General features: G+C 44.7%; 1 protein-coding gene and 1 long non-coding RNA gene across 4 annotated transcripts; one reads left to right on the top strand and one right to left on the bottom strand.

Annotated features, from left to right (window-relative positions):
* Positions 1 to 20,555: 20,555 nt before the first annotated feature.
* On the top strand, positions 20,556 to 25,473 carry LOC310759519. The gene is made up of 3 exons (XR_014546369.1): positions 20,556 to 20,687; positions 21,149 to 23,446; positions 23,623 to 25,473. It is a non-coding gene; the product is annotated as an uncharacterized lncRNA (long non-coding RNA).
* EVA1A (eva-1 homolog A, regulator of programmed cell death) lies at positions 22,250 to 46,107 on the bottom strand. Of its 3 annotated transcripts, XR_014546338.1 has the most exons (4): positions 45,553 to 46,035; positions 31,587 to 31,751; positions 26,129 to 26,906; positions 22,250 to 23,423 (listed from the first exon to the last, which is right to left on the bottom strand). XR_014546338.1 is itself a non-coding variant. In XM_083606800.1 (3 exons), the coding sequence occupies exons 2-3, from the start codon at positions 31,651 to 31,653 to the stop codon at positions 26,542 to 26,544; spliced, it is 432 nt and encodes a 143-aa protein (XP_083462926.1). In that variant the 5' UTR covers positions 31,654 to 31,751; positions 45,553 to 46,107; the 3' UTR covers positions 25,586 to 26,541. The 3 variants fall into 3 exon arrangements, 2 of the variants coding, with proteins under 2 accessions (XP_083462926.1, XP_083462927.1); XM_083606800.1 differs by lacking the exon at positions 22,250 to 23,423 and having other exon boundaries at positions 25,586 to 26,906; positions 45,553 to 46,107; XM_083606801.1 differs by lacking the exon at positions 22,250 to 23,423 and having other exon boundaries at positions 25,586 to 26,858.
* Positions 46,108 to 54,382: the final 8,275 nt, after the last annotated feature.

Genomic DNA, 54,382 nt, shown 5'->3' with positions numbered 1-54,382 from the left:
TGAATAACGTAGCGTGCTATATTGTGCATCAGTTTCCCAACAGTATAGTGAGAGGATGGAATTCATGGAATCTTCTGCCCCCACAAGGACCAGTTATTTAGAAATAGGAAATCTGTGTATTAGTATTAGGTAGAAGGAATGACAATGCTGCCCCCTTAAGAAAAGGTTTGGCCTTCCCCACTTTTTATACCCCAAGGCAGGTTGGGAAATGTAGGCACAGCCACACGGGAGAAGCCTCCCTTCCTGCCTGGGTTCAGTCTCCCGCTTGCCCAAGCAGGGAGAGGGGCGAGCAAGCTCCTTCTCACCCAGCCCCACAAGGAGCGGCATCCAAAGCTTCCAGCCACTTTCGCTCAGAGCCCAAGAGCAGCCTCTTGGAATGTCAGTGCCTTGATTCTCTTCAATACATCTATTTACAGATAGGTAGCCGTGTTGGTCTGCCATAGTCAAAACAAAAAAAAATTTTTTCTTCCAGTAGCACCTTAAAGACCAACTAAGTTAGTTCTTGGTATGAGCTTTCATGTGCATGCACACTTCTTCAGATACACTGAAACAGAAGTTGCCAGATCCTTCTATATAGTGAGAAGGTGGGGAGGGGTATTACTCAGAAGGGTGGTGGGAATGGGTGGTGGGCAGATAGCTGTGATAAGCCTGTTGACGACTCTTAACGACTGCAATAGGTCTTACAGGAAAAAGCAAGGGGTGAGAAGGTGAAAAATGGCTTTGTCATGTATAATGAGATAAGAATCCAATCTCTTTGTTCAGACCAGGTCTCTCCATGGTTTTAAGTTTGGTAATGAGTTGCAATTCAGCAGCTTCTCTTTCCAGTCTATTTCTGAAATTCCTTTGTAGTAATACAGCTACTTTGAGATCTTGTATAGAATGTCCTGGGAGATTGAAGTGTTCTCCTACTGGTTTCTCTGTCTTGTGATTCTTGATGTCCGATTTATGTCCGTTTATTCTTTGGCGTAAGGTTTGGCCTGTTTGTCCAATATAGAGAGCTGAGGGACACTGTTGGCATTTGATGGCATATACAATGTTAGACGATGAGCAATTAAATAGTCCCGAGATGGTATGTGTGATGTTGTTGGGGCCAGTAATGGTGTTGTCCGGGTGTATGTGGCAGCAAAGTTGGCATCTGGGTTTTTTCAATACATCTATGTATGAGAGCTTCGTGGAGGTTTGTTGAATGCGCTCCAGATTGAGAGAGAAGCCTCAGGACGTCATAGATCCCTGACCTTCTAGCATCCAATCAGTGATATAACTTGCAGGTCTCTATCACAGCAATCCACTACTAGGCAAGTAAGTGCATACTGTTTAGGGATGTGCTAAAACAGTGATTCATCCCAGAGTTTGTGGGATTTTTGTCCCCTCTCCAAATTTTAAATTATGATGATCAGTCCAGAAAAATTAAAAAGAGAATAGATTCAAAAGGAATTGTTTAGTTGTGATTCCTGCATTACAGGGGTTGGACTAGATGACCCTCAGGGTACCTCTAGAATTCTCTGAGTCTGTGATTCTCAGTTGGCCCACTAGCAAAAGCCAGTGAGAGAATTCACACCAGTGCAATGGAGCTTTCCCCTCAGGGTCCCCCCACTTCTGTCCTCCCCCCATAAAACACTCTGCAGAATCAGGAGAACTATGCAGGAGAAATGCTATTGAAAGAGAAGGCAGAATTGCTCAGCACCTACTTTGCCATTCTTCCATCTGGCAAGCAGAACTGTTTGTGCTGGCTGAACAATCCTCATAGTGCAATGTTGAATTCCACCCTTAATTTTCAGTTCTAGCAATTTGTTCTTTGCCATTCCTCTTGGATGTATTTTTGCAATTGCAACTCCCCTACCCCCACCCCATTTCCCTTGTTGCACATTGAGAGTCTTGGCCACCACACTGGGGGTTCCTTTGCACCCATCAAGTATTTCAGTTGCGTTGAGAGTTTTCCGACCATCTTCAGAGGATGTTCTTTTGCTTGCTTTTCTCAAAAGGTATTGAGCCATTTCCCCCTTCTTACTGCAACCCAGCCTCATTTGCAAATGGGTGATAGTCTAGGGTAACCATTGATTAATCTTGGGGGAGTTCTCCAAGTGCCGTGCACAAAGCAAAGCCTGGATATTCAGGGCTCTAATGTGTCTCCCTTTCCTGCTCAATCTGCATCTGCAGTACGTCAGCCAGTTCAACTGAGGTGCAAAGCTTTTAAGATTATGCAACTGAATTATTTCAGTTTAATTTGACTGTGGTTCAGGCTGCAAGTAACAAGAGCTGTCATCCTTAAGTAGGTCGATTTATTTATTTAAGCCAATACATTTTTGGCATTTTACAACTGATGGCTAAAACAACAAAAATGTACCGAGTGCTACTCTCTCTCTCTCACACACACACACCCTCAGCATAACTATGTACTGAACCAGCTGTGCCAACAGAGTTCCTTCGGTGCAGCAACACTTCCATTTCCTCTATTTGTCATGTGCTCCCTCCAATTTTCTTCAGAGGGTACCCAACCCTCTATTTCAGAGAAGCAGACCAGACAAGAAAGGAGGAGGAGTGGCGTTATATGTCAGGGATGTGTATACCTGTGAAGAGATCCAAGATTTAGAACCTCAAAGCCAAAGTGAGAGCATTTGGGTCAAAATTAAGGGAGAGAAGAATAACAGGGACCTCATTGTGGGAGTTTACTATAGATCCCCAAGCCAAACGGAGGACATAGATGATGCCTTCCTGGAACAGATGGCCAAGCATGCAAAAGGAAGGGAGACAGTAGTAATGGGGGACTTCAATTACCCGGATATTTGTTGGATGTCAAACTCAGCCAAGAGCATAAGGTCAAACAGATTCCTCACTGGCCTTGCAGACAACTTCATTGTCCAGAAAGTGGGAGAAGCAACAAGAGGAACAGCCATTTTAGATCTGGTCCTAACCAATGTTGATGACCTGGTTAGTGGGGTAGAAGTGGAAGGATCATTAGGCGCGAGTGATCATGCTCTTCTGAAGTTTACTATACAGCGGAAAGGAGCAGCCAAGCATACTAGGACTCAATTTCTTGACTTTAAGAAAGCCGACTTCATAAAACTTAGGGAAGTGCTGGGTGAGATCCCATGGACAGTAATACTAAAAGGAAAGGGAGTTCATGATGGCTGGGAGTTTGTTAAGAGGGAGATAGTAAAAGCACAACTTCAGGCAATACCAATGAGACGGAAACATGGAAGGTGCCTAAAGAAGCCAGGGTGGCTATCTAAAGAACTTTTAACTGAGTTAAGATTAAAAAAGGATGTGTACAAAAATGGAAAAGGGGGGAAACCACCAAAGAGGAATTCAAACAAATAGCCAGCACGTGTAGACAGTGGCGTAGCGTGGGTTGTCAGCATCCGGGGCAAGGCAAGTAATTTGCGCCCCCTAACCCGTGGATTTGCGCCCCCTAACCCATGGATTTGCCCTAACCCCAGATGTTGCGCCCGGTGCGGCCGGCACCCCCTGCACCCCCCACACTACGCCACTGCGTGTAGACACAAAGTCAGAAAAGCTAAAGCACAGAATGAACTCAGGCTTGCTAGAGAGGTTAAAAGCAACAAAAAAGGCTTTTATGGGTATGTTCGTAGCAAAAGGAAGAACAAAGAAACAGTGGGGTCACTCAGAGGAGAAGATGGTGAAATGCAAACAGGGGACACAGAAAGGCCTGAACTCCTCAATGCCTTCTTTGCCTCAGTCTTCTCCGATAAAGAAAACAATGCCCGACCTGAAGAATTTGGAGCAAATGATTCAGCAGAAGAGATGTATTCAAGTCTAGATGTATTCAAGTCTCCAGGGCCAGATGAACTGCATCCAAGGGTATTAAAAGAACTGGCAGATGTGATTTCAGAACCACTGGCAGTCATCTTTGAGAATTCCTGGAGAACAGGCGAAGTCCCGGCAGACTGGAGGAGGGCAAATGTTGTCCCTATTTTCAAAAAGGGGAAAAGAGAGGACCCAAATAATTACCGCCCAGTCAGTCTGACATCAATACCAGGGAAGATTCTGGAGCAGATCATTAAGCAAACAGTCTGTGAGCACCTAGAAAGGAATGCTGTGATCACCAATAGTCAGCATGGATTTCTGAAAAATAAGTCATGTCAGACTAACCTGATCTCATTTTTTGACAGAATTACAAGCCTGGTAGATGAAGGGAACGCAGTGGATGTAGCCTACCTTGATTTCAGCAAGGCATTTGACAAGGTGCCCCATGATATTCTTGTAAAGAAGCTGGTAAAATGCGGTCTTGACTATGCTACCACTCAGTGGATTTGTAACTGGCTGACTGACCGAACCCAAAGGGTGCTCATCAATGGTTCCTCTTCATCCTGGAGAAGAGTGACTAGTGGGGTGCCACAGGGCTCTGTCTTGGGCCCGGTCTTATTCAACATCTTTATCAACAACTTGGATGATGGACTCAAGGGCATCCTGATCAAATTTGCAGATGACACCAAACTGGGAGGGGTGGCTAACACCCCAGAGGACAGGATCACACTTCAAAACAACTTGACAGATTAGAGAACTGGGCCAAAACAAACAAGATGAATTTTAACAGGGAGAAATGTAAAGTATTGCACTTGGGCAAAAAAAATGAGAGGCACAAATACAAGATGGGTGACACCTGGCTTGAGAGCACTACATGTGAAAAGGATCTAGGAGTCTTGGTTGACCACAAACTTGACATGAGCCAACAGTGTGACGCGGCAGCTAAAAAGGGAAGTAATAGTGCCACTGTATTCTTTTTTTAAAAAAAAAAGATATTTATTGAGATTTTCCATTTTATACAAATCAAAAAGAAAAAGAAAAAGGAGAAAAAAAGATTAAAAAGAAAAAATATTAAAAACACATAAATTTCATGTCATATTTTCCAATAACATATTTCCTTGACCTCCTCATACCTCTCCTTCTTGTATTCCAGTTCAAATTATTTATCCAGCAAATCCTTATCTCATAGCAGTACAGCTATAAACCTTATTTTCAATCCATCTTCTCAAATTATTGTAACTTATACTTTTACTTATGTACAAAAAAGAACTATTTTTTCATATTCTTTTGTATCATTACAGCTAATAACCCCTTAATTTCAATCCAACATCACTCAGTGTTCCTTAATATTACAATATTTTTGCAAATAGTCTTTGAATTTCTTCCATTCTTCTTCTGCCGATTCTTCTCCCTGGTCATGGATTCTGCCAGTCAATTCTGCCAGTCCCATAAAGTCAATCAATTTCGTCTGCCATTCTTCCAGAGTGGGTAGGTCTTGCGTCTTCCAATACTTTGCAATGAGTATTCTTGCTGCTGTTGTAGCATACATAAAGTAAGTTCTATCCTTTTTTAACACCAATTGGCCGACCATGCCCAGGAGAAAGGCCTCTGGTTTCTTCACAAAGGTATATTTAAATACCTTTTTCAATCATTTAAATCATTATAAATCATTTCCCAGAAAGCCTTAATCCTAGGGCACGTCCACCAAAGGTGAAAAAAAGTACCTTCAGTTTCTTTACATTTCCAACATTTGTTATCGGGCAAATGGTAAATTTTTGCAAGCTTGACTGGGGTCATGTACCACCTATATATCATTTTCATAATATTTTCTCTTAAGGCATTACATGCCGTAAATTTCATACCTGTGGTCCACAACTGTTCCCAGTCAGCAAACATGATGTTATGTCCAACATCTTGTGCCCATTTAATCATAGCAGATTTAACCGTTTCATCCTGAGTATTCCATTTCAGCAGCAAGTTATACATTCTTGACAGTATCTTAGTTTTGGGTTCTAAAAGTTCTGCTTCCAGTTTAGATTTTCCCACCTGGAAGCCAATTTTCTTGTCCAAATTATAAGCCTCCATTATCTGAAAATAATGAAGCCAGTCTCGCACCTTATCTTTTAGTTTCTCAAAACTCTGCAATTTCAATTTGTCACCTTCTTGTTCCAAAATCTCCCAATATTTTGGCCACTTGGCCTCCATATTGAGCTTTTTCTGAGCCTTCGCTTCCATTGGTGATAGCCACCTTGGGGTTTTGTTTTCAAGTAAGTCTTTATATCTTGTCCAAACATTAAACAATGCTCTTCTGACAATATGATTTTTAAATGCTTTATGAGCTTTAACCTTGTCATACCACAGATATGCATGCCACCCAAAAACATTGTTAAAACCTTCTAGATCCAAAATGTCTGTGTTCTCAAGAAGTAGGCAATCTTTCAACCAGCAGAACGCTGCTGATTCATAGTAAAGTTTAAAGTCTGGCAGGGCAAATCCACCCCTTTCTTTTGCATCGGTTAATATCTTAAATTTTATTCTTGGCTTCTTGCCCTGCCAGACAAATTTAGAAATATCTTTCTGCCACTTCTTGAAACAGTCCATCTTGTCCACAATTTGCAATGTTTGAAACAAAAACAACATTCTAGGCAGTACATTCATCTTTATAGCTGCAATCCGACCCATCAAGGAAAGCTTCAAATTTGTCCAAATTTCTAAATCTTTTTTCACTTCCGCCCAACATTTTTCATAATTATCTTTAAACAAGTTCCCATTTTTTGCTGTCATGTTAACCCCAAGGTATTTCACTTTCTTCACAATAGATAAACCTGTTTCATTCTGAAACTTCCCTCTTTCAATCGGTGTTAAGTTTTTCTCCAAAACCTTAGTTTCTGACTTATTCAATTTAAATCCTGCCACTTGACCAAATTCTTGAATTAGTTCTAAAACTCTTTTGGTACTAGATTCTGGCTCTTGTAACGTCAAAACTAGATCATCTGCAAATGCTCTCAGTTTATACTGTTTGGCTCCGACCTGAATACCTTTAACCAACCGGTCCCTTCTAATCATATTCAGCAAGACCTCCAGGACCGAAATAAAAAGCAGTGGGGAAATTGGGCATCCCTGTCGTGACCCTTTCTCTATCTTAAATTGTTCTGTAACCACATTATTTACAATTAGTTATTGGCAATTGATTGGCAGCTTCGCTTGCCCCCGGAGCCCACACGCTTCCTCTGCGTGCCTCTGTTCCCTCTGGGCAGCTTCCAGCTGCAGCGTAGCAGAGCGTTGCACAGCGATAGAAGCAGAAGCAGTCAGCCGTGTGTACGTAATAAATCAGGCCGGACGCTCGGTGTCCTCCTTATCTTACAAAGAGCTTTATTCTCGTACAGATCAACAGATCGTAAATCCCGGTGACACGGAACTCACTTTCGCTGCGTTCCAAACCAGAGCTAAGCTCACTCTCTCTTTCTCTTTCTCTCTCTCTGAGAGACACAGTAGAACACTCCCCTTCAGTGTTCTAAACCCGCCTCAAAGAATGTGAGACATCACTCAGAACTTCTTAACCCTGTAAGTTCTGACTCTCTCCATACCCCCTCTCGTATCACATTCTGAGAGGACTTGTGAACACACATTTACAGACCTCTGTGTGTTCCACACCTTCCCACCTGCCTGTTGAGCCTCCTCACAAATCTCAGGTTCGCACTGTGCAAGACCAACCCATGCATTTGTGAATCAAAACCTCTCAGGTGGAATTCCCTTTGTTGCCCGAGATGACCGCCTGGGCACAACCTGGGGTGCTTCTTCTGACCCACTGGGACCAGCAAGTGCATCCTTTTCATCAGACGACTCCCCCTCTGACTTGACCTGTCTGTGAGCTTTCTCCTTTATTCTAACAGGAGATGAGGGCTCACTCTTGGACACTCCTTTAACAACCTGTGGAGACGCCTTCCCCTGGTGCTGACCCTGATCATCGATCAGGTCACCATCACCTGGCTCTCCCTCCTCCTCAGATTCAGACAGACAATCTGAGAGAACGTCAGGGCTCATTTTGCGCCTTGCCCTACTTTCCTGCTGCTCATAGAACTCAGCATGTTTACTGATCAGAAGCTTGGTCTGATCACCTTCTGGCCATGCAAATCTCCACCCCTTTGTCGCAGGTTCATACCCACAGAAGATCATTTCCTGGTACCTTGGACCACCCTCTTGCTGCAGACACTTTGGTACAGGCACCAAGGCTCTGCAACCAAACGAACGGAAGAAATGCACCTGCAGCCTCTGTCCGTTGAGCAAGAAATACGGGGTGTCACCTACCACTGAATTGTAGCATCTGTTCATTGTGAAATTGGCCGTCTTTACTGCCTCCCCCCAGAAACTTTGAGGCAAACCAGAGTCACACAGTAGAACCTCTGATGCTTGAACCAAAGCTTTACTCCTCAGCTCTGCCACGCCACTCTCCTGAGGCGAAGTCACCTTGTGACGTATCCCCCTCTGGCGAAAGAAACTCTTTAGAGCAGACCCAGTGACCTCTGAACCTCGGTCACACTTGAACCCTTGCACCTTGGTGGAGAACCTTAGTTCCACCTCTGCAACCCAATCCTTGATCAGTTGCGTTGCGTCCTCCTGCGTTCTCGCTGAGAACGCCCAAGAGTTCTGAGTGAAATCATCTGTCAGCGTCAGCAGAAACCTGGCTTTGCCCAGACTTGGCTGTGGCATAGGGCCAAACAGGTCTGCGTGCACAAGCTCAAAAGGCTTTGTGGTTACTCTCTCCGCCCTGGGATAACTGTATCCCTTAGTCTTGGCTTTCCTGCAAGCCCTGCAATTTAGAGTTTCACCACATTCTCTTACCTTGCACCCTTTGGTGCACTCTGATAACATCTGCAAGTTCTCACAAGACGCATGTGCCAATCTCTTGTGCCACACGCACGCACATGAAACATGAGTGTGAATGGTGGCTTTCCCAGCATTCCCCACTCCCTCCAGAGGTGTTTCTAGAACAAAGAGGTTGTTCTGATTTTTCTCAACACGTACCAGTTGCTTCCCCCCTCTGGAAATTGTACAGACATTGTTCTCAAAACAAACCATATACCCCTCCTGTATAAGACATGGTACAGATAAAAGACAACACTTCATTCCTGGCGACATATAGACTTCCAGCTGCGCCTGCAAAAAAGAAACAAAAACATTCCCAACATTGGTTACTTGTCTCTGTGACCCATCAGCAAAACACACTGATTTCCCAGCTGAAACAGCTCTGCAGTTCTTTATCTGGACACCAGGTGCCTCAGGCACGAGATGTCTGTTGGCAGCAGAATCTACTACCCAACACAGCACTCTGTCCTTACTGGCGCTGTCCTTCGTTGCCTTAGCAACAGACTTCCCTCTGCCCCCATCCTTGGGGCCTTTGCAGGTGGTGTTCTGCAGAACAGCCATCGAAGCAGACAGCTGATAAACACCTTCTCCCCCCTCCGGCCGCCTCTGCGTCTTCCCACGCTGGCCTCTTCTGCTGGGCTGGTTGCCATGGAAACCTGGCTGGTTCCCATGGGAAAAGTCCTTGGGACTTTCCTGCCCTGTCTCCATCGCTCTCTGTGGGCAGCAGCGGCGCAGATGGTCAGGGGAACCGCAAACATAACAACGACGAGTGGAAAACTTTACGAACTGGCCTTTGGACTTCTGTGCCCCCCCACTCTTGCCAGCAGCTCTCCTTGAGGCTTTTCTGCACTTGGGGACGTGGCCTTTGGCTTCCAGCTCCTGCCAAACAGCCTGGGTACTCTCAAGACCCTGGGACTGGCCCATCTGGCCTGCACCACCATTCCTGGGTGCACAGCTTCCAGAGGAACGGACCACTACTGCCTTCCTCTTCCCAGCTCTCAGCTGCTCTCCAGCACACAGCCCATCACTCTGGCGTGTCGAAGCATTGCAGCAGCTTCCGAACACTGCTCCAGCCCCCACTGGGCTCTCTGGGCGTCCCTCAGGCCGGCTCCTAGCCCCCTCTGGTCTGCCTCCCACTGTCTTCAGTGCCTGCCACGCGACCCAGGGCTCCTTCCCGTCCACCTCTTCAAAAGGGACTGCACACGATTCATGGCTGTCTGCCATCTTCTCCCCCGGGGCCCAGCTTACTTACGAACAGTAGTAGCTTCTTCCGCACCCAGTTCTTGCACAGCTCCTCCCAGCGAGCTCCCTGCCTCAAGAGTTAGGCACAGCTCCCAGCTGGCTTCAGCTTTTCTCTCCAGCGTCTCCCACTGCCCTTCCTGGCAGGAGATCACAGCACACACCGGCACGGACCTGGCTTGCTTCACGGTGTCAGCTGACCTCCCATAACCTATTGGCAATTGATTGGCAGCTTCGCTTGCCCCCGGAGCCCACACGCTTCCTCTGTGTGCCTCTGTTCCCTCTGGGCAGCTTCCAGCTGCAGCGTAGCAGAGCGTTGCACAGCGATAGAAGCAGAAGCAGTCAGCCGTGTGTACGTAATAAATCAGGCCGGACGCTCGGTGTCCTCCTTATCTTACAAAGAGCTTTATTCTCGTACAGATCAACAGATCGTAAATCCCGGTGACACGGAACTCACTTTCGCTGCGTTCCAAACCAGAGCTAAGCTCACTCTCTCTTTCTCTCTCTCTGAGAGACACAGTAGAACACTCCCCTTCAGTGTTCTAAACCCGCCTCAAAGAATGTGAGACATCACTCAGAACTTAACCCTGTAAGTTCTGACTCTCTCCATATTAGTTTAGCCTTTTGTTCAGAATATATTGCACCAATACCATTCTCAAAACCTTGGCCTACCCCCATACCCTGTAGGTTCTTTTTCATAAAACTCCAAGAAATATTGTCAAAGGCTTTCTCTGCGTCCACAAATATCAGAACTGCTTTAGTGTTTATATTCACTTCTAGTTTTTCCAAAATATCAATTACGTTCCTCAAGTTGTCAGACAAATGTCTTCCCGGGAGAAAGCCCGCTTGGTCCTTATGAATCTCTTCCATCAGTACTTTTTTCAGTCTCTTAGCCAAGATGTCAGCAAAAATTTTGTAATCCACATTTAGTAAGGATATCGGGCGGTAGTTCTTAAGTTGAGTCTTTTCAGTTTCCGTTTTCGGTATTAGTGTAATATAGGCCTCTTTCCACGATTCTGGTGCCCTTTTCCCTTCCAATATCTCATTGCAGACTTCCTTCAAAGGTTGTAATAGCCACTCTTTCAGAGATCTATAGTATCTGGAAGTCAGCCCATCCCGTCCTGGAGACTTGCCTAATTGCATATTTTGAATGGCACCTTCTATCTTCTGGTCTGATATTTTACAGTTCAGCATTATTTTACTTTCTTGTGAGATTTTTTGTAATCCATTTGTTTTCAAAAAACAGTCAATGTCCATTTCATTCTGTGGCCCTTGTGCATATAGTTGTTTAAAGTACCTCTGGAAGCAGTTTCTAATCTCATTTGGGTTATGTATATCCTTTCCTTCTACTTCCAAATTTGTGATGGTATTTAGTTTTTGTCTTTTTTTCAGTTGCCAAGCCAGTAGTTTCCCACATTTGTTCGCTGATTCAAATGTCTTCTGTCTCAATTGTTTAATTTTCCATTCTATTTCCTGGTTCATCAATTCCATATATTGTACTTGATAAAATTTTATTTCTCTCAAAATCTCCTGCGACTTTAGCTTTGCCCTCAATTTTTTCTCTCCTTTTATTTTCTCCAAAATTTTATCTTTTTTCTCATTTCGACTTCTCTTCTTTATTGCGTTCTGTTGTATCAAAAACCCTCTCATCACGGCTTTACTTGCGTCCCAGATTACTCTTTTTTCAACCTTTGTTGACATATTTATCTCAAAATAGTCTTTCAAAGTTTTTTGGGCCTTCCTGTGTACTTCTTCATCTCTAAATAGGGCGTCATTCATCCTCCATCTAAAGGTACCGGTTGTTATTTGCTTCATCTCCATCTTTACAGCATTATGGTCAGAGCAAGTTTTAGGGCAGATTTCCACTTTTTTTATCTTTGGTGCCATTCCTCTAGTAATCCAAATTTGGTCAATTCTAGTCCATGTCATCTTAGCTTCAGAGAAGAAGGTTCCCTCTCTCTCCAGAGGGTTCTTAGTTCTCCAAATGTCAATCAAGTCCATGTTGTCAGTCATTTCAAAGAAAGTTTTTGGTAGTCTACCATCTTTAGTGACTACCTGTTTTTGTGCCTTGTCCATATTTGTAGATACAACTCCATTCATGTCCCCCATCAAAATTATATTATAGTCCATATAGTCCAAAAGTACCTCATGCAACTTCTTAAAAAAATTCAGCTTTCCCCTCATTTGGTGCATACACCCCTACAATCAAAAGTTTCTCTCCTTGAAATTGAATTTCAACAGCCAAATATCTTCCCTGTTCATCTTTAAAAATTAATTTCGGTGAAAATTTCTCTTTTACATATATCACCACTCCTCTCTTTTGACCTTGTCAGACGAAATGAATTCTTGTCCCAATCTCTTATTGATAAGTAATTTCCTGTGTAGCCTCATTACATGTGTTTCCTGAAGACAAATCAAGTCCAATTGTTCTTTTCTCTTTCGAGGGGAGTTAAGTCCATTACAATTCCAACTTAAAACAAAAAAAACAAATTCTTTCCAGTAGCACCTTAAAGCTCATACCAAGAACTAACTTAGTTGGTCTTTAAGGTGCTACTGGAAAAAAAATTTTTTTTTTGTTTTGACTATGGCAGACCAACACGGCTACCTATCTGTAATTCCAACTTAGAAGTTGCAAAGCCATGATGAATTATTTGATTTTCCCTCCGACTGCACCGAGTTGTTGTTCTTCTTCTGTCGGTGGTGTGTCTTTCCCTAGGCCAGGGAGTCCATATGATAGATTTGCAATGTCTGAAATTCCTAGTCCTGGTACAGTTGGCTCCTCTCCAGAATCCACTTCCTTCTGTAAGTCCTCCTCGTGATCTTTCAGAAAGTTGTCTTTATCATTTACTGTTCTTATTCTTATTTTTCTTCCTTTATACTTGAAAGATAGACCTTGGGGAAATTCCCACCTGAAAAGTATCTTGTTCCTTCTCAGTAAAACAACGAGATCTCTGTAGTAGTGCCACTGTATTCTGCTCTGGTCAGACCTCACCTGGAGTACTGTGTCCAGTTCTGGGCACCACAGTTCAAGAAGGACACTGACAAACTGGAACGTGTCCAGAGGAGGGCAACCAAAATGGTCAAAGGCCTGGAAACGATGCCTTATGAGGAACGGCTAAGGGAGCTGGGCATGTTTAGCCTGGAGAAGAGGAGGTTAAGGGGTGATATGATAGCCATGTTCAAATATATAAAAGGATGGACTTCCGGAGGCGGCGCCTCCGACAATGGCGGATTCCCTCTAACTTAGAGGGAGACAGCTCCGCGGAAATCGGGTCCTACCGCTGCAGCGAAGCGGGGACCCTTTAAAAACCGCAGGCGGAAGAAGCCTGCGGACCTGGGACTCGGCGGGCACCGTTTGCGGCCCCCCCCCCCGTTTGGCAAAGGAACCCTATAAAGGGCTCCGGAGGGAGACGGGGGTTGGCGTGGTGCTGAGAGTCAATCGCTATCTCTGCGGAGCGAAGCTGCACAGCTGTTGTCGGAGAGCGCTGTCCTTCTTCCTATGACAATTCGGATTCTAAACAACAACCCGTGAGTAGGACGATTGAAAATTTTGGATTAAAATACAGCCTTGAATTTGATCTGAAACGGGAAGGTGTAAAAAGGAAGTCCACCTCCCGTCCTTTGTATAAAGACCAAAGCAAAGATTTTACAAGCTAAAAGCCGGGAAAGCAGATAGCCTGAAGTTTCCTGCACTTTCAACCATCAAAACCCCCCTTGACAGCAGGAGGAAAGGGGGGAAATTTGACTTTCTAAGCCTGCAGAGAGAGAGTTAAGAAAATAAGTTTCCACTGTCCCTAACCTGGGGACGGAATGACAGGAAAGAAACGGTCGGTGATACTTACAATTTGAAAATAGAAAAATTGATATATAGAACTGGAAAAGGGAAAAATAATTCCAAAGCCGCTTTCTGCCTGTTTGTTTTATATTGAAAGGAAATAAAGTATCTGGAAACCGAAAGGAATTTTTCCTTGTTGGATACAATTTAAAGATGGATGCCAAAAAGTAACTACACCCCCTAGAGGAAGCCAGCCAGTGTGTCTGTTTTTCAGTTATAAAGAGAACATTGTATCAGGGAAAAGACCGTGGGACCAGCTCCCTGACCTTGACAGAAATGAATAGAGAGGAAGTTTTATCTGCTCTGAACAAAATATATGATGGGCTGCAACAGCTGGAGGAGAAAATGATTTTGATGAATCAAAAGAGGGACAATACAGCAGCTAAAGTCAATAAAGAGGTGCCAACGGAAAATGCAGCTACAGAAAATGCACAACAATCTATTCAGGATACAGGTTTAACAGAGCAACTGCAAGGGCAGAGAAAGATGGATGGGATTGTGAATGTATCTCAAAAGACACAGAGAACGCAATACTGGAGGATGGAATTTGGAGGACACTGGCCAAACTTTGGAGTTAAGAAATTTTTTATCTCTGGTGGGACTGTGAAACGAGTGGAAGATTTTTTTCGGAACGATTATTTTTTGGATTACAAACTAAACATTGGGGAGTGCAACACCGGGGAATGGGACAATTGGAGAAAAGGAAATGAAGAATGTTACTGTACGGAATTACCCGGTGATTGGTCCCCCAAGGAGAAAGAGAAGGAAAGGCGAAAGAACTCAACAGGGATCAAGGATGTATGTAACTACAAACAGGAACAAGAAAACTCGCAGAAGGGGCTTGGAAATGATTTGAGAGCCTCAGACATTAGGACACCTGACTGATAAGGACATAATGATATATGGACTGACATTGCCGTGAACCAGGAAAAGGGGCGCTGGACTAACCTAGAATGAGAAATGTCTTGTGTAATTAACCTATATTTATGGAATTAGTTTAATACTAATGAAATATTAAAAGATGTTGGAAAGGATGTAATTGGCTTAAGCAAAATTTAGTCTAAATTTTGAAAGTTTAATGATTTGAGGATAAGATAAAATTAATGAAATTAATGAAATTATTGTAAAAAAGAAGTGGTTTGAGTAATAAGGTGAAATAAGAATTGGTAAGAACGGTTTGATTATAAATGAAAATATGAGGATATTATATGGGGATATATAATCAAGGGTAAGATAAGAGGTATGAATTTGCTGAACATATCGTTAATTGGAATACAAAGAGGGAGGTGGGAGGGAGTCAGGAAAATAAGTTAAAAAGGGGGAAATGGTGAGAAATTGAAAAGAGAGATTTTTGATTTTCTGGTTTTTTCTTCTTTTTTGTTTTTTTCCCCTCTATGTTTTTTCTATGTTTTTTGTGTTGAATTTGTTGTTTAAGATTTTGTAAACTTTCTTTTTCTGTTTTGTTAAAATCCAATAAAATATCATTACAAATATATAAAAGGATGTCACATAGAGGACGGAGAAAGGTTGTTTTCTGCTGCTTCAGAGAAGCGGACACGGAGCAATGGATCCAAACTACAAGAAAGAAGATTCCACCTAAACATTAGGAAGAACTTCCTGACAGTAAGAGCTGTTCGACAGTGGAATTTGCTGCCAAGGAGTGTGGTGGAGTCTCCTTCTTTGGAGGTCTTTAAGCAGAGGCTTGACAACCATATGTCAGGAGTGCTCTGATGGTGTTTCCTGCTTGGCAGGGGGTTGGACTCGATGGCCCTTGTGGTCTCTTCCAACTCTATGATTCTATGATTCTATGAACAAACCTGGAGTAAGTTTAAGTCTTAGTACCTTGGCTTGCTTGTAAAGCACTCTTCATAAAATGTGGTATTTTCATAATCATGACTACAGATAAACCATACCAGGCATATTACAGTTCCGCTAATAGTAGTGAGGCATCTGATCAAGACTTGTATTTTAAAATGAGCTTAATATATATATATATATTTGCAGATGCTTGTGTGTTTTAATGCCAGGCAGAAGACCAGCTGTCTAAAAGACTGGCAGATGTTTATCTTCCTGGACAAAGGCCCCCCCTTGATTTATTTATAGCAGGAGCCAAAATTCTCAAAGTTGTAAAAAGGGAATTACAGGCTGAGAGCAAAGGTTACTAGGTTACTGACCCTACAGAATACAATCAAGCTGCAAAAGCACTAATTACCATGTGTCTCCCATTAGAGACTTGAGCCACAGGTTAAAGGGCAAGAGCTAATGGGAAAAGCAGCTGGCCAGGAAAGGGGGTGTAAACTGAAGAAGTTTTACTTTGAAAAGGCCTTTGCTTCTAAAAATCTATATATGTTATGTATGAAATATATTGGCTTAAATGTAATTATGCAAAGGATTTAGAAAGTAAGAAATGTTAGATTCTTATGTTAGATTCTTATTTCATAGAATCATAGAATCATAGAATCATGGAGTTGGAATAGACCACAAGGGCCATCGAGTCCAACCCCCTGCCAAACAGGAAACACCATCAGAGCACTCCTGACATATGGTTGTCAAGCCTCTGCTTAAAGACCTCCAAAGAAGGAGATCTTTCATTGACGATGTGTGAGAATGTGAACCCAAGATCTCTGACCTCTGTTTAAGATAAAAATTTAAAACCATTAGCCATCTGTTTTGGAGGGCAATAGGGCAAGGAGGGCAAGAGGTGAGCTGGTAATTAAGGTGCCTTGTAGAGGCAAATGTAAGATATATGACTACTTATTTGCCATTTATAGATAGAAGGAAATATAGCTCTTTGTCTCCCATAAAAGGCAATAGGAAATGGGTGTATCTTTTATGATTGGTTCTAGCAAACAGCCAATAGGAATTTCAACCAGGCTGATTGGACAGAGGCAGCCAAAGGAGGAGCAAGGGGGCTGAGCTGAGGAAATATAAGTGCTGACCATCAGGGCTGGAGTGGGCAGAGCTTTGGTAACCATATACCACTGTGTCTCTCATTTATTTGTCTGACAAATAAATTATTATTTTAATTTCTCTATTGCTGCGTTGAATATTTCATTCCAGCTAAGCGTTAACCACAAGCAGGGTGCTACAGTAGGATTCATCTAAATGTGACGAATCCCACTCATGTCTTTTCTCTTAGAATAAATGTTAATCACAATACACCAAATGTGGGGATGGTGAGCAACAGTGACCTGACTAAAAAATTATGTAACTGTCCCAGAAATTAAATGAGAAATGGCTTTGTGACTCCTCCACCAATCTTCCTGCCACTGCCATTTTCACAATCCATTGTATTCATCAGGGCATTGACTAAGGAGTAAGTCTGCTGGAACTCTGTGGACCATTCTGAGTCAAAATAAACACTATCATTACCTGATTTCTTTCATTCCCCAGAGGGAAAAAAACATTCTTGGGCAGGGCTTTCCAAGCCACCTGCTGCCACTGGCAAGACTCTGAGAAGAGGCAGAGCTTCTGTTTAATACTGTTTATTAATTTTCAATTATTAAAGTCCAATATAAACCACATTTTATCAATGTAAAATTACAATTCATATTCAAATATACAGTGGTACCTCAGGTTACATACGCTTCAGGTTACAGACTCCGCTAACCCAGAAATAGTGCTTCAGGTTAAGAACTTTGCTTCAGGATGAGAACAGAAATTGTGCTCCGGCGGCGCGGCAGCAGCAGGAGGCCCCATTAGCTAAAGTGGTGCTTCAGGTTAAGAACAGTTTCAGGTTAAGAACAGACCTCCGGAACGAATTAAGTACTTAACCTGAGGTACCACTGTATATCAATTATAAAGCCAATTATACATTTTGTTACTTTCCACATGCTAGATTTCTAGGTGAAATGATTTGATTTCATCCTGCTTCCAAGTTTTGATTAATCCCATTACATTCAGTCTTGATCTTAGTCCTTTATGAACAGCTACAGAGTTTTTGACTTCCATTCGAAAAACACATTTAATAAAAAGAAATCCTGCAAGAAGAGTTCTGTATCCCAAATGTTTCCTGTGTGTGACATTTATCTCATCCATGCTGTCTTCATTCTTCCTGTTCTCCATCTGTTTTGCGCAGCATCGCTACTTCCGCTCTTTCACTCTTTCTTTTCCTTTGTTCCCAGAAAATGAGGCTGTATTTTCGACTGCATCACATGCCATCTTTTTTGTTTGTTTGTTATTGTTTGAGTCTAAATTAAGAGTGAACTGGCATCCCACCAAGGCTTTAACAAGACTCCAGTTTCTCCCCCTTGGTCAACTCTCTCAATAATGATCTGGTTTCCCGCCAAAGCCTTGGCAGATCTTCAAAGCCCAAAGTCCAGGTCCTCCCATAGCAGTACAGTGAAAGTTTGATGCTTTAAATCCATTTCAATTTTCTCACACAGTTCTAATTTTCGTTGTAATCCATAAATATAATCCCATTCTCTTTTATCTCTTCTTGCCTTTTAGCAGTTTATTAGCATTCGGGGGGAGGGGAGTGTTACTGAATCATTTATGTAGCAAAGAGTATACGCTCCCCACACACATACATACCGTATCGAAGGAAGCCTTCTTTTCAATTTGAGTCATAACGGCTTTGTAGCTGTTTCAGTTTGGCAGTTTATGATCTTGTCCCATCTATTCCAGCAAGCGTCTATATATAAGTTCTAATTTCACTCTAATACACAGAAGTGCCTCTGCTTCATTAATGGCTGCGTAGGGGGCTTACTGAGAGGAGAAATGCTTTTGTACTTGGCGTCTCCCTGCCTCCCAGATTCCATGCCGGAGCGAGAGCCAGTACCGAGACAATCTGCAAGTGAAGCTCACTCCCCCTGGGCTCTAGGGGGAGCTTGCAAGGACAATTACCCTAAAATCACCCTTGTTTATCTTCGCCAACGGTCTCTGCTATCATGGGAGCAGCATCTATAAGGCAGACAGGAACCGGAAGTCAGAAGAGGCAGAACTTCCACCCATCTGCCACCTGGACTCTCACGGCGGTGGCAGTGGAAGGAAGGAGGGAAGGCAGGATGAACCCAATTCCTGTGCCAACTTGAGAACCCTGGCAGAGGGATAGGCCTTGCATCTGGCTTTGCATTGGCCAGTGCCAGCTGGGAGAGCAGCTCAGCATCTAGTACAGGGGTCTGCAACCCGCGGCTCCGGAGCCACATGTGGCTCTTTTACACCTTTGCCGCGGCTCCAGGGCGGATACTAGTGAGGAGAGGAGGCGCATTGTGCGCCCCGACACTCCCCACTGTGGTGGGCGCTGTACTGGCTGTGACATCACATGGGGGCGGTGCGTACGTTAGTCACGCACCGTCCTGACGTCACCTTCCCGCCCGCCCGCTACATTGTAAGGGGCATGTACGCTGGTCACTGCATTGAAAGGGGGCATGTACGCTGGTCACTGTTTTGAAGGGGAGTGAAGAACACACACACACACAAAAGGTAACTTGTTAATTTAACGTTTATTTCTATGAGGAGGAGTAATTCTGAGGGGTCAAACAAAGAAATAATAAAAAGTGACAAAAAAGTTAGTTTTATAATGATGAGTTTTGCGGCTCCCATTTTTTTTTCCTTCGGAAATGGGTCCAAGTGGCTCTTTTTGTCTTAAAGGTTGCAGACCCCTGATCTAGTAGATCCCCAGCTAACCCAGACCTGTCCTCAGAGAGCTGCACTTCAGCACCTTCCACTGGGCTCCAATGGCAGGAATACCAATGAGCTTTCTGCCTGTGCGCATGTTTGGGAGGCAGAAGGCAGAGAGGTCTGTGTTGGTGGAGGGATGCAAGTTTCGCTTTCTTAATCACTGCCCGTTCTTGGAAGGGCTCTGCAACACGGCCTCTCTCAAGGAAAATGTATTTCTGGAGCAATTACTTTCTCTGTAAAAGTGTGCATGTGTATGCAGTAGATTTCTAGTTAGCATCTGCTCTTACCACTATTACTTTCCAAACTCATTTCCAAACTACTTTTCTGTGTTCAGGAGATAAACCCTTCAAGAACATGAGCAACTGGGAGAATTTAGCTCAGATGTCCATTTCGCTCTGCAGCTCTGCCTCTTTTCCAGAGAACAAGCTGCTGTCTGTTGGTTAGAGCTTAATCACAACCAGCATATTTTTTTTATCTAAAACAGAATAATCAAGGGATTGTGTAGTCAACAAAGCTGAGATCAGAACTTTTCTGGAAACTTGAGTTTTTATTGAGAAAGTCTTACAACATAGCGGCTGAGTGGCTAACGACTGGAGCCTTCCCATGAAGGGAGGGAGAAATTGAGGGAAATTTTCACTAAAGGCAGAGATTCAGTGAAGGCTACCATTGTAGCCAAGCCTTTATTCAGTTCTGCCAAGTCCAGAAGCCAAAGGGGAACCCTTCACTGGGATCCCACGGCCATTTCATCAACAAATTGGCAAACCGAAACAATCTCTGGTGATCGTGGCCATTTCAAGCCAGGCCCAACCTTGTTTCCTCTTGTTGATTCGTAAGTCCCATCACACTCAATGGGACATTCATGTACCAAATGTCTACTGCTGCTCCATAACATAAAGTCTCTGGGAAGCTCACAGAACAAATACAACAATTAAAGACAGCACAGTATGGGGGTGGGGGTGAAAACAGGTAGAGTCCTGGACTTCTGTCGCAATTGGTACCAAAGATTATCGAGAGCGATGAAACACGCAGGAATACAGGAAGCTGCCTTCTGCCAAGTCAGGTCATTGGTCCACGCAGCTCAGCCTGGTTTTTCCTGACTGGCAGGGGATCTCCAGGGCTTCAGACACAGACCTTTCCTAGCCTGATCTGCAGATGTGAGGATTGAGCCCGGGACCTTCTGCATGCACGGGAGATGCCTCCCCCCAGAGCCTGCCCCCCCCCCAGTGAGGTGCCGGGTGGGGAGAAGTTCCTGCGGAGGGGAGAAAAGACTAATAGACATAGGAAATGTATTTTACGGAGCCCATTGACCAATCAGGGAGTCCATCCAAACGGCAGCAGAGGCCACTGGGCTAGTGTGCTGGTGAATGGGCAAGCTGTGCCTTAGGCAAACTGGGCTGCTGCTTTTGCAGCTGTCTTTGTTTCCTTGTATTGTTTGGCTCATGAGGATCAGGTTGTTTGGACAGGAGTCTTTCAGCAGACAATCCTGTTTTGGTGCGGAAGGGCCTCCACCCACCCTGCCACCTCTGCCACCCATGGAAAAGCAGCCCTGGCAGGGCAGGGCCACCCCTGCTTCAAGGGGGCGGGGAGGAATGGCTCAAGGAGCTTGTGTTGCCTGGATCCAGGACTGGATCAAATTGGATAATACAGATGTATTAGAATTGGAGGGAGATGACAACAGGTTCGGATGGCATGTGTATGAATGGTACGATAAAGGGAAAATACATAAAGAATTCTATAACCATATAATCAGAAGATCACTTTCAAAAATGTGGGAGAGGTGTAAAGATTGGTGGCTGTCACCAGTAGAAGCAACATCTATAGGAAAATATATAAGAAGGAAAAATGGCTTACATATAGGGATCTCTTAACGGAAACGGAAGGGAAATGAAAGTTGAAAGATTTTAAGGATATTAGCATATAAATGATTGGTTACAATATTTTCAAGTAAATGAGGCATTTAAAGAAGACAAAAAGAAAGGATTTAGTTATACTCTGTCTAGATTTCAAAGAGAAATTGTAGATGATAATACTAAAATGATGAATAAGATGTATAGTCTGCTGGTAGAGTGGGAAACTAAAGATGAAGAAGTTAAATCTGTAATGATTAAGTGGGCACAAGATATGGGACATAATATACAAATGAAAAAGTGGGGGAAATTAAGGAAAATTGATTTAAAATTTACGGATTGTGTAATTTTGAAAGAGAATTATATGAAAATGATGTATCGATGGTACATGACTCCAGTTAAATTAACCAAAATGTACAAAACAATTTCCAGTATATGCAGGAAGTGCAAAAGAGAAAGAAGGGATGTTTTACCACATGTGGTGGAATTGTAGAATAATTAAAAGTTATTGGGAAGTGATTTATAATGAAAAGAAAAAGATGTTTAAAATAACATAAAAAAAGAAGCTTTCTTATTAGGCATTACAGAACAAGAAATACCAAAAGAATTCAAGGATTTATTTATGTATGCCACAACAGCTGCCAGGATCCTTTTAGCCCAAAGATGGAAGGACAAGAAGATGCCAGCGAAAGAAGACTGGCAACTTAGATTGATGGAATACACAGAAATGGTGAAAATTACAGCTAAATTAAGAGATAAAGATAATAGAGAATTTTAAAAAGACTGGAATGTGTTTACATTATAAAGTGGTACCTCAGGTTAAGAACTTAATTTGTTCCGGAGGTCCGTTCTTAACCTGAAACTGTTCTTAACCTGAAGCACCACTTTAGCTAATGGGGCCTCCCGCTGCTGCCACATCGCCGGAGTACAATTTCTGTTCTCATCCTGAAGCAAAGTTCTTAACCCCCGAGGTACTATTTCTGGGTTAGTAGAGTCTGTAACCTGAAGCATTTGTAACCTCAAGCGTATGTAACCCAAGCTACCACTGTATATGCAGAAATATTGTTTAAAAAAAAAAGGCTCATTAGCAGGGTTTGAGTAAAATAGAATGTGAAAGATGTAGAACAATGATTTGAAAACAAATAGGTAGAATATGGGATTTTAATGGTTTGGTATAAAATTTGGAAAAAATAGAGCATTTAGGCAAAGGAGAATGTTATTAAGATACCGGTATTTTAAAATATGCAGAATGAGAAAATATTTTTTAAAGATCCAAAAGGGGAGGTTGAGGGAAGTTCCTGGGTGGGGGGAAAGGGGATGTATGTTTATTGCTTTGTGTGATTTATGTTGATAGATTATGTTGATTAAAATGTCAAACTTAATTTTAAAAACTTTTTTTTTTAAGAAGCAATTTCCCACTTTCTGAGCGAGGGAGAAGAAAAACATTTAAAACACTGGGGAGAGAAAGAGAAAACCACTTTTTTAATACATGAAAATAAAAACATTGTTTAGCACTTAAAGGGAGAAGAAAAAGACTTTGGGCTCGTCCACTTTCCACTTGACCCGTGCCTAGAAAGAACAGGTCCCAGTGGTTTCCCATTTGCCACACTGCTTTCCCCAGGAAAACCCGCTCTTTAGCGTGGAATCGGAGCAAACGACAATGCACAGAAAATCTGATTGATGTTTACTCCAATTCAGCAGGAAATAGCAGGTTTTCCCAGGGGGAAGCAGTGCCACAAGTGAAGTCTGGGTGAACCCTTTGTGGGGAGGTAAATGTATAGCAAAGCAAGTTGTTGTTTTTTAAAGCTGTATTTCATGAGTCATGGGAATATGGGACAAGAATTCGCTGAAATATATTTAATTGAAGTAAGAAAACAGGAATAATAGCAGCCCTACTTGTCAGCAGGGAACCTAGAAAGAGAACCTAAGAGACCATTCTTAGCAAAAGAACATTAGCAGGTTTCCAGGAGAAAAAAATCCATCACCCAGGCCTGGACTCTCTACTCTGGAAGAGCGCCCGGACAGTGCTAACTAAGTTCAAAATATGGCTTGTGAAATGTGCTCTAATGCCATTTGATTCCAGGAAATTTCACAAAATCTGGATGCCCCGTAGACACGAAGAAACAAATAATCCTAAATATCTTTTAGTGTCATCTTCTACAATTTAATTTCCATTTTTCCCTCATGGTCATCGATCCATGGCAACTCATCTCCTGGTTGGTCCCTGGGTTCTCCCTGCCACACTGGAGCTGAGAGCAGTGGCGTAGCGTGGGTTGTCAGCACCCGGGGCAAGGCAAGTAATTTGCACCCCCTAACCTGTGGATTTGCGCCCCCTAACCCGTGGATTTGCGCCCCCTAACCCTAACCCCCAGATGTTGCGCCCGGTGCGGCCGGCCCCCCCTGCACCCCCCACGCTACGCCACTGGCTGAGAGGCAGGTCAGTCACAGATTTTATCGCGTTTAGAAATCGGCAGAGGCAGCAAGCAAGGACAGCCGTTTACATGAACCAGTCTACTTTACGATAATACTGTTCCAGTAGTTGTTGAGGTCTTGGACTGAGGTGCTTACGTTTTCTTCATGTCCTTGGAAGGGAGGAAGAGGAGTACCAAAAGATGGCCAGCTCCACCTACCACTGGCTGTCCTGCTCTCTGCCCTCAGTTCTTCTCGTCCAGATGGACACCAGTCATCACTGCTGAGTGACATTTTAGTTGCATAGGCTTTTAACTACAAAAGTAAGATGGCCAAAGGCCTGTTGGACTCTGCAGTCACCAGATGCTGTGGAGGCTGCATACGAAAAAGCGCCAGCAGGAGCAGAGACAAAAATGCATGGGTAGTTCGTGATCTAAGGGCACAAAGAGAGACATAGCTGTCTAGACCTACAGGAAGAGTACTAGCAGAACAGACTTATAGAAATAGTTAACTTAAAGTTTAGAAAGGGCTGAGCATCTATCTGAAGGACTGAGGGAAAATGTCAGCCCCTTGACACACACTTCACATGCCAAGGACCCAGTGTTAAATGGCTTTGTTTTTGTTTTGTACAATTTTATTTGTGTGCAGCAGAAGAGTTAACTAGCAGCACTGTAGGTTCGGGAAGAAGGAAAGGAAGCCTTATTAACTCCTTGGAATTCTTGTCAGGCTATTAATGCCTGGTAGACATAAGAAACGCAGAAAACATTTTATCACCTTTAATATATCTAAGGCCACTGAGCAGTTTCACATCAGGGATCCGTGTGTGCAAACCAGCCAACAACTTCCAGCAGAAATGACTTGAACCGGTTATAAAAGCAAGGAGCCTAGTTCATTTTTACAGGATCAGGCCCGCTCCGATCCTGCTGAAAGCTTGGGCTGTTCCTTCTGGGAATGCTTGGGCCACCGAGGAAGATTTTGGTTGTGTTCAGGCCCTAAGGCCAGATGAACAGGATGAAACAGCTGTTTTCTCAGTTGCAGCAACTTCATACCCTCCAAGGGCCTCGATTTTCCAGGGACCACCCTGGAATTACAAAACCCGGCTCCTGATTTGATCCCAGAATGTCCCTATTCCCCCCCCCCCCTCCAGTGCTGCTGCTGCTGCTGCTGAGCTGGGGGAGGAGGAGGAGCCGGCGCTTGTCCTGAGTGATGGGGGCTGCAAGGGAGCACCCCATGGCCTCTCCACCCTTGGGCAGCTTGTAGTGGCTGCTGGAGAGCAGGTGAGGAAGAGGAGGAGAGGATGCCGCCACCAGCAGAGGGGCCCAGCCCCACACAATGCCCTGGCTCTGAGGGGCAGGCAGAGGGCAGGGCCACCCTGGGTGGCAAAGTGTCTTTATTTTTTAAAAAAAAATGTTTAGTTCATCCATGTCTAGCCTTGCTCCCTTGTAAAATTTAGGTTTCGTGTGTGCTTTTCTTGTTGTAAATCTAGCAAAGAATAAAACAAAACAAAATCAAGATTAAGGGGTTTTCTCAGGGCGCTGGAGGTGCGCTGTGCCCTGTTGGCTTAGGGGTGACAGCACTCGCCTTACTTCGGACAGGAAATGCTCTGGAGGGGAGCAAAAATGGGAGGGAGGGAGAAATGTCCCTATTTTCATCTAAGGAATGTTGGAATGTCTGCAGTTTTGGGGAATCTGTACAAAAATCATTTATGCTCTAGTGCATTTACCTGAAACAGAAGATTGATATTTAAAAAAAAAAATTGAAGCAAGTAAATTCATCCTTGTGTTTTTTTTTTAAGCCACTCTTGCTCCCATTGTATTCCTGCAATGCAACTGTGAAAAAAACTATTTTTGGTGGGAAAGGGGGAATATAATACTGTATATGAAATATTTATGCATAACTGCTAATAAGAAAACTACAGTTTAGTATCAGTAAGGCACTGCACAGCAGTGTGTGTGTGTGTGCACGCGCGCACTCTCACAAACACTCACAAATCCTTTCAACCTTTGAGGTTTTTAACAGTTTACTCACCACTGACAACTTCTGCAATAACAATCCCCCATGGGGAAAATATTGGATGGGGGGAAAGGATGGGGGAACTTGTATTGGGAGAAGGATTTTATCCCTGAGATAACAGTTTTTAAAAAAATTGCTGCCACTAAAGCAAGATTTGAAACAGCCTTAAATAACAAGACTGAACATTGAGCATCCAAGCACCAAGATAGTTTCATAGTGTGAGAATACTCAGTTCTGAAGGTTTGGTTTTTTCCTACATGGGTTAATTCCACAATTTCCCAATGTTGCAAACCTTATCATGACTTATTGCTTCGGTTCCCTCTTCACCAACACTGTATTTTAATCACCTCTAGGCAGAGTCATAGCCAGGTGATCTTGCGCCCCTGGCAGAACCATCCAAATTGCACCCCCAGCCATGGACAAATTAGCTCTTCTTCCCTCCTCTCTTCCAACCCGACCCCCCCCAATTCAATTCACCCTCTATTTAAAACCATTTCTTATGAGGCAATAATCGATATTTATATTTATGGACATATTTTTCAGACGATTTTGTGCCCCCCAATTGCCTGTGCCTCTGGCGGAGGCGCACCTCAGAACCCCCTAGCTACAGCCCAGCCTCTAGTAGGATCCTGATTGTTAAAACAATATACAAGCAAATCTCATCCTTGCCAGGTATGTGGTAAAAAAAATCCATGATATAGATGCTTTCAAATCAATATAAAGTGAGTTTTTTGTCTGGTATGTCCCCTCTGCTCCAAAAAAAAACCAGCAACAGCAGTAGATGTCTGTGAGCAAAACGCTGGGTGGCAATTTGCCTGGGGAGAATGGAGGCAAAGCTTAGGGTTAGCTTGCCTTGGGAACTCTTGAGTTTCCCCTCTTCCCTGAGTAGCAACAGGTTTAGAGGATGCTGTGACTGCTGGACCAGGTGGTTGCAGTAGCCAGCTGTTAGTAGTAACGGTTTAGGCTCCTGGTCCCTGGGATATCTGGCTGCCCATTCATCCAAATCTCTCGTATGATGCGCTCCCTTTCTTCCAGCCTTTGAGCTCGCTCTAGCTCCTCAGCCGAGGTGAAAACGTTCATATTCAGCGTTCTTTCAAACCTTCGGTGCCGTCGAGCAGACAGGTCGGACGCAGTGTCTGAGTCATCGTCGCTGTCACTGCCATCGGTGTCACTGTCCCGCGATGGCTTTTTGGTTTGCAATGGTTTGCAATCAGTTTGACAGGAGATTCGGAGTACTAAAACCAGCAAGGTCAGGAGAAGGCCTGCACAAATGCCAGACACAAAATACAAAGCAGCTCGCTCAGGATTTTCTGAAATGTAGAAGAGGAAATATTTTTTAAAGGGTGCAGAGGGATAAAATGAAATGCCCAACAAAGAAAACGTGGATTTTAAACAGCTTTGTAATCCTTTGGCTTTCCACCAAACAAGGGGACAGAGATAAGTTTGAGCTCAGAGTAGGGTGGAGTGGGGTGTGGGGAGGAAAGGGATGTGAGGCTCATATTAAGAAAATGTAGATGAGGTGATCTAGTTGAGACACAATCTGTTGTGGGAGATGCGGTGGGGGACTGAACACACGCCTGGACCTTCGAGATGCAGGATAAAGAGAACGAGGAGAAAGTCAAAGGAGTAAGTCATTAGAGAAGGCAGTGATCTAGTTAGATGGTGACACACTGAGGTGAGAAATTAAAGCGAGACATGCAACTAAAATATTTAATGTGTTTGGGAAAAGTATATCCTTAAGGAGTGCTTCCAGGCCCAAGTTGTACACGGATGCATCTCATTTGGGGGCCTCCAACGCTAGGAATACAATTTTGGATTTGCTACACTGCATTCACCCCCTTTTTATGGGACTCCACGTGATGCTGTCATTCAGTCATTGTTATATTGTGACTGGACTAGAGTGTCATAGCAATGCTCATATAATGAATTATAGCAGTACGGCGTGATGTTATAATGCTATAATTCTTCCATTGAAAGAAAGAGTGGTGAGCATATCAGAAAAGCATTTTAGCAATAATTAAAATAATGATTTAAATATGAATGATAATGGAGGCGAAGTCATAAAATGGCACCATCCACAGAGGTTATACTGAATGTGTGCTGAGCTTCAAACAACCCCGGCCGCTATGGCAGACCTACTGCTGTGGGCAGGACACAGGACAGAGGTACCAAACCCATACTATCGGCTTCCCTCTGCACCACTTGAGGGACAAAGTGAGGCTGCGACCCAAGACACACACCCCCACAGCCCCAATCATGCAGCCAAAAGCTGCCCCCTGCCCACCATGCAGGACCAGCATCCAAGAGCGCATGTCCCCATCGCAGCTGCAGGAAGGTTGACTGAAGGGAGCCCCATGAGCTAAGCACTGCAGAAGCACCCACATGGGGGAGGGACCAAGCTAACCTAGGATCCGCCTCAAAACTGTCACCTGTCAATCCAGGCACAGTTCTTCCACCAACCCCAGGCTGGGTCTTTTAATTTAGGGGGAAAGTGAGTATGAAGTGACTTGAAAGAAGTTTATAAAATCATGTCTATTGTGGAGAAGGTGGGTAGAGAAGTTTTCCTCCCGGAATTTGTGGGCATCCAATAAAGTGGAATGTTGGCAGATTCAGGAAAGCGCATGGAACTGGCTCTGGGGCAGTGATGCCTGCAACTCGTATGGCTTAAAAGAAGATTAGACAAGATTCATCAAGGGCAAGGCTATCAAAGGTTACTAGGCAAGGTATCTCTATTCTACCTCAGGCATAGGCAAACTCAGCCCTCCAGATGTTTCGGGACTACTACTCCCATCATCCCTAGCTAACAGGACCAGTGGTCAGGGATGATGGCCATTAAGAGAACAATGGATCAAAAGGACTCTGTTTGAGATGGCAAAAGGGTGAGGCTCCTTCCTCCAAAGATAAAGCCAGAGTAGAAAGTGAGAAGAAATGTGATCTAGAAGCTTGGTGTAAGGAAGAGGAGTAATAATATGATGGGCAAACACAGCAGTAAGCAGGAGAGTCAGAGCAATGTTGGAGAGCAATGCTTGAGGTCTGTATGAATCCAAAGCTGAGGTTATGAGAGAAACAAGACCCTTTGGGGATGCTAATGCTGGAAACCCCTCCAGAAAAGGCTCACATTGTATACATGTGTCTATAAACCATATATCCTAAAGACGCCACAGTTTCTGCTGTGCCTCATTCCCAAAGGAAACATGAACTCTGGAGAAGCGCCTGGAACCCCTGGAATCTTGTACCACTCATGGCGACGGGGGTGGCAGCCTGCTTTCTATTTTTACCCATACCTTGGAAAAAAAGTTATTGTTTTTGTTTAAAAAAGAGTGGAACGATAGGGACAGCCTTAGTTTTAAAAGATAGAATCCTCACACACTGTGCAACCTATTTATATACTGAAAGAATAAGAATATACTGTATTAACTTGAACCCTAGAAGTTAAAAGGCTCCTTGCTGTGGCACTGGTGCAATTCAGCAGAGAGACTCTGTTTTTTAAAAGCCGAAGGAATAGGCATTTCCTCCTTTCATAGAAACAAGACTTTGTTTGTTTTCTCCTTGGCAGTGGGGTAGAACCCAAGAAAGAACAGAAAAGCAACAGAATAATGGAATAAAACGGGGCAATCTACTCATCCCTGGCAAATTCCAGTCCTAGCAAATTTAAACATAGGTATGAAACCCATAATTCCCATGTTGCAAAGGAATAATTATATGGGGAAAGGAACTGAAAGATATCATGCAAGGAGTACAACACAAGGGTAGATAAAGATAAATGTTGTAACCCGAGGAAACATTTATTCAAAATGTTGACATTCCATCAATTACTTCATTTTCACACTTCAGTTGAAGAGAAGCCAAGTTTTCTTGAGCTGAGTAAATATACCTGTATCATTAATTCTCTAAATTACAGGACAGAGAGTTGGCTCCTCAGTGAGGAGGTCTTTAATCTTAAGAATGAAAAAGAAGTATTTGCCACTTTGAAGTTCATAAAGGGACGAACTTCAAATAAGAGCACATTAATAAATTGCTGCTACTACTGAAATAACACGGCAAAATAGAGTAGCGTGATCACCCCCAGCCTCCAGGCACTTTCTCTACCCAGGGCCTGGGTAAATCGATGTGTTTGGCCTGGCATCGTAAGCCCAGTAAGGTAGCTCCCTGGTCGTAAGAAAGGGCCATCTTCCAGCAGGACAGCAAAGGGGGTCCCTCTGCCCCTCTCAGAGCCCAGTTGGCTAATACTGGAAGAGGCCCTCTATTGGAAACATGAGCCCCAAGCCATCTAAAGTTTCCTATATCAGCATTAACACCCTCAACAGGACCCAGGAACCAAGGAGCAGCAACATGGTTCCCCCCAGGTGGGCCAGGGGGCATCTTTCTGACCATATCCCACAGCAGCTTCCAGGGTAAACCCGCTTCAAGTCAGTCGTAGGAACTGAAGAAGGAGGGGATCAGAACAGAGGAGGCAGCACAGCAGCTGGGCTCTCTTCTTCCAACTGCTGAACCAGCCCAAGCTGTTAAAAATCCTTCTTTGGCCAACACTCAACCAATCCTAATTCAGAAATATTGCTATGGCACAGAGGTGTCGAGGTGTCGCCACACACACACACACCCCCCGCCCTGGTACATCTGAGGTTGAAGCTCAGCTACTGGCTTGTGGTTTCTGCTTAAATATTTTTGAAAAAAATCAGTAAAGGTGTAACAGATTACCTACTGGCTCCTTTGTCTAATAGGGAGAATCTCCACCACCCTTTTTACTTCTCATTCCTTTCATGTGAGACGATGTTAATGATATGTGGCTGATGATGAATGGGGATAATTAATTGAAGGGGAATTTATTTTGGACTCTGGGTGATAAACTAATGGAAGAATTGCTGGGGATGATATAAGGTGGGGTCCGATTTAATAGACAAGATTGGGGTGATGTGGTGGGAAACTGGCTGACTTGTTTTATGTGAAATTTAAATCACGATTACTTTAAAATTTGCATATATACATATCAATTAGCACCATGCAAGTTCTATGCAAGTGTGAGTCCTCTTCTGTCCTCTCTTTTGGTGAAGCATAAGTGTGTACAAAACACAATGAGCTAGCAGGGCATCAGAAACCACAGAAAATACACACAACGCTCCCTTTTCTGGACTCCTTTGGTTCTCCGGTTGACAAAAACAAATCAAAAAGTTTTAATAATAATAATAATAATAATTCATGCAGCCTTGAAATGTGATCTTCAGATACCCTGGTACAGCCTCACGAAACATCCAGTAAACACAGGGGTCGGCAAACTAAGGTCTGGGGACCGGATGTGGCCCCCCCAGGCTCCTAAATCCGGCCCGCGGACCCTGCCGCCTGCTCGGTCAGTCCCCACATGCTGAGGACGCCTTGCTACACGGGGACTGACTTCCGCGATGCTGGCATGGCTTCTGGGCAGGCGGCGACGCTGGCGCAGCTTTGGAGTTCCTGCAGCCAATCCGAAGCCTTGCCGCCCGCGCTCTATGGTAAACCCGGCATGGCCATGGACCGAGAGGCCGGCGGGTCTGGGTCATGCCACGGGCATCGTGACGGGTGTGTCGCGGGGCTTCAGCCGGAGCTTGGCGTGCCTGCTGGCCCTGCGCCTGGCGCCCGGCTCGGCGCTGCTGCTGGAGCAGCTGGAGGGCGAGCTGCAGGCCGCGGCCTGCCCCTCCGACCTGGCCTCGGACGACGGGCCGCAGCGCTTGGTGCACGCCGCCCGGGAGCTCCGCGGGGACGGGCTGATGGAGCGGCTGTGGCTCATCAACAACGCCGGTGAGCGGGCAGTGCCGAGACGTGCTCCTGAGCACGTGCAGAGTGCGTTCCACCTCCAGGTCCACAGGCAGCTGCGGGACTGGCTTGCAGGGTATTTATATTTTTCAAAATATAGTTCGGCCCCCCACAAGGTCTGAGGGACAGTGGACCGGCCCCCTGATGAAAAAGATAGCTGACCCCCTGAGCAAACAGAAGTGGTGCCCGGGGGGGCGGCCTACCTGTGACAAAGGAATAGGCGGCCAGGACGTTGCTGAGCAAGGCCATCTTGGTCCCCGTAGGCTCCATTGTCCGGCTGAATACTTTCCTGGGTGCCTCATTGACAGGAAGGAGGACGGTCTGGGTGTTTAGTGGGCAAAAGACAGCATGCCTCCCTTTCTTCTTTTCTGTTTTGGAATACAAAGCAAATGGGGGTGAATCACGCCTGCTCCTAGGCCCGCGGTTCAAGCAAAGTCTTCCTTCTCCCTTTAGACACCCGCATTTAGGAACTAAATCCGTGCTGTGAAATGCTTTGGGGTGAAGTCTGCTGTTTGCCTTTAATCCTCTGCTCTGTAGCTGTGCTTGTAGCTGGTTTGTTCAATTTCAGTCCCTCGTGAAACACACCCGAATGATTTACAGCACGTAAATAAACAGAGGCCCTTTTTTTCTTTCCTTCCTCTTTTCAGATCAAAAAATATGGTCATGAGAGCTGAGTTCCCTCAAACGAGTAATAATTCAGTGCTGCTTTAGAAATATCAGAGAGGGCAAGTGGCACTCTTCTTGCAATTGCAATGGCAATTCTATAGTTTGAGATACACCTGGCAGATCCCTTTCCCTCCAGCCCATATTAATCCGAGGGAGAATCTGTAACACCCAGCATGGCTTCTTGGGGGAGCCGGCATTCTTAATGCCTCCCCTTGAGCACAGAAGAAGAGTGCAGTGGACATACATTTTATTTTGTTTTGTTTTGTTTGAAGGTGGTTAAGTCTTTGATCCTGAAAGCCAACCTTTTTGATCTACTCAGATCACTGCTGATAACCTACTGCATCTTGATTGGTTTGCTGACAGCCCAGCCACCTGGGGAAACCGCAATCATTATAACACATGTTAGACAACTAGGCTGGTCGCCTATCCCTCAAAATAGGGGCGGACAGGGTCCAAATATGTAGGACAGAGAGCCTCATAAGGTGGTTTGTCAAAAGGCCCTTGTTTCAATAGCTACATACATGCACTCAAGGAACCAACCGTGTGTTGTCCTTTGGTCCAATTTCTCACAGAAAGATGACAAATAATTGATTGCAAACAACTGATGCTAGAGGTGTGCGGGGGATGCAGAAGATTGTGAATCCCAAACTGGTTGATTTAAAGCAGAGGGTGGCAACCTAAGGCCCATGGGTCGGAAGCGGCCCACGAGGGCCGCTTAACCGGCCCATGAGCGACCCCCCGAACAGAGCTGCCCACTCGGCGAGTCCCCACACGCTGCACTAAACCAGCACAGCACAGCACCAGGACTCTCTTCCGTGGCTCCGGAAATCGCTTCTGCGCATGCCCAAATGCTGGAAATCGCATCTGCGCATATCCACGAAGCCGGAAATCACTTTTGCACATGCCCAGACGCCAAAAATTGCTTCTGCGCAGGCATGATTTTCAGCATCTGGGCATGCACAGAAGCGATTTCCGGCATCACAGTGCGCTAGCCCAGCCCACGGAGGATGTCCGCAGGAGTGATCTGGTCCATGCCCAGTAAGCCTTGTCGACCCCTGACTTAAAGGGATTCTGGGCTAGTCTCAGGCAAAGCACAATCCGTATGAAGCACCCCAAACCAGAGTGGGAACCCCAAAGCACTTCATGATGCCTCAGCGATTTGGACATTAAAAATAAAAACTTACAGGCAAGTATCTGCTGAAAGCGACACCAATGTCTGTAACCTTACCATAGAAAGAAAACACCAGGGTGGGGAAAGATCCATTGTGACTGACAGATTTATTTTGTCATCACAGAGGAAAGCCAAGGCACAGCTCTGGGAGAGCCCTCCCCCAAACATGTGGTCAGAGAAAGCCTTGGCAAAGTCCTTCCCTGACTGGAAGCCAGGGCTGTCAGCCACAAGATCACACTGCCCTCCTGCCCCTTCTCCCTGTCTGGCACCTTCATGGCAGAATATGTCCAAGGCTGCTAACAGCACTGTAGACGGTGCTTGGAGCCAAAGCTGAACCTCATGGAGAAGCTTCCAGTAATTCTGTGCCACATTTCTCAGAACTACATGCATTCTCCATTCTCCTTGTCCCTGGGCTGTAGCTCTTGGACACAGAGTAAAGGAAGCCTCTCTGTTTTGGGATTCTCTCCCCGCTCTCTGTTTCTGGAAGGAGACCTGCTTACAGCCCTGCAAGGCCAGTCTGGGTCAGACAGGCAAAGAATTCTCTCCCCCTTGCCTTGGTTTTCCCTCCTCTCCTCTTATATGGTTATTTATTCCCCCTCCCAGTGATGCAGTCTTGTGTTTCGACAACAGTCCTTCAAGGTTGGTCTCAGCCACTTGCACACATTTGGAGGGAAAGACTCATTCCTCTCGACCCAAAGCCCTGTGTGGATACATTTTGGCCTGCATGCTGATGAAGGGGACTGTGCAGTGATTGATATATCGTCATTTATCGTTATTTACCCTTAAGTAGTAGCAGTTGCCAGGATGTTACCCTGTTTGCCTCTGCATAATTCCATCCTTATTTCAGACATCATGATATATTGCAATGTTTTGTTGGTGATATATTGCAATGTTGAAAACCAGATATCACCCAGTCCTCACACACGTTGTGATTCACGATATTTTGCCAGGTCAGATATTATGAAACAGTTATCATGAAGTAAAATTCAAGCCGGTTTTTGACAATGTATCACCTAGCTCTAGTGTCAACAAATCCCACTTGCATTTCCACAGAGTAAATCCAGTTCTGACCACGAGCGCATAATCTGAACTGCGGTGGTTTCCCTGCCTGCTTCCTTTCCCTTTCAGTGCCATTTGCTAAGGTGCACTTCTGAGCCCTCCTTGCTTCACACTCTCCTGGTGCATCTCTTGGCCCAGATCTCCCAGTAGGGCGGCCAAGGTGGTTTCCGTGCCACAGTGAGGCTGAAGGCTAGACTGGAAGCAATATTGATCATCTGTTCCACCCAAAACCTCTTCGAACTGTGCCACAACCTGGAAAGGATACTGGGTGCTCAAAACAGACGGGTCCAGAGATTTTTCTTTCAGTGTCAAAGTTATGGAATCCTCTCTAAGGAAAGCCCTTACAGCTGCCAACCTGGGAGCCAGTCCTGGCAAGGGCTGGGCCACTTTCACAGTAAAATCCTCTGGACAACTGGCATTGATTGAGGTATTTTTAAATCATTAAGTAGCGGGTTATCCTAAGAAAAGGAAATGTTAGCAATTGAATTTTAAGACAACAACCACAACCACACAGAACCATGTGAGGAAAACAACTCTTCCTCTCCTCAAAGGAAAGGCACCTGCATATAAATCCTGCTGGGCAGAGAAGCAAATCTGTGCAGTTAGAGACAAGCGGACTGTTTCCGTGCGCTTGGTAGGATTCTTCCAGTGGCGCATTCATGCGTGCGTAACTGCTGCTGGCATTGGCAAACAATTCCTGAGCATGACGACAAGGACAGAAACACTTTGTGACAGATCTAACTAGAACACTGTAGTTTCTTGAACGGTTAAAATATATGTTCCAATACAGTAGAGCAGCAGTCCAATCCTATACATGTCTACTCAGAAGTAAGCCCCACAGAGGGTTGCTTTGGGATTGTAGATTTTGCTGCAAGTGTACTTTGCATTCAGCAATAAATCATGATGTGTTTTCCCTTATTTAGCCTTTTTGTAGGTTGGGGGTCATTCAACTGAAAATAATTAGGGATGGCTGAGCCAGAGGCTGCTGGAGCTGGAAAAGAATTAGGGCTGCCTTAGACATCAAAACGCCTGGAGGGGAATGAACACTTTTCTGGCCATGCAAGGGGTCCCAGTTCTGCTGGCCTGACAAGAGGCTCTCCTCCTTCTGAGCAGCCAGCATCAAGAGAGGAAAGGCAAGGCCAGCACCCTCTCTTTTCCCGCTGGCATGCTTTGGTGATGCTGCCCAGCTTGCAGGCATTTCTCATCTATGCCAGCTGTGGCTTCTGGTGAGATTTTGCCAGCGCTGGTGGAGGGAGTGGGGGGAGTGATGAGCAATCCGTTGGGGGGTCAGATTGGCTGGCTGAAGTGGACTGCTGTGTACTTGTTTGCCCAACAGACTGGCGTCTCTATAAAGTACAGAAGGGAGGTGAGTTCAGAAGGAGTTCAGAAGTTTGAGAAACTCTGACTTCGCCCACAGAGGCATGGGCGGGTTCAGAAAAGCCCTCCACAAGGCCCAGAGACCGAAAGACACAAGCAGCTAGACAGCTACTGATCCCTCTGGCACCCAGGCTATGCCTACTCGGCAGGAAGCCTGGCTGAGACCAAAGAGAACAGGTGAAACAATAGCCCCATAAACCTGTTAAGCCTAGTAATTTATAAACAGACATATTCAACAGCTCCTACATCCTACCAGCAAGGTTGTTACTTGTCAAAACTAAACGCTTAACTGAAAAGTTCTCAGAACAAACTGTAAGTTTAAGAAACTTGTTCACTGTTCTTTCCTTTCAGAACCCAGCATGCCCTAAACACTCCTCATTCACTGCAGTCTCTTAACATGTTGAATCCTGCCTTCCGTCTGCCAACAATGCCAGATTGTATCACACTTTGAGCTAAAACTCCTAGCTGGCACCTTTGCTTATTTTCCATTCCCACCCCACATGGGAGGCATGTACACAATGATCACATACTTTTCTATAATGCCTTTTCCCCAAAAATGAACCACAGTGGATATGCCTGTTGCCACACTGACCCATTTTTTTAGTCTTCCCTATAGGTGCCCTTTCAGTTTACTTCCTGTTTCTGGGTTTATGCTAATAAATGTCAATAAATATTTTTACTAGATAAACGTGGCCTAGTGAGGACCTGATCCCTGGTGGGCAGGATGGTGGCTGGCAGCTACAGCCTCTACCTCTCCACCCATACAGGCTTACTTTCTCTTGGGCATGATGACAAGTCTTCAGCTTGCCAGCTCCTTCTAACTCCTTTCCAAGCCTCCAGGTGCAGACAGCAGAAAAACAGCCTTGCTCAAAGCATTTGAGGATAACTTCCAGATCACCCTTTGGAAATAAAGTGATTAGCAGTCAGACGATTATCAGTCACCATGTAGTTATCTTCAGGAGCAGAGAGACAGTCGAACATGCATTTCTATACTAATTATTCAACAAAAGTCTAATATTCAGCTACATTTTTGGTATTTATTTATTAATTAAATGTCTATACCATACTTTATTCAAAAAGCACAAGGCAGTTTACAATATAAAAACACAAAAATATATATCATAGTAACGAACAAAAACAATACCACCACCAACCCCCCACCCCGTTTCAAAAGCCATAGTCAAAGGCCAGGGAGAAGAGGAATGTTTTTGCCTGGCACCTAAATATTTGTAAGGAAGGCACCAGGCGAGCCTCCCTGGGGAGAGCATCCAGCAGAGCAGCCCTATGTCTACTCTGAAGTAAGCCCTATTGAATTCGATGGCAGTTACTCTTAGGTAAGCAGGGTGTGGGCTGTTACACAATAAGCAGGGTATAGTCATATTGGACCATCGAAGCAGGTTTTCTTCACTGAGCCCTTCTCAGATTGCATTGGGCTGATAAAGCAATAAGAGGGACATCATTCTAACCAGATTTCGGCTGACTGAGGAGAAAGACACAACATTCATCAGGATCTGGTCCAAAAAATGAGGCTGTCTAAAGTCAAGAAGATTGTTACTCCTTGTGCTATAGAGGAGGAGGAGCTGGAATAAATTGTGCTGTCCTCTTTTAGGTGCCTTTCAAAAATTTACTATAGATATGGGGTTCCCAATTGGTCTTGCTCAATGCATGCAAGGAGGGGAGGTTTATTTCTTCTTGCCCATTGATGAAGTTGGGATGAAAACACAAACACCCCTTGCCTGGATGCCTCTGAGACCTAATGAGGATGGGAGAGGAGAAAGAGAGGGGTTTTTCTTAGAGGGGGAAAGAGAGAAATCTCCTCTCTCCACAAACTTAGATAAGAAGGGAGCCCCTCATCAGCAAGGAATTTTATAGGAATTGAAGGTGCAACTCTGTGCTGTGCATTTAACAATGTGCAGTTTGGTCTTGTTCTGGAGACCAATGTAAAACTTTCACCACCCTGGACCGCTCAGCAGAAAGACCCTTCACACTTCCTACCTCACACCAAATGTCACTGAATTTCTTCCCCACTTTTCAAGGCAATTCCTTTTTGCCATCCCCTTCCAGAATGAGAACAGTCAGATTCTACTGGCCTGTCCCTTAGTCTAAAGTCCACCTCCTTGGAACTTAGCCTTCAACCTTTCAGCCCCAGCTGCTCCCTCTGCAGCTCAAGGGAACTCCAAAGCTCACACAATCCCTGCTGGGCTAGAGAGAAAGCCCCATGGCAGGAGGGAGAAGGGCAAGCTTGCTGGAGGACGCAGAGAGGGACAGAAGGACATTGGGGTGACGCACATCTGCGAGAGAAAGTAGGCAGGGCTGATCTGAAAGTCCTTACAGTGGAATGTTTGTCATTTTTCGGTGGGAAGCAAAATCCATTCCAAAGATAGCAAAGGGAGCTAGGTTCCCCAGATGGGGGTGGGCTTTTGAGTGGGGGGGGGGTTACAACTTTGCTTACAATAATGTGAGGTGATGTACAAGCCCCCCCCATTATTACCCCCCTTTTAAAACTCCTGTAAAGGTCAGTTCTTCAGCTGCTAGAAAGCCCAGAGGTTCTGCAGCAATGGCAGCTGCGGGCACACAAGTCTCTTTTCAGAGGCAGCAGGTGATGCTTCCTGTCCACAGCCTGAACGAAGCAGCCAGGATCACTGTGCCTTGAGAACTGGCTTTAGAGAAGGCTAGACACACACCCCCATACACACAAATACACATGTACCCTCTGCCCCCACCTTTTCTAAAAAGAGAAGACCCAATCCCTGAACACTCAAGGAGAGTAAGAGGAGGAGTTCAGGGGAAGGGACTCTCCCTTCCTCAGCTTCTCTGAGTGGATCAGAGGAGGAGGGGAACAAGCAGGGGGTTGTGTGAGAGAGCCATGTGTGCTCAGGGAGTGTGTGTCAGTGTTAAGGGTGTGTGGCTCAACCCACTCCTGGAATGCATCCCCGACAGCTTTGCACAGAGGGAATGGCACCTGCAGCCAGAAGGCTCTGCTGCCATGTAAGGGAGACCAGGGAGGGAGGGGGAGCTGCCATTTTCTTCTTTTCTCTCCCGAAACTCCCCCAAGAGGCCTGGAAAGCACTACAAGCCTCCCTTAGCCTGAGCTCTTAATGAGTGAAGATATAAGCTGCAACATGTATTAAAGTGTGATATACTACTGACTCTTGGGTCAGTGTTGTCCCCACCTTGTAAGGCAGGGGTGGGAAGCCACTGCACCACAGGACACATGCTAGGGCCTTGCACATTTGACCTGCAAGGCCATTTCCCCCAAGCCATGCCTGCCTGCCCATCAGATGTGGTGGGGGTAGAGACAAGAATTGAGAGCATTCAAGTGTGCTCTCGGTTGTGCATTGGCAAGGTGCAGCAGGAGCCACACAGCTGGAGTCATCTGTGAAGAGCTAACTTGGGCAACTGATGCAGATGGAAAGCAGGCTTTGGCTTTACCACTTACCAGCTGATGGGCAGTACCTCAGATGCTTTAAAGGGCTGTTTGCAAGTCCTACATGATGCTGTGAAGTCCCAACTTTGGGACTTCAAAGCACCCAAACACGAGATGTCATTATGATGCCAAGTCCATAGAGACTGGTCCATTAGGGCAGGTAGGGCACTGCCCACCCTAAACCCCCCAATCCACCTAAGCTAGAGCCCATTTCTTTCTCTGTTCCTTACATGCATATCCAATATCTTACATTAAGAGATGCTCTGGACTTGTTTCTGACTGTCTCCTGGGCTGGCCACTCGTCTCTGGACAGCACACACAACCACAACCATGTCTACGTCCCATCCCTGTCTCCAGGGTTGAAAACAACATTCTAGCATATTTCATTAGGAGTGGCTTAGGAAGGGCAGGGGACCTTCCTGAGCCTCTATTTTGATTAAATTTCTTGGAGAAAAATTGAAATATGAATGCAATAAACAAACAAACAAGCAAATCTCAATTAGCTGCTAAGTATTAATAAGTGTCTTCTGTTTCTTTGCAAATGGCGAGGACAGAGAAAGAATCAGAAAAGTGGAGAGAAGCAGCACTTTTCAGTTTAGTTAGCTGCTATTTGTAAAACTAAAGTGCTTAAGTATCCACAATATGTTTGCAAGGGCGGAAGGCAGGGAGAGAACCACAACTTGGCCTCTTCTTTGGGGTCTTATGCTGAGGAGGCTTTAGGGTAGCTCAGCTGGTTCTGCCGCACTAGATTGGGTGTGTTTATGTGTTTTTTAAACTAAGGGGCTGCTGCTGCTGCTGTTGCTACTACTGTTAATTTTAGAAATCTCCTTTCTGCCACTTTACATATCATGGATACCTGATCAGTTTTATATCTTAGTGCTTTCCCCAACCCCTGGCACTCTAATCATGACCCAGAGAGCAAAGCAGAGTTTACAACTTAAGATCTATTCTCAAAATTGTGAGTTGTCTACCCAATGTTTGCTTGTGCTTCTCTCCTCCAGGGAGAGCTGTGGAGAGAGAGTCAGCCAGGCAGAAAGACATAACATTAATAGTAATTATGATTCATCTTTATGCAGCCATTTTAGAAACTGGATTAAGAGTCTATAAGGATGGGGAAGCCCACATATCTGATGGTGATGCTTGATGGTAAAGTAAAAGTAGCTGAAATCCTGGCGGGAAGTCTCCCTTGCCTGTGGGTCTGTCTTCAAGACATCCTTAACGTTTCTCAGCTAGATACGTTCTGTTCATGCTGACAGACTCTTAATCCAATTTCTAAAATGGCTGAATAAAGATGAATCACTCACTTAAAATTTTTAGTCTGCAGTTTTAGTTAATTGCATCTATGTTCTTATCATTTCTGTTTTCTTATGCACATGACTTTGAAACCATGTGCATCACATTTGAGAGACATAAACGTTGTAGCAGGGGTAATAACAGCAGCAGCAGCAACCTGGAAGCGGAGCCGTCCCTGCAGCAGGCCCACTTTCTAGAGCAGGGGTAGGCAACCTAAGGCCCATGGGCCACAAGCGGCCTACGGGGGTCATTTAACTGGCCCACGAGCCACCCCCGAACCAAGCCACCTGCTCGGTGAGTCCCCACGCGCTGCGCTAAACTGGCACAGGGACTCGCTCCCGCAGCACGAGAAATCGCGTCTGTGCAGACGCAGATGCTGGAAATTGTGCGCACACGCGCGATCCAGCCCACAGAGGGATCTCCTCTGGAGTGAACTGGCCCAGGCGAGGTAAACCTTGCCAACCCCTGTTCTAGAGCACCCACTTCAACTAGGCAGTTGCCATATAAGCACCATCATATGTCACAAATGTACTGACTGCTGCAAATCTCTGCAGGCAGCAAGCTTCTGCTCAGCACATGGCACACCATCCCTTGTCTAGAACCATTTGTTCTAGCTTGTCTGACAAAAATCCACAATCAAGAAAAGGAGGCAAACAGATACCTGGGAGACCATTTACAAATCCAGAAGAGAAAGTGACAGAATACCACTTGTTATCTACTGCAAACACCAGAGCCAGAGCTATGGGGGAGCAAGGGAGCTGGGAGAGGGAACAGAGTTTTTTTTTTGCCTCCAGGACGTGGGTGGCGCTGTGGGTTAAACCACAGAGCCTAGGACTTGCCGATCAGAAGGTTGATGGTTTGAATCCCCGCAATAGGGTGAGCTCGCGTTGCTCGGTCCCAGCTGCTGCCAACCTAGCAGTTCGAAAGCACGTCAAAGTGCAAGTAGATAAATAGGTACCGCTCCAGCGGAAAGGTAAACGGCGTTTCCGTGCGCTGCTCTGGTTTGCCAGAAGCGGCTTAGTCATGCTGGCCACGTGACCCAGAAAAACTGTCTGCGGACAAACGCCGGCTCCCTCAGCCTGTAAAGCAAGATGAGCGCCACAACCCTAGAGTCGTCCGCAACTGGACCTAATGGTCAGGGGTCCCTTTACCTAACGCCTCTAGAAGGGGCTCCACTGAGGCTCCCAGCCTGTGTGTGTACACAAATGCACATGGGGGTTGCCAAACTGTGTCTTTGACTCAGGGGAAATGAAACCTAGATTCACCCCTGCCTGTGACAACACCATATAATCAGTGACATACACCCCGTTCAGTGTGACAACATTTATTTCACATAGGCAGAGCCTCCAACATTTCTCTGATGAAAATAGAAACATCCAATTCCATAATGATGATTTTACTATTTATACCCCACACATCTTACTGGGTTACCCCAGCTACTCTTTACAGGATTGCCTTCAGAGGGATCGGGGGTTGGATAAATCCATACCCTCCAACGTTTCTCCAATGAAAATAGGGATAACCTAAGGAAAAGCATGACGGCTTCTGTAAATCAGTGATGTCCGTGGGGCACTTGGAGGGTCTGCCTAGGCCCTCGGTCATATGCTTGCCCTGTCTTACAGAGAGACCTGAAATCAAAACTTGCTCTTTAGGTGCAACAACAGGCAACTGAAGCAAAGTCTCAAATACAGACCTTTGTAAGTAAGATGCACCCAAACACTACGCAATTACAAGGCCAAATAGCAGAGCATGAACTTCAGGCTTGGTAGTAACGTAAATCCTAGGAACTGTTCTGCCTAGGGATGTTCAGCTCGCACCTTCATTATACATCTTTAGGTGCCTGGCGAAAAAGTTTCTCTGCAGCCAGGCTGATAAATATTCGACAGCTGTTTAAATGTTTTTGTGGCACGAAGTGGGTGTTGTTTTTGTTTTAACTATTCATTTTGTGCTTTTATCCTGTACTTTTAATCTTGTGAACTACCCTGAGATCTTCAGATGGAGGGTGATATAATGAATGAATGAATGAACAAACAAACAAACAAGCGAATGAATTTATGTTCTAACAATCCCAAGAACAGTAACCATCTCTTAGCTGTAATAGATGAACTAGCAAGAACTACTTAAGAGGCAGAACAGAACAAAAGCATTTTTGAACACATTTGTTTATTTATCAAAGTATTTCTATTACTGCCATATTATGAAGTTATCAGGGTAGTGCACAGCATCAAAATATTAAACACCATTTAAGAATAAAAATACAGTTACTGTGACTGGCTAATCAACAATAACAACAAAAACTTAAACAGCTGCAAAGGTCTCCACATTTGCAGGAGAAAGGTCCCTTTCTTGGGCAAATGACAGGACCCACAGACTGAGATCCAGGCAGTACATCAGCCGGTGCCTCAGGGAAGCCTCCATGCTCCTAAGTCAGGGCTCAGCAAAGCCGTCAGACCAGTGCAGGAGAGTCAGACGGGCGTGGCTGAATTTGCAGAAGGGGTTTAGGAGCCTCTGATCCCCTTAATAGGGAACATGAATGCCTCCGGCTTCTTTCCCCTATGTTTGGGTATTTTCAAGTTGCTCTGGGAATGCCTCTTCATTTCTTACGTTACCTCGATCACAAAGGGTTCTTCAGTCTAAAGCTGAGCAATATTCCGATTCTTTGTCTGAAACCAGTATGAAGTTCAGATCGTGATACCAGTTTCAGACTTCTTGAGCTGGCAATATTGCTTTATTTGATTTAAGCTGTTTATTTTAAAGTTATTGTGACTTTTTGTGTTGGATCAGAATGTTATTATGTGTGTGATCTTTGCTCTCTATTTTCTTGTTTCTTCAGCTTGTAAACCACCTTGAGAATACTAATATAGAAAGGTGGTATACAAATTAAAAGTGAAAATGCAATTATTTGATCCCAGAATGTCCCTATATCCCCTGCCAGTGCTTTTTGTAAATCTACTAAAGAATAAAATGAAATCAGGATTCAGAGACTTTCTCAGGACAGTGGACGCTGTGTGCTCTGTCCCATTGGGGTGGGGGGGGGGTGGAAATGCTCTGCAGCAGGGGGATGGACAAAAAAATGGTGGGTCAAGGAGGGTCAGCTGGCAGGGAGTGAGAAATGTCCCTATTTTCATCTGAGGAATGCTAGAGGGTATGCATTCAGCACAGGCTCTGAAGACCTGTCCAAAACGGTTACCATGCCAAAAGGCTGCACTGGCCTGAATACCTGGCCACAACATCTATTTAACCCAATGCCTAAAAAGACAACATGCCAACTGAGTAAAAGTCCGCAGCTGGCAGCCCCTGACCCACATTTGCTTCCCTAACAGGGTGGGGGAGCTCTGGTCCATCAGTTGCCAGTCTCTGGGGGAAGTGGGAGCTGCAGAAGTGGGACTGTAGGGGTGTAACACATGGGCACGGTGGGGGGGAGCAGGGGAGGCAGCTGCCTCCCCAATAAAGTAAATAAGTAGAAATACTTAATTAACTGACCATTTGCATTGCAGATAACTCAGTTCTGCCTCCCCCTAACAAAAAGCCTGCCCCCCCCCAAAGATAAATGCTGACTATGCCCATCTGTAGCAAGTACTACACTGCAGCAGCAGCAGCAGGTGATGCTTCCCTTGGTGGCCAGATCTGCTGCTCCTGTGGATCCTGCCCCCTCAGGCAGTTGCCTCCCCTTGTCTCCTGGGTGGGTCGGCCCTGCTCAGAAGGCATCTCAACCTTGTGAGCCGCTTCTGTATGTTTCTACCATTGCTGTCTTTTAATGTTCTGTTTGTCTACAAAACAACAGGAATGAGAAAGAGGAATTCTTCATTTTCCTCTTTTTTACAGTTTATATTTCTACAAGGCATTTTAACTTAATAAAAAGCTCAAAAGTCTAACCCAAGTAATAGAAACTGCTGGCTGTCCGGCACCTCTAGAAATAACATTAATATTAGCAGATAAACTGGTTTAGCACTTAAAGTAACCCCCCAAAGTGTTTCAGAAAGGGAGCGCAGCAGTCAAGATCAGGAAAATAGGGGAGGTAACTGTAGATACATTTTCGAGAAAGAGAGATGGAGTCAAGAGACTCTGTTTCCTTTAAATTAAGAGGAATGTCTTATGGTGAAACTGATGCTTGACAAAATGCTGGGAAGTAAGAGAAGGAATCATTACAGAAATTGACATACACTTGTGAAAAACAGCTCTAGTGCAGCGATGTTTCAGACGGAGGACGAGGACCAGAGGCCACAAGCTTTTCGTGCTGTCCCGGGACCTCCTGACCCCGGCCTTACTTTGTTTAGCAGGGGAGCCGGGCACACTGCCCGGAACACAGCTGACAGCAAAAACCACCGTTTGTTTGTTTTCCCCTATAAAAGCACCCCAAATCTGCATCTTTATATCTAAATTAGCATATGCCTATCTTATGCAAATTTCTGTCATGGGCATGAGCCCTGGGTATTTGAGGTGGCTGGCAATGTCCCTGTGTTAGTGCTGCGCTTTACGGTTATGTTGTATGCAGCAGGATATGAGTGTATTTCTAGTTTTAGCAGTATGTAATGAAACAGTGTAATTATTAAAATTAAAAACAGTATCGGTTTTTAAGAGAGAGAACTTCACGTCTGTGAACGTACAACTTCTTTGCTACTTTTGCGAAAACTAAAGTAGGTCCATATACAGTATTCTGCTGGAAACAACCCTACACAGAAACTAAAGAGCACGCATTTCGAGCGCCATGCTTGCAGATATTCACAGCTTCTTTCCAGCTCTGAGTTGCTTTTCTCCTGAATTACTCTTTTCTCGAATTATTCCACGGCGAATGAGCCACTGCTTGCCAAACAAACCTCCCCTTGGGGTCTTTCATTCTGAACTGCTGCCGTCAGCTTTTCCTCCTCCTAATACGAATGGAAAGGTAGTCCGGAACCTGCTTCTGACCAGACGGAAATTCCCTGGTTCTGGAAGCAAACTCCGGGCGCTCGGCAGCACCTCTCCAAAGGGACCTCGGGCCCCCAGGCGCTCGGCTCCCCGGCCTTTCCTTGGACGGCTCTCGCGGAGGAACCGGCCCTTGTTCTCCTCCTCTAAGAGGGCGCGCCTGGAGCTGTCAAAGGTCCCGGTGGCTCCGTGGAAAAGCAGCCCCCCAACCCCCCCCCCCGCGGCTTTGTTCTCCCCGGAGAGAAGTCGGGGCTCCCTTTTTCTTTTTTACCTTTCACGATTCCTCTCGGCGGAGCTGCGCGCAGCCCAGGAAGCCTGGCCGGAGCCCCCCGGCAGGACGGCGAGCGCCAAGGGGGTCCTCGGCGCGCATCCCAGAGAGAGAAAGCGGGAGCGCGGCCGAGGAGAGGCTGCGAGGTGGGTGGGTGCTCGGCTCGGGAGGGCAGCAACAGGAAATGACATGGAAAACTTCGCCAGCCTCGTCTAAGCTAAACTTGGCCCGACATGTCGGGGGGGGGGGGAGTCCCCCTTCTGCGTTAACCAGGTCAAACAAAAAGATCTGCCGAGCGAAAGCGCATCTGAAAGGAGCCCAGCCAGCCGCGTTGAGAGCGGAATGAATGAGCCGAGGGAGAAAAGAGGAGACTCCGCGCGACCCCGGCCCAGCCCAACGCCAAGGGACACCCCCCTTTCCCGCTCAGCAGAAGAAAGGTTTGCCATCGCCGCCCCGCCACTCACCCCACTCGCACCCCCAGCCCACCCCGTGTCATCCCCGCAGCAGGAGGAGCCCCCGGGCGCTTCCCCGGAGACGCGCGCCCTCGCTTGCCAGACGTGGGTGCCCCAGACACCGGACTTTCATCTCCGACGCTTTTGTAATCTAAAACAAACAAAAAATAGCAAGCTGTATTTTTAAAATTCTACTTATGACAAAGAACTGACTTGTGAAAGTTTGCAGGAAACTCAGAAACTCTCTCTGGCGCGCCATGAACGGATCAGAGATATTGGTGCACCATTTCAAAGCTGCTACAGAAAATTGAATGTGCTCACACTCCTTCCAACCCTAAATACGTACTGCGTGCCCTATCTAAACACTGCGGCGTTTTGATGCAAATTTTAGTCCCTTGAGCCCCTCACTGGGCAAAAGATCCCTGTACGGCCGGGGGTTGGACTTGATGACCCTTGTTATCCCTTAAAACTTTACAGTTTAAACGAATTTAGGGCAGAATTCTAAGTGTGTGTGTGTGTGTGTGCGCGTGCGTAATAATAATAATAATAATAGTAATATTTTCCATGCCACTGCCATGGAAAATATGCAAAAGCAACCTTTGGCTGTGCTGTCAGAGCACTCTGGCCCTGCATCTTCTACGCCAACAAAGCGCCATCTGCAGAGCAGGCGAAATGGGGCAGAGTTGTGGATGAGATATGGAAAGCAGAGAGACTTACACCATAGCTCTATGTTGTTGTTTAGTCGTTTAGTCGTGTCCGACTCTTCGTGACCCCATGGACCAGAGCACGCCAGGCACTTCTGTCTACCACTGCCTCCCGCAGTTTGGTCAGACTCATGTTTGTAGCTTCGAAGACACTATCCAACCATCTCGTCCTCTGTCGTCCCCTTCTCCTTGTGCCCTCCATCTTTCCCAACATCAGGGTCTTTTCCAGGGAGTCTTCTCTTCTCATGAGGTGGCCAAAGTATTGGAGCCTCAGCTTCACGATCTGTCCTTCCAGTGAGCACTCAGGGCTGATTTCCTTAAGAATGGATAGGTTTGATCTTCTTGCAGTCCATGGGACTCTCAAGAGTCTCCTCCAGCACCATAATTCAAAAGCATCAATTCTTCGACGATCAGCCTTCTTTATGGTCCAGCTCTCACTTCCATACATCACTACTGGGAAAACCATAGCTTTTACTATACGGACCTTTGTTGGCAAGGTGATGTCTCTACTTTTTAAGATGCTGTCTAGGTTGGTCATTGCTTTCCTCCCAAGAAGCAGGCGTCTCTTAATTTCGTGGCTGCTGTCACCATCTGCAGTGATCATGGAGCCCAAGAAAGTAAAATCTCTCACTGCCTCCATTTCTTCTCCTTCTATTTGCCAGGAGGTGATGGGACCAGTGGCCATGATCTTCGTTTTTTTGATGTTGAGCTTCAGACCATATTTTGCGCTCTCCTCTTTTACCCTCAATAAAAGGTTCTTTAATTCCTCCTCACTTTCTGCCATCAAGGTTGTGTCATCTGCATATCTGAGGTTGTTGATATTTCTTCCAGCAATCTTAATTCCGGCTAGGGATTCATCCAGCCCAGCCTTTCGCATGATGAATTCTGCATATAAGTTAAATAACCAGGGAGACAATATACAGCCTTGTCGTACTCCTTTCCCAATTTTGAACCAATCAGTTGTTCCATATCCAGTTCTAACTGTAGCTTCTTGTCCCACATAGAGATTTCTCAGGAGACAGATGAGGTGATCAGGCACTCCCATTTCTTTAAGAACTTGCCATAGTTTGCTGTGGTTGACACAGTCAAAGGCTTTTGCATAGTCAATGAAGCAGAAGTAGATGTCTTTCTGGAACTCTCTGGCTTTCTCCATAATCCAGCGCATGTTTGCAATTTGGTCTCTGGTTCCTCTGCCTCTTCTAAATCCAGCTTGCACTTCTGGGAGTTCTCGGTCCACATACTGCTTGAGCCTTCCTTGTAGAATTTTAAGCATAACCTTGCTAGCGTGTGAAATGAGTGCAATTGTGCGGTAGTTGGAGCATTCTTTAGCACTGCCCTTCTTTGGGATTGGGATGTAGACTGATCTTCTCCAATCCTCTGGCCACTGCTGAGTTTTCCAAACTTGCTGGCATATTGAGTGTAGTACCTTAACAGCATCATCTTTTAAAATTTTAAATAGTTCAGCTGGAATACCATCACTTCCACTGGCCTTGTTATTTGCAGTGCTTTCTAAGGCCCATTTGACTTCACTCTCCAGGATGTCTGGCTCAAGGTCAGCAACCCCACTACCTGGGGTGTACGAGGCATCCATTTCTTTCTGGTATAATTCCTCTGTGTATTCTTGCCACCTCTTCTTGATGTCTTCTGCTTCTGTTAGGTCCTTACCACTTTTGTCCTTTATTATGGCAATCTTTGAACGAAATGTTCCTTTCATATCTCCAATTTTCTTGAACAGATCTCTGGTTCTTCCCATTCTGTTGTTTTCCTCTATTTCTTTGCATTGCTCGTTTAAGAAGGCCTTCTTATCTCTCCTTGCTATTTTTTGGAAATCTGCATTCAATTTCCTGTATCTTTCTCTATCTCCCTCGCATTTTGCTTGCCTTCTCTCCCCCGCTATTTGTAAGGCCTCATTGGACAGCCACTTTGCTTTCTTGCATTTCCTTTTCATTGGGATGGTTTTCGTTGCTGCCTCCTGTATAATGCTGCGAGCCTCCATCCATAGTTCTTCAGGCACTCTGTCTAGCAAATCTAAATCCTTAAACCTGTTCCTCACTTCCACTGTGTATTCATAAGGGATTTGATTTAGATTGTATCTTACCGGCCCAGTGGTTTTTCCTACTTTCTTCGGTTTAAGCTTGAATTTTGCTATAAATTCAATTTTTGCTATAAATTTTGCTATAAATTTTGCTATAAATTCATAGCTCTATACTCCTCCCGAAAGTGAGGCCAGCAGAGCCAGAGAGCAGCCCCGGGAGGCCACAGAAGAGGACTCGCCATCATCGCCCGCCCAGCATTTCCCTGCTGCTGCTGCCGCCGCCGCCGCCTCGGCAAACCATCTAGCCTGGGGAGATGCTCTCAGCTCCTCGGAGTGCAATGAGACCAGCACCAGAAACGTCGTCTATTGCTTTTTGCTCTGTACTTACGTACTTAAGTCTAAATTGTTTTGTATTGCTGAAATTATTCCATTTGCTGAATTGTTGATTTTGTCCTAGATACACAACTAATCATCTTCTTTTAGCAATTCAAGCAATTATACTCCTTGGTGCCATTTTCACACTTGTAAGAATAAACTGGTTTATTTTTAATCCAAATTGGGATTCAGTGGCTCTTGCTATAGCTTTGCTCTGGGCACAGATCTATGACTAGGAATGGAGGAATCTGTCAGTTTTGGATTCCTACAGTTTTTGGTTTTCCAACTGTAATCTCAGTTTGCCCCATTTCTGCATCCCTTTCTGCTTATAACTTCCACATTTCTCCTTATAAATGAATGTTTATGCACAATTTTGCATAATGCTGTCATTTTTGCAAGTAGTTTCCTCCAATGCTGTGTAGTTTTGTACAGTGGTACCTTGGGTTACATACGCTTCAGGTTACAGACGCTTCAGGTTACAGACTCCGCTATCCCAGAAATAGTACCTCGGGTTAAGAACTTTGCTTCAGGATGAGAACAGAAATTGTGCTCTGGCGGCTGTGGGAGGCCCCATTAGCTGAAGTGGTCTTCAGGTTAAGAACAGTTTTTTTAAAGAACCATCTATTATTTTCATTTGCTGGTAGTTGATTGGTTAGGTTGGTATCTGTCTGTTTTGGGAGACAGTGGAGGAGTGTGCCTTTGGGGGTGAGGTCAAGCTGTTAGATGGTTGCAGCTCCTGCTGTGACTCTAGAGACCGATAAGGGAGAGACATGTTTTGTTGCAGCTGGGGCAAAGAAAGGTGCCCGGTTGTGCTGAGACCTTGTATGGCATGACTGATGGGACCATAGGCTCCCTTCAGAAGTTAACCTAACCAATCTTTTATGTAATTAATTAAAAAAAAAAACCTGTCAGATTTAGTCTCCAAATATTAGCTACAATCAAGCCAAAGTGTTCTTGTCTATCTTTGTATGAAGTCAGTTATCCGGGGGTGGGGGGGTGGGGGGTGGGGGGGAAGAGCCCCTCAAACAAGCACAAGCTTTCTGTTTATTTGCATTTGGCAAGACAGAGTTACATGCATTAACTCAGTCACTCCACTGATCCTAAGCCCTATTCTGCAAGCCTAAAAAAGACTTGTAAGACTTCCGGAGGCGGCGCCTCCAACAATGGCGGATTCCCTCTAACTCAGAGGGAGACAGCTCCGCGGAAATCGGGTCCTACCGCTGCAGCGAAGCGGGGACCCTTTAAAAACCGCAGGCGGAAGAAGCCTGCGGACCTGGGACTCGACGGGCACCGTTTGCGCCCCCCCCCCCCCGTTTGGCAAAGGAACCCTATAAAGGGCTCCAGAGGGAGACGGGGGTTGGCGTGGTGCTGAGAGTCAATCGCTATCTCTGCGGAGCGAAGCTGCACAGCTGTTGTCGGAGAACGCTGTCCTTCTTCCTATGACAATTCGGATTCTATTTTTTTTTTTTTTTTTTTTTTTGATTTTAAATTCCAGTTTATTTACAAAGAATACACAATTTACATAGTACAATTAAATACATGTGCAAAAATAAAGACCTATACAAAAAACAAGAAAAAAGAAAAAGAAAAAAAGGGGAAAAAAAACAAGAGAAGGAGAAAAGAAATAAAAAAAAAAAAAAAAAAAAAAAACAGTAATAAATACAAATACACATAACAGAACTTCCGTTCGACTCGGTCTCAGAATAACTAATTCTTATATTTTTTTCTACAGTATTACTAAAACCTACTACATCGATGACTTTAATTATCGTCTACTGATAAGTTACTAATTCCCTGGGTATTCTCAAAATAAATTAAAAATTTGTTCCATTCATCTTTATATCTGGCTGTGTTGTTAAATCTTAATTTCTCTGATAACCTCGCTAATTCAATATATTGATATAACCTTATTTGCCACTCTTCAACCGTAGGTAGATTAGGGGATTTCCATTTTTGGGCAATTAGGATCCTTGCCGCAGTCATAGCATATTGGACAAAGGTTTGGTCTGTTTTCTTTATTTCTTTACCAATCATTCCTAGGAGGAACAGCTCTGGAATTTTGGGGAAATTGTACTTCAATATTTTTTTCAATTCGTCATAAATTCGTGTCCAAAATTCCTTCACTACATCGCAGGTCCACCAAATATGAAAAAAAGTCCCAACCTTATCCTTACATCTCCAGCATGTATTATCCACAGTTTTATATATCTTTCCTAACTTTGCCGGAGTTAGGTACCAGCGGTAAACCATTTTCTCTAGATTTTCACGAAGCGCTACACAAGCTGTAAATTTTACACCTTTCACCCAGAGTGTCTGCCATTTATTATAATCTATATTATAACCAAGATCTTTCTCCCATTTTAACGTCGCTCCCTTCACCAGATCTTCTTTGGTGTCCCATTCCAGTAATTGTTTGTACATTTTAGAGAGGATTTTATCATTATTTTCTAGAATTTCTACCTGGAACCTTGATTTTTTCTCGCTCATCCCCACTCTCTTATGCTCGCCCCATAAGGCATTAATCTGGTGGAAACGCAGCCATTCCTTTATTTTATCTTTCAGCTCCTCATAGGGCTTCACCTTCCATCCTTCTTCTGTCTTTACCAAAAGGTCTTCATATGTACACCTTTCCTCAGTCATGTTAATTTTTTTGATTTCAATTATATTGGTTGGTGAGAGCCACCATGGGGTGCCTTTTTCAATCATTTTTCTATACCTCTTCCATACCTCTAGTAATGGTCCTCTGATTATATGACTGGAGAAACCTCTGTGAATCTCCCCTTTTTCTTGCCAAAGGTAGGCGTGCCACCCGAATCTAATATTAAATCCCTCCAAATCTAAAAGGTCTGTATTTCTGAGGGTGGCCCACTCCCTTAGCCAACATAAACTGGCTGCTTCAAAATAAAGTCTGAGATTCGGGACTGCGAATCCACATCTTTCTCTTGAATCTGTTAAATATTTGAGCTTTATTCTGGCTTTCTTCCCCTGCCAGATAAACCTGGTCAGGGCTTTTTGCCAGTTCTTAAAAAGGGACGTACCTTTAACTATCGGAATGTTTTGAAACAGGAATAGTAATCTCGGGAGGATGCACATCTTAATTGCAGACATCCTCCCTGTCCAAGAGAGTTTCAATCTATGCCAGGTATCTATATCTTTTCTAATGTCCTGCCAAACCTTATTATAATTATCCTCGACCAGGTTTATATTTTTTGGTGAGAGCCAAATTCCAAGATATTTAACTTTATTCACAATTTGGATACCGGTCTTTTCTTCCAAATTTGTTTTATCCTGTTCAGTCATATTTTTTACTAGGCTTTTTGTTTTCTTCCTGTTTAATCTGAAACCCGACAATCTGCCAAAGTCCTCCAGAAGTTCTATCACCCTGCCTGCGCTGTCCACTGGGTTCTCCACAGTCAGGACCAGATCATCGGCATAGGCCTTAAGCTTGAATTCTTTCTTCCCAATTCTTATCCCCCTCACATTATCTGCTTCTCTTATTCTGTTCGCAATTACTTCTAAGACCATTATAAATAATAAGGGGGATAATGGGCAGCCCTGCCTAGTGCCTTTCTCTATCTTAAAAGACTTTGTCAGATTGTCGTTTATAATCAACCTAGCCTGTTGTTCCAAATATATTGCCCTGATCCCTTTCATATAGGCACCTTCAATGCCTGCTTTTTCCAGACATTGTGATAAAAATTCCCATGAAACATTGTCAAATGCCTTTTCGGCATCTATAAAGATCAAAGCTGCAGGGACGTCTATTCTCAAATCTAGGTATTCGATAATATTTAGAATGTGACGAACATTTTCTCTCTGGTGTCTGTTGGGAAGAAATCCAACTTGGTCTTTGTGTAGATACTTCATTAAAAGTCTCTTAAGTCTACCTGCCATGATGTTAGCAAAGATCTTATAATCATTATTAAGGAGAGAGATAGGTCTATAGTTTTTTATATCTGTTTTATCCTTCTCTGTTTTTGGAATCAAAGTTATATAAGCCGTTTTCCATGAGGCTGGGGCCTTCCCTCCCTGAAAGATGTTATTAAACACATCTTTGAGCACTGGAGCTAGATACTCCTCTAATATTTTGTAATATTTTATGGACAGGCCATCCGGCCCGGGGGCTTTCCCAATCTTCATCCTGCTAATGGCCTCCTTTATCTCATTTACCGTGATCTCTTCGTTCAGTTGTAGTCTATCCTCCTCTGATATATATTTCACTTCGTTTCTATCCAAATAATTCTTAATTTCTGCACTGTTTTCACTACCTTTTTCATACAGCTTTTCAAAAAATTGAATAAATCTATTTTCTATTTCCTCTGGGTCTTCTATGATGTTATCTTCCATTATTATTTTATTTATCACATTTTGTTTCTTCCTTTTTCTTAGCTGCCAGGCAAGTAACTTCCCCATTTTATTAGCCGATTCGAAATATCTTTGTTTTGTGAATTTAATTTTCCACTCTATCTCCTGATTTAATATTGCTGAGTATTGGGACTGGAGCACCCTGGAGGCTCGGGTGGCATCAACATCTGTTGGGTTTATAACCAGCTTTCTTTCATATTTTCTCAATTGGGCTAGAATGTCCTCTTTCTTACGTTCCCTTACCTTTCTTCTATAATTATTTTGTTGTATTAAGTGGCCCCTCAATACCGCCTTACTGGCGTCCCAGACCACATCTATGGGAGTTTCTTTGTTCAAATTTATATCTAGATATTCTTTTAAGGTACCTTTAATTCGTTCCTTCACCTCTTCATTATCAAATAGGTACTCGCACATCCTCCACCTATATTGTCCCTTCGATACACTTTTTATTTCTATATCTAAGGCACAGTGATCAGATATTGTCCTGGGGAGGATCTCACATTTCTTTACCCTTAACGTAAGTATTCTTGTTAACCAAATCTGGTCGATCCTACCCCAACTCTGATGGGGTTCGGAGTAGTGCGTGAACTGTTTAGAGGTGGGATTTTTGTATCTCCATATATCGATTAGGTCTAAATTTCCTTCCATATCACTAAATGATTTCGGCAATTTCCCCCTGTCCAGTTTCCCCTTCTTCTCACTCCTATCCCACTCCGGCACTGGAACACCATTCATATCCCCGAGCAGAATTAACTTATAAGCTCCCAACTCCAGTAGCATACTTTCAAGTTTCTCAAAAAACTCCGCTCTATTTGTGTTCGGGGCGTAAACCGTCACAACATTAATTTTTTCCCCCCTGAAATTTAATTGAATCCCTAGAATTCTCCCTTCTTCATCTTTAC

This window comes from Podarcis filfolensis, assembly GCF_964270895.1.
Source record: "Podarcis filfolensis genome assembly, chromosome: 3".
Taxonomy (NCBI): Eukaryota; Metazoa; Chordata; class Lepidosauria; order Squamata; family Lacertidae; genus Podarcis; species Podarcis filfolensis.
Note: the sequence above shows the minus strand (reverse complement) of the source record. Positions and strands in the feature narration are given on the sequence as shown.

Coding starts and splice junctions, on each gene's coding strand:
- EVA1A (XM_083606800.1), bottom strand. CDS start 31,653: ATGGAGCCTACGGGGACCAAGATGGCCTTGCTCAGCAACGTCCTGGCC. Junction 26,907..31,586: donor CGCCTATTCCTTTGTCACAG/GTAGGCCGCCCC, acceptor TCTACATTTCAG/AAAATCCTGAGCGAGCTGCT.